Here is a 65,936-nt window from a genome sequence, read left to right on the forward strand (position 1 = left end):
CACCATCATCACTATCTCCATTCCCACCCCCACCATCATCACTATCTCCATCCCTACCCCCACAATCATCCCTATCTCCGTCCCTACCCCCACCATCATCCCTATCTCCATCCCTACCCCCACCATCATCTTTATCTCCATCCCCACCCCCACCATCATCACTATCTCCATCCCTACCCCCACCATCATCCCTATCTCCATCCCTATCCCCACCATCATCCCTATCTCCATTCCTACCCCCACCATCATCCCTATCTCCATCCCTACCCACACCATCATCTTTATCTCCATCCCTACCCCCACCATCATCACTATCTCCATCCCTATCCCCACCATCATCCCTATCTCCATCCCTACCCCCACAATCATCCCTATCTCCGTCCCTACCCCCACCATCATCCCTATCTCCATCCCTACCCCCACCATCATCTTTATCTCCATCCCTACCCCCACCATCATCACTATCTCCATCCCTACCCACACCATCATCCCTATCTCCATCCCCACCCACACCATCATCCCTATCTCCATCCCCACCCCCACCATCATCACTATCTCCATCCCTACCCCCACCCTCATCACTATCTCCATCCCTACTCCCACCATCATCCCTATCTCCATCCCTATCCCCACCATCATCCCTACCCCCACCATGCCATGATCCCTATCTCCATCCCTACCCCCACCATCATTTCTATCTCCATCCCTACCCCCACCCTCATCACTATCTCCATCCCTACCCCCACCCTCATCACTATCTCCATCCCTACTCCCACCATCATCCCTATCTCCATCCCTATCCCCACCATCATCCCTACCCCCACCATGCCATGATCCCTATCTCCATCCCTACCCCCACCATCATCCCTATCTCCATCCCTACCCCCACCATTATCCCTATCTCCATCCCTACCTGCACCATCATCCCTATCTCCATCCCTACCCGCACCATCATTTACCATATTTATGGAGGGAGCTGAAACTGAGTTGCTAAGTGATTTAGAGAAGATCTGTAAAGAAGAGTATAGCAAAATCAGAGGTGTAGCGTGGGTTGTCAGCACCCGGGGCAAGGCCAGTAATTTGCGCCCCCTAACCCGCGGGATTTTAGCACTCGAGTCTCTTCCACTAGATTAGTTAAAGAAACCCTTACCCCCTAAGCACATGTAGGCCTCATGCACACTGGACGTTTTTACAGCTGCTGTTAGCAGCGTCAGACGTTTTTTTTTGCAGCTGCAGAACGCCCATCCATGTTATTCTATGGCCTCATGCACACATAGAGCTTTTAGGAGCTCCAAGTGGCATAGGCGTTTTACAGCTCCAAAAAAAACCCAGGAACTGTGGGTTCAGGAGCTCCAGCGTCAAGCTGCAAAAAACGTCTGACGCTGCTAAAGGCTCCATAAGGCTCCATAACGTTGCTTAACGTGCGTTAAGCAACGTTATACGTTTTTTTTCTTCCATTCAAAATCAATGGTTCCCTATGGGAGCCTATTGATTTGAATGGAAGTCACACCGCAGGTTGGATCGGGGTGATCCGACTTGCGGTGCGACCTGCACTGTGAGAATCTTGAGGGGGAACTCCACGCCAAAATGGGGAAAAAAACGGCGTGGGGTTCCCCCCCAGGTTCCAAACCAGGCCCTTTGGATCTGGTATGGAATTTGAGGGTAGCCCCGCGCCGAAAAAACGGCGTGGGGTCCCCCCCAAAATCCATACCAGACCCTTATCTGAGCATGCAGTCCGGCATGCCAGGAAAGGGGAGGGGACGAGCGAGCGGCCCCACCCCCCCTGGATCATACCAGGCCACACGCCCTCAACATGGGGGGGGTGTGGGTGCTTTGGGGCAGGGGGGGCTCTGCACCCCGCACCTCAAAGCACCTTGCCCCCATGTTGATGAGGACAAGGGCCTCATCCCCACAACCCTGGCCGGTGGTTGTGGGGGTCTGCGGGCAGGGGGCTCATCGGAATCTGGAAGCCCCCTTTAACAAGGGGGCCCCCGATCCCGGACCCCCTCCCTATGTGAATGGGTATGGGGTACACTGTACCCCTACTCATTCACCCCATCAGAGGCGTAACTAGAACCTTCAGGGCCCCGATGCAAGAAACCATGAAGGGCCCCCCAGACCCCTGGCCAGGGCCCTTCCCTTCAAGCCCGGGGCTCTTCCCACTAATCCTGGGGCTCTTTACTCTCGTTGCATGGCATTTTATTACGGTCCCGCAGCAGGATCTTTTCACAAGTTCTGCAGTGGGCCCCCTTCCTGCAATCTTGGGGCCTCCCCACAGTGGTGCAATGCCAGGGCCCAGTCGCAAGTGTGACCTTTGAGATCCTGGAAGTTTACCCACTGGTTTGCTCCTGGGCCCCCTGGAGCATGGGGCCCAGTAGCAATTGCAACCCCTGCAACCCCTGTAGTTACGCCCCTGCACCCCATAAAATGCAGTGTATGGAAATAACGACAGGAGACGTTTTGGAAAATTTATTAAAAATCTTCATCCGGCCCTTGTCCTCTCCGGGGGTCTTCTCCTCTCCGAGGGTCTTCTGCTCTTTTGCTGTCCGCCCTTCTTGTCTTCTCCTCTCCGGGGGTCTTCTGCTGTCTTCTCCTCTCCGGGGGTCTTCTGCTGTCCGCCCTTCTGCTGTCCAATCTTCTTGTCTTCTCCTCTCCGGTCTTCTGCTCTTTTGCTGTCGGCTGTCGGCTGTCCTTCTTCCTCCGGTCCTCCTCCTCCGACGTCTTCAGCGATTATGCCGGCCTCTGGTCTCTGCAGCTTATTATATAGCCATTAGGGGCGTGGTCGCCAGATGACGTCATTGGGAGACCACGCCCCCTTGTGTCACAGATGACGTCATCTGTGACACAAGGGGGCGTGGTCTCCCGATGACGTCATCTGGCGACCACGCCCCTAATGGCTATATAATAAGCTGCAGAGACCAGAGGCCGGCATAATCGCTGAAGACGTCGGAGGAGGAGGACCGGAGGAAGAAGGACAGCCGACAGCCGACAGCAAAAGAGCAGAAGACCGGAGAGGAGAAGACAAGAAGATTGGACAGCAGAAGGGCGGACAGCAGAAGACCCCCGGAGAGGAGAAGACAGCAGAAGACCCCCGGAGAGGAGAAGACAAGAAGGGCGGACAGCAAAAGAGCAGAAGACCCTCGGAGAGGAGAAGACCCCCGGAGAGGACAAGGGCCGGATGAAGATTTTTAATAAATTTTCCAAAACGTCTCCTGTCGTTATTTCCATACACTGCATTTTATGGGGTGCAGGGGCGTAACTACAGGGGTTGCAGGGGTTGCAATTGCTACTGGGCCCCATGCTCCAGGGGGCCCAGGAGCAAACCAGTGGGTAAACTTCCAGGATCTCAAAGGTCACACTTGCGACTGGGCCCTGGCATTGCACCACTGTGGGGAGGCCCCAAGATTGCAGGAAGGGGGCCCACTGCAGAACTTGTGAAAAGATCCTGCTGCGGGACCGTAATAAAATGCCATGCAACGAGAGTAAAGAGCCCCAGGATTAGTGGGAAGAGCCCCGGGCTTGAAGGGAAGGGCCCTGGCCAGGGGTCTGGGGGGCCCTTCATGGTTTCTTGCATCGGGGCCCTGAAGGTTCTAGTTACGCCTCTGATGGGGTGAATGAGTAGGGGTACAGTGTACCCCATACCCATTCACATAGGGAGGGGGTCCGGGATCGGGGGCCCCCTTGTTAAAGGGGGCTTCCAGATTCCGATGAGCCCCCTGCCCGCAGACCCCCACAACCACCGGCCAGGGTTGTGGGGATGAGGCCCTTGTCCTCATCAACATGGGGGCAAGGTGCTTTGAGGTGCGGGGTGCAGAGCCCCCCCTGCCCCAAAGCACCCACACCCCCCCCATGTTGAGGGCGTGTGGCCTGGTATGATCCAGGGGGGGTGGGGCCGCTCGCTCGTCCCCTCCCCTTTCCTGGCATGCCGGACTGCATGCTCGGATAAGGGTCTGGTATGGATTTTGGGGGGGACCCCCACGCCGTTTTTTTCCCCATTTTGGCGGGGAGTTCCCCCTCAAGATTCTCACAGTGCAGGTCGCACCGCAAGTCGGATCACCCTGATCCGACCTGCGGTGTGACTTCCATTCAAATCAATAGGCTCCCATAGGGAACCATTGATTTTGAATGGAGGCAGAAAAAAACGCTGCTAACAGCTACTGTGGCCAAACGTGCAATAACGCTAGTAGAAAAAGCTACTGAAAGCACGTTTTTACAGCTGCTGTTTCCCGGCGTTATGTAAACAGCTTTGGTGCACGTTTTTATGACGCCCTGTGTGCATGGAGCCGTATTGTTTGTTATGAAAATACTGATGTAATTAAAGTAAAGTTTATTTTACAAGTTTATTTTCAAACACTTTATTGAGTGCGAACATGCCCCCCTTCAATGCAGAGAGACCAGCATGCCCCCTTTCAATGCAAAGAGACCAGTGTGCCCCCTTCAATGCAGAGTGATCAGCGTGCCCCCTTCAATGCAGAGAGACCAGCGTGCCTTCATTCAATGCAGAGAGACCAGCGTGCCTCCATTCAATGCAGAGAGACCAGCATGCCCCCCTTCAATGCAGAGAGACTAGCGTGCCCCCTTTCAATGCACAGGGACCAGCGTGCCCCCTTTCAATGGAGAGAGACCAGCGTGCCCCCTTTCAATGCAGAGAGACCAGCGTGCCCCCTTTCAATGCAGAGAGACCAGCGTGCCCCCTTTCAATGCAGAGAGACCAGCGTGCCCCCTTTCAAAGCAGAATGACCAGCATGCCCCCTTTTAATGCAGAATGACCAGCTTGCCCCTTTCAATGCAGAATGACCAGCGTGCCCCCTTTCAATGCAGAATGACCAGCATGCCCCCTTCAATGCAGATAGACCAGCGTGCCCCCTTTCAATGCAGAGAGACCAGCGTGCCCCCTTCAATGCAGAGAGACCAGCATGCCCCCTTTCAATGCAGAATGACCAGCGTGCCCCCTTCAATGCAGAATGTCCAGCGTGCCCCCTTTCAATGCAGAATGACCAGCGTGCTCCCTTTCAATGCAGAGAGACCAGCGTGCCCCCTTTCAATGCAGAGAGACCAGCGTGCCCCCTTTCAATGCAGAGAGACCAGCGTGCCCCCTTTCAATGCAGAGAGACCAGCGTGCCCCACTTCAATGCAGAGAGATCATCGTGCCTCCTTTCAATGCAGAGTGACTAGCTTGCCCCCTTCAATGCAGAGAGACTTACCCACAGCGGCAGCTTCTCCTCAGTTCCCCGCGTCTCCGAGTCCTCCCACCTCCTTCTCGGCCAATGGCATGCATTCGCCTTTCGGCCAATCAGGAAGCGGGTCTCTGACCCGCTTCCTGATTGGCCAGGAGGAGGATCCGTGTGACAATAGCGAATTTTCATTCGCTTTTTTCACATAATGGGTGGCCTCGAGGCGCATGCTCTGCGCCCCGGGTCCACCCTTTTCTGAAGCCTATTAGAGCCTCTGGCTCTAATCAGGTGATTAAAAAAAGAAAAACCCCATTGAACTCCATGCGTCCGGTGCCCCGCATGTAGATTAGGGGGCCGGGGGCATGGATGGGGGGGCAGCGCCCCTGCGCCCCCAACGCACAAGCCGCCACTTACCAATGGGCAGGTGAGACACAGTCTAGCCCCGCCCGACCCGCCATTTTCAGACATAGGGCAGCCGCGCTGGACATATCCCAGCCTAAAGATGGAGGCAGCCGCAGACAGTGTGTGAACTGTGTATGTCAGAGTCAGACAGAGTGACACTGCGGATGCGCCCCCCCCCCCAGATGTTGCGCCCGGTGCGGCCACCCCCCCCCTGCACCCCCCACGCTACGCCACTGCTGAGCAGTGTAGTGGAGGAGGAATGGGGTGTGGATGAGGATGGTGAGGAGGATGGGGATGGAGATGAGGCTGGTGAGGAGTGTAGTGGAGGAGGATGGGGGTGGAGAAGAGGATGGTGAGGAGTATAGTGGAGGAGGATGGGGGTGGAGATGAGGATGGTAAGGAGTGTAGTGGAGGAGGATGGTGAGGAGTGTAGTGGAGGAGGATGGGGGTGGAGATGAGGATGGTGAGGAGTGTAGTGGAGGAGGATAGGGGTGGAGATGAGGATGGGGGTGGAGATGAGGAGGATGGGGGTGGTGAGGAGGAAGGGGGTGGTGATGAGAATGGTGAGGAGTGTAGTGGAGGAGGATGGGGGTGGTGATGAGGATGGTGAGGAGTGTAGTGGAGGATGGTGTTGGAGATGAGGATGCTGAGAAGTGTAGTTTAGGAGGATGGGGGTGGAGATGAGGATGGTGAGAAGGATGGGGGTGGAGATGAGGATGGTGAGGAGGATGGGGGTGGAGATGAGGATGCTGAGGAGTGTAGTGAATGAGGATGGGGGTGGTGATGAGGGTGGTGAGGATGATGGGGGTGGAGAAGAGGATGGTGAGGACGATGGGGTGGAGAAGAGGATGGTGAGGATGATGGGGGTGGAGATGAGGATGCTGAGGAGTGTAGTGAAGGAGGATGGGGGTGGTGATGAGGGTGGTGAGGATGATGGGGGTGGAGATGAGGATGCTGAGGAGTATAGTGAAGGAGGATGGGGGTGGAGATGAGGATGCTGAGGAGTGTAGTGAAGGAGGATGGGGGTGGAGATGAGGATGCTGAGGAGTGTAGTGAAGGAGGATGGGGGTGGTGATGAGGGTGGTGAGGTGTGTAGTGAAGGAGGATGGGGGTGGAGATGAGGATGCTGAGGAGTATAGTGAAGGAGGATGGGGGTGGTGATGGGGGTGGTGAGGATGATGAGGGTGGAGATGAGGATGCTGAGGAGTGTAGTGGAGGAGGATGGGGATGGTGATGAGGATGGTGAGGATGATGGGGGTGGAGATGAGGATGGTGAGGAGTGTAGTCGGTGGTGTCTGGTATGAGGCTCCCCCCCTCCATACATGGAATGCGATGTGATCGGGGCGGGTCCCGGTCTCGGGATATAAATCGGGGGATCGGATCAGATCTCCTCCAGCCTCCGGACTCCTCTCCGATCTTTTCTCCGCTCCGACCGCCCGATCTCCTCCAGCAGCCATGGACGCCATAAAGAAGAAGATGCAAATGCTGAAGTTGGACAAAGAAAATGCGATCGACCGAGCCGAGCAAGCCGAGTCCGAGAAGAAGCAGGCGGAGGATCGCTGCAAGCAGGTACTACTACTCCCAATATACTACTACCCCCAATATTATACTACTACCCCCACTATTATACTACTAATACCCCCAGTATACTACTACCCCCACTATACTACTACTACCCCCAATATACTACTACTACCCCCAATATACTACTACTACCCCCAATATACTACTACCCCCACTATTATACTACTACTACCCCTAATATTATACTACTACCCCCAATATTATACTACTACCCTAATATACTACTACCCCCATCCCATCACTACTTCCCCCCCAACATATTACTACTCCTTTCCAATCACTACTACCCCCATCAGATTTCCCATTCAACCTAGTATCTATATCTATACTATCCCCATTATAGCACTACTACCAGCAAAATACAACAACCCCCACCAGATCTCTACAGCTTCTTTTTATACTACAATCCCCATCATGCTTCCACTACCCTACATACCATTGCTTCTCCCCCACCTAATTGCTATCCCCCCCCCCCCCAGTGATACTACCACTGCCTTCATCGTCCTACAAATGCCCCCACTACCCCAACATACTACTACCCTCATCATACCACCAGTACTATTTCACAATCCCACTGTCCCCACAATTCTGTGAGCCTCATCATACTACTACTCCACCATACTACCAGTACTACCCCCCATCCTATCACTACTACTCCAACATACTACCAGTACTACCCCCATCCTATCACTACTACTCCAAAATACTACCAGTACTACCCCCATCCTATCACTACTACTCCAACATACTACCAGTACTACCCCCATCCTATCACTACTGCTCTACCATACTACCAGTACTACCCCCCATCCTATCACTACTACTCCAAAATACTACCAGTACTACCCCCATCCTATCACTACTACCCCACCATACTACCAGTACTACCCCCACCCTATCACTACTACTCCACCATACTGCCAGTACTACCCCCATCCTATCACTACTACCCCACCATACTACCAGTACTACCCCCATCCTATCACTACTACTCCACCATACTGCCAGTACTACCCCCATCCTATCACTACTACTCCAACATACTACCAGTACTACCCCCATCCTATCACTACTGCTCTACCATACTACCAGTACTACCCCCCATCCTATCACTACTACTCCAAAATACTACCAGTACTACCCCCATCCTATCACTACTACCCCACCATACTACCAGTACTACCCCCACCCTATCACTACTACTCCACCATACTGCCAGTACTACCCCCATCCTATCACTACTACCCCACCATACTACCAGTACTACCCCCATCCTATCACTACTACTCCACCATACTGCCAGTACTACCCCCATCCTATCACTACTACTCCACCATACTACCAGTACTACCCCCATCCTATCACTACTACTCCACCATACTACCAGTACTACCCCCATCCTATCACTACTACCCCACCATACTACCAGTACTACCCCCATCCTATCACTACTACTCCACCATACTACCAGTACTACCCCCACCCTATCACTACTACTCCACCATACTACCAGTACTACCCCCATCCTATCACTACTACTCCACCATACTATCTGTACTACACACCTCATAGTTTAATTTTCCTCATTCTACAATCATTATAATACCACTACTACCCCATCATACCATAACAATTACTCCCATTATTCTGCCATCCTCCTCATACTACTACAGACCCATCATTCTACCACTGCTGCCTGTACTCTATCTAATGCATTACCCCTGTTGTCCCTCATCATCTCATTGTACTACTTCTCCCTTCTGGATCCTGGAAAGGGATACCATTGATCCTTACAAAGGCCCCGGGATGCAATGGACCACTCAGGGGTCCCACTGTGGATGTAACTGGGGAGCCCCAACACATGGAGCTTACAATTTACTGAAACTTTTAAGGTCGATTGAACTCTGAGGAGCAACGTTCTGCTGAAGGATCTTACCACATGGTGACTAATTGGAGCCATTAATGGATTTTACTGGAGAGATTGTTGGGTTTCCAGTTTAGTGAGATCATTGCAATTCTAGGAGGCTTGCAATCCATCAATCTGAGTGATCAGAGGAGCTTACAATCTACTGATCTGAGTGATCGGAGGAGCTTTCAATCTACTGATCTGAGTGATCAGAGGAGCTTACAATCTACTGATCTGAGTGATAGGAGGAGCTTTCAATCTACTGATCTGAGTGATCAGAGGAGCTTACAATCTACTGATCTGAGTGATCAGAGGAGCTTACAATCTACTGATCTGAGTGATCAGAGGAGCTTACAATCTACTGATCTGAGTGATCAGAGGAGCTTACAATCTACTGATCTGAGTGATCAGAGGAGCTTACAATCTACTGATCTGAGTGATCACAGGAGCTTACAATCTACTGATCTAAGTGATCACAGGAGCTTACAATCTACTGATCTGTGTCTGGGAGATTGAGGTCCACGCATTGGATTTGCCAGCAGAAGATAGGATGTCAAATTGGGGTTTCTGTTGAGGATTGGCCTGCAAAATAGGGTCCTTCAGATAATTGGTCAGAAGATTGGGGTAGACCTTGAGGATTGGCTGGCAGATTGAGGTCTTCTCAGAAGATCGGCACAGGATTGGTTAGCACAATAGGGGTCTCCACTGAAGACTGTAAAGAGATTGGGAATCCCACACAGGATTAGTTAGCACATTGAGAGTCTCCACCAAGAATTCGTCAGTTGATTAGGGTCCACATGGAGGGTTGGTTAGGAGATTGGGATCTCCACCGAGGATTGGCCAGGAGACTGGAGATCCCACACAAGATGAGCACATTAGGGGTCTATAGATCAAGGTCCACACAGAGGGTTGATCAGGAGATCAGGGTCCACACAAAGGGATGGTCAAGAGATCTGGGTCAATGTGGAGGGTTGGTTAGGAGATTGGGGTCCCCAGAAAGGGTTGGTCAAGAGATCTGGGTCAATGCAGAGGGTTGGTTAGGAGATTGGGGTCCCCAGAAAGGGTTGGTCAAGAGATCCGGGTCAATGTAGAGGGTTGGCCAGAAGATCAAGGTCCACACAGGGCTGGTCAGGAGATGGCAGTCCACACAGAGGATTGGTCAGGAGATTGAGGTCCACACACAGGGAAGGGTTGGCCAGGAGTTAGGGGTCCACAGAAAGGATTAGTCAAGAGATGGGGGTCCACAAAGGGGGTTGATCAGGAGAACGGGGTCCACACAAAGGGTTTATCAGGAGATCAGGGTCCACAGAAATGGTTGGTCAGAAGATCAGGATCCACACAAAAGGTTAAAATCTACAGATCTCAGGGATCACAGGAGCTTACAATCTACTGATCTGTGTCTGGGAGATTGAGGTCCACGCATTGGATTGGCCAGCAGAAGATAGGTTGGCAAATTGGGGAGAATGGGGTCCACACAGAGGGTTGGTCAGGAAATTTTGGTCAACAGAAAGGGTTGGTCAGGAGATCAGGGTCCACACAGAGAGTGGACCAGGAGATCAGGGTTCACAGGTCAGGACATTGGGGTCTACACAGAGGGATGGTCAGGAGATCGGGATCAAAACAGAGGGATGGCCAATAGTTTGGGGTCCACAGAAAGGGTTGGTCAGGAGATTGGGGTCCACACAAAGGGAAAGTCAGGCAATCAGGGTTCACACAGAGGGATGGTCAGGAGATTGGGGTTCACACAGATTGTTGGTCAGGCGATTGGGGTCTCCATATAGAGTGTAGTATGACACCAAATTTATGTTTTTGGATGGAAAAGTCAGGCATGGGGACATGAATAGTTGAGGGGGAAGGAGAAGAAGGGGTTAATGTCAGACACAACAAGCTGATAGATACAATGTAACAATGAAGTCACAATGTATTTTGTATACAATCTCTGCGCCTTCCTGTCAAATGATCCCCTAGTTAACCCAGCAAGCCCTGACTAAGCTGGAAACCCCTAACAATGATCCCCTATTGGGTCCTCTGTGGTCGGTTAACTTTCCTATTGGAAGAGTTTTTTTTTTCTGTTCAACAAATGCAAAAAAATAGGTGTTGATCCTGCCAGGAATGGGGGCTTCCCTGCACACATTTCTGGGGTTATCTCAGGAGACCACTTAGTCCTTCCGGTTCTCCTCCTATGGATTACAAGTCAATTAATGCCTCTTCTTTGGAGATGAAGACAGGGGGATGGACTGAGTGGTTTAGCAAAAGAAATCTGGGCAGGGCTGACATCACCCCAAAATCAACAGGGTGGCTCTCAGGTGTATGTTGGGTGAGTCTTGGATGAATGTTGGGTGAGTCTTAGGTGAATGTTGGGTTAATGTTGGGTTAATGTTGGGTGAATGTTGGGTTAATGTTGGGTGAATGTTGGGTGAGTCTCGGGTGAATGTTGGGTGAGTTTTGGGTGAATGTTGGGTTAATGTTGGGTGAGTCTCGGGTGAATGTTGGGTTAATGTTGGGCAAGTCTCGGGTGAATGTTGGGTTAATGCTGGGTAAGTCTTGGGTGAATGTTGGGTTAATCTCGGGTGAATGTTGGTTTAATGTTGGGTAAGTCTTGGGTGAATGTTGGGTGAGTCTCGCATGAATGTTGGGTGAATGTTGGGTTAGTCTCGGGGTTAAATTTGGGTGAGTGTCGGATGAATTTTGGGTTAATGTTGGGTGAGTCTCGGGTGAATGTTGGGTGAGTCTCGGGTGAATGTTGGGTGAGTCTCTGGTGAATGTTGGGTGAGTCTCAGGCGAATGTTGAGTGAAAATGTTGATAAATTTTTCCCTGAAGTGAACGAGGATCGTCACTTATAAATGATAATTCCGAGTGAAATGGAAAGCACTGATATGACAAAGAGTTTATTGGCCCTCGGAATGGGAGAGATCTCAATGTGTAGAATGGCTCCCCCTGCTGTCATCTGGCAGAGCAGTAATCTCTGGATTACATGTAGTATAATATTCTCTGGACGTTACAAGATCATCATAATCACTAAATGGTCCAGTGACTGCAGCAATATATGACACCATCAGCCAAACACTGAGATTCACCACAGGAATATATGACACCGACCAATCACTCAGGTCCACCACATCAGTATATGAGACCATCTGCCAATCACGCAGCTCTACCACATCAATGTACAGTATGAGACCACCGTCCAATCACTCAGCTCCACCATATCGATGGATGAGACCACCAGCCAATCACTCAGCTCCACCACATCAGTATATGAGACCACTGGCCAATCACACAGTTCCACCATATCAATGTATGAGACCACCGGCCAATCACACAGCTCCGCCATATCAATGTGTGAAACCACCGGCCAATCACCACATCAGTACACATCAGACCACATCAGAGACCACATCCACATCAGTACCACATCAATGTATGAGACCACCTTCCAATCACTCAGCTCCATCACATAAATATATAAGACCACTGGCCAATCACTCAGCTTCACCATATCCTTTTTTGAGACTGGCCAATCACACAGCTCCACCATATCAATGTATGAGACCACTGTGACAGGAGTCACTTTGGGCATGGAGGTTGTGGACCCCAAATTCCTTTAATGAGGTTGGGAGGCACCATGCCCAGCCTTGTGTGGCTTTCTTATGTTTAAGTCACTCTGCATCTTTTATGGATGCAGGGTGACCGGGAGAGTGGTGTACACTGAGAATATGGTTTGGACTACATCAAATGGGACAGTAATATGCATTACCAGTATCTCTCAGGAAATATGGAGATCTATCTTATTCCTATACACTGTAAGGCACAGGAAGTGCAACTCCTAATTTGGGCGTCCAGGAACTATGAGAGACACCATGTCTGCTAATCAATGTGTATTAGCTGCAGAGAGAGGGGGGATTGTTTCCAGCAGGCCCTCCTAAAGAATGTCTACTGATTAACTAAGTGCTTTTGTCTAAAATAGGACAGTATGTTAATTGGGTCTGAGACTATTGATAAGTATGTTAATGAGCTCACCTGGCTGTCTACTAAGGGGTGTAATTACACAGTTATTATTCATGTGGTATTCTCAAAGTGTATGTAAATGCTGTGTTTTTTTCAATAAAAGGGGAAGAAGAGAATTATTCTCACATGACCTCAATACAGAGCCTTGTCTCGTACTTGGGGGGGGGGGGGATTATTTATATGGGCTTCATGTATGGCAGATTGGAGTGGTCGATAGCTGTCCTGGTGTTTGGGAGCGGATTATCCAAGACGACTGTAACCCCTTTCGTACTTTGGGGTGTCGTTACAATTGGTGGCAAGCTGCGGGATGACTTCCACAGCCCAGAAGGACAGCTACAAGAGGACACAAGCCATGGAAGCGGAATTCGAAAGGAGGTTGCGAAAGATACCAGTAGATCGCAGGGAACCAGGGTCAGAGCAGGTCCTACTACGTTTGGGTAATTCAATTCGCTGGGAACTCTGGAAAGAAGCGCTTGCCCGTGAGCAGCGACACCAGGGAAAAATACTCCCCTCCTACCAGGAAAGGTACTGGTCACAGTACGAAGTGCGAACTGCGTTTTTGGGGACACAATCACATGAGGAATGGAAAGCCGAGTTAAGCAGGCTGGTCCAGGTGGAGATACGGTTGGATGAGGACTACAGAGCACTCCATTGGTATATAACCCAAGTGTACCCATGGAAAGCGGACAACAGCCCAACAGAAGGCTTTGGCTACAAAGGCCTGGGGCTGTTATTAGAGAGGCTGTCCAAGGACCCTGACTTGGGAGCGATTCGGAGTGGCGTTTGGAGGAAATTGCGGATTATAGAGAAGAGATGATGGATGTCATGGATATAGACTGGGCACTGGAAGATTTGGAGTTTCTAGCCAATCAAGAATGGGAGCTGGAGATCGCCTACAGACGGCTGCTTGACTCTGTTCAACGCCAGGGCTGGGCTCCCCTTGCCTGGGAAAATCCAGAAGTACCAGCTGACAGTCTGGAAATCCTGGCTGAAGATTCGACAAGGTGGCACAGTAATAGTGTGCTTTGCTCACCTTCAACCCCAGCATTAAATACAGAGGTTTTATGGCAGATGCAGCAAGTGTTGACTCACCTGGATGAACCTGCTTCTGCACAGGATGAGATTGGATGGAGGAATGCGTCTGTCCAGCAGCAGGATAAAGGTATGGGAGAAGAGGAAGCCATCTTCATTCCCCAACCATGGATTATAAATTTAATGGACTTTCCATCGGAGGATGATTTGGATTATAAATCACTTACAAAAGTGTGGGCACTGGGCCTAAGTGCCACCAGTCCATGTCCTGGACTTTCAGCAATTCCAGAGACTGGAGATTTATTAGACTTTTCTGCTGAGGAGGAACCTCCCAGTGAGCCTACAGCAGATGAGCAGCCATCCCGGCATAGCGCTGCTGTCCTCTGGAGGCAACAATTGGTGACCCAGGAAGGTGTGTGCCAGGCCACTGGCATTGCAGTTTACTTGCCAGCAGAACCACTGGCATCAGGGCCTTATGTCACTGAGCTCTGTCCAACACCAAGAGCAGCATCTGTGGAGTTACAAGAAACTTCTACAGCAGAAGCGCTGACAACTGGACAGAGGGTCCAAGACCTCTGCTCTACACCTGTGGTAGTTCTGGAGGCCCAGGGTGAAAAGGTGGCGGTCCCTTCCCAGCAGCAGAGTGTGTCCCAGAATGATGACACCAACCCAGCAGAAGGGCTGGCAACAGAGCAGAGTGCTGCTGGCCTCTGCCCTCAACTTACAAAGGATGGATTTCCTGAGAAGGTGGATGAGACTACAATCCCCACCTGTATACCCCAGGGATGCTGGGCAGTCGGCCCAGATCCCCAACAGCATGAAGAAGTGAGCCCCACCACCCTGTCCTCTCTCCAGCAGCTGAAAGGAATCCTGGGAGAAGGGCCAGTTCATGCTTCTTCCCCACAGAGGGGATGTTCTACAAGAGAGGCAGAGGTTGGCTGGGTGAGTGACGTTCTGTCCCGGACAATTTGTTTGGGGTACTTTGTGGGTGCAGACATTGGAGGACTGGAAATACGGACTAACTTCGAAGTAAACCCGTTTGGGGTCCCCTTTTGTGTTAGTCTCCTGCCAAAAGGGGAGTATTGTGACAGGAGTCACTTTGGGCATGGGGGTTGTGGACCCCAAATTCCTTTAAAGAGGTTGGGAGGCACCATGTCCAGCCTTGTGTGACTTTCTTATGTTTAAGTCACCCTGCATCTTTTATGGATGCAGGGTGACTGGGAGGGTGGTGTACACTGAGAATATGGTTTGGACTAAATCAAATGGGACAGTAATATGCATTACCAGTATCTCTAAGGAAATATGGAAATCTATCTTATTCCTATACACTGTAAGGCACAGGAAGTGCAACTCCTAATTTGGGCGTCCAGGAACTATGAGAGACACCATGTCTGCTAATCAATGTATATTAGCTGCAGAGAGAGGGGTGGATTGTTTCCAGCAGCCCCTCCTAAAGAATGTCTACTGATTAACTAAGTGCTTTTGTCTAAAATAGGACAGTATGTTCATTGGGTCTGAGACTATTGATAAGTATGTTAATGAGCTCACCTGACTGTCTACTAAGGGATGTAATTACACAGTCATTGTTCATGTGGTATTCTCAAAGTGTATATAAATGCTGTGTTTCTTTCAATAGAGGAGTAGAAGAGAGTTATTCTCACTTGACCTCAATACGGAGCCTTGTCTCGTACTTGGGGGGGGGGGGGATTATTTGTATGGGCTTCATGTATGGCGGTTTGGAGTGGTCGATAGTTGTCCTGGTGTTCGGGAGCGGATTATCCTAGACGACTGTAACCCCTTTCATACTTTGGGGTGTCGTTACAACCACCACGTCAGTATATGAGACCACCGGCCAATCACTGAGATCCCCCACATCAATGTGGACCAATTGATCAATGAGACCACATCAGTACACATCAGACCACATCAGAGACCACATCCACATCAGTAACACATCAATGTACAGTATGAGACCACCGTCCAATCACTCAGCTCCACCACATAAGTATATGAGACCACTGGCCAATCACTCAGCTCCACCATATCAATGTATGAGACCACCATATCAATGGATGAGACCACCGGCCAATCACTCAGCTCCACCACATCAGTATATGAGACCACTGGCCAATCATACAGTTCCACCATATCAATGTATGAGACCACCGGCCAATCACACAGCTCCGCCACATCAATGTATGAAACCACCGGCCAATCACCACATCAGTACACATCACACCACATCAGAGACCACATCCACATTTGTACCACATCAATGTATGAGACCACCTTCCAATCACTCAGCTCCACCACATAAATATATGAGACCACTGGCCAATCACTCAGCTTCACCATATCATTTTTTGAGACTGGCCAATCACACAGCTCCACCATATCAATGTATGAGACCACCGGTAAATCGCTCGGCTCTGTCATATCAATGTATGGGACCACCAGCCAATCACTCCACCACCTCAATATAGGACACCACCATCCAGTCACCCAGTTCCACTTCATCAATGTACAGTATGAGACCACTGGCCAATCACTTAGCTCCACTATATCAATGTATGAGTCCACCGTTCAATCACTTAGCTCCACCACACCAATATATAAGACCACCGTCCAATCATTTAGCTCCACCACATCAATGTGTGAGACCACTGACCAATCACCCAGCTCCACCACATCAATGTACAGTATTAGACCATCGTCCAATCATGCAGCTCCGCCATATCAATGTATGAGACCACTGACCAATCACCCAGCACCACCACATCAATGTACAGTATGAGACCACCGTTCAATCACACAGCTCCGCCATATCAATGTATGAGACCACTGACCAATCACCCAGCACCACCACATCAATGTACAGTATGAGACCACCGTTCAATCACACAGCTCCGCCATATCAATGTATGAGACCACTGGCCAATCGCTTGGCTCTGCCATATCAATGTATGAGACCACCAGCCAATCACTCAGCTCCACCATCTTAATGTATATGAACACTGGCCAATCACACCGTTCCACCACATCAATGTATAATACAAGGTATGTCCCCTCACCTATAATACAATGTATGGGTCCCCTCACCTATAATACAATGTATGGATCTCCTCACCTATAATACAATGTATGGGTCTCCTCATCTATAATACAATGTATGGGTCTCCTCATCTATAATACAATGTATGGGTCCCCTCACCTATAATACAATGTATGGATCTCCTCACCTATAATACAATGTATGGGTCTCCTCACCTATAATACAATGTATGGGTCTCCTCATCTATAATACAATGTATGGGTCTCCTCATCTATAATACAATGTATGGGTCTCCTCACCTATAATACAATGTATGGATCTCCTCACCTATAATACAATGTATGGGTCTCCTCACCTATAATACAATGTATGGGTCTCCTCACCTATAATACAATGTATGTGTCTCCACAGCTAGAAGAAGAGGTGATGGAGATGCAGAAGAAGCTGAAGGGCACAGAGGACGAGGTGGAGAAATATTCAGAGTCTGTGAAGGATGCTCAGGAGAGGCTGGAGCTGGCGGAGAAGAAAGCTGGAGATGTAAGTACATGTTCTTATAGAATTGATCCCCCATTTTCATCATCACCCTCTGCCTCCTCCCGATCTGAATATCCTGCAAAACCTTACTGAAAGTTCCACCAGTCCATCCAATCCTCAAATCTCATTGTCAAACTTTAAGTCCACCCACCGTATGCCAATAATTACCCTCCCCCTTTCCTTCTTCAATCTCTTCATCTTTATTTCCTTCTTCCTCCTTCCCAAACATTCCCTTCCTTTCCTTCATTCTTCTCTTAACATTTCCTTCCTCGTCATTTCCTTCATCTTCCTTCCCAAACATTCCCTTCTTCATCCTTCCCTTCATACTCATTCCCAAACATTCCAATCTTCATCCTTTCCTTCATCCTTCTTACCAAACATTCCCTTCTTCTTCCTTTCTTTTACCCTCCTTCCCAAATATTGCCTTCTTCATCCTTTCTTTCACACTCCTTCCCAAACATTCCCTTCTTCATCCTTTCGATTACCCGTCCTCCCAAACATTCCCCTCTTCATCCTTCCCAAACATTCCCTCCTTCATCCTTTCGATCACTCTTCTTCCCAAGCATTCCAATCTTCATGCTTTCCATCACCCTCCTTCCCAAACATTCCCTCCTTCATCCTTTCAAGCTCCCGTCTTCCCAAACATTCCCTCCTTCATCCTTTCGAGCTCCCGTCTTTCCCAAACATTCCCTTCTTCATCCTTTCGAGCTCCCGTCTTCCCAAACATTCCCTTTTTCATCCTTTCGATCACTCTTCTTCCCAAACATTCCCTTCTTCATCCTTTCCTTCTCCCTTCTTCCCAAACATTCCCTTCTTCATTATTCCTTTCACCCTCCCCAAACATTCCCATCTTCATCCTTTCCTTCTCCCTTCTTCCCAAACATTCCCTTCTTCATCCTTCCCAAACATTCCCTTCTTTATCCTTTCGATCACTCTTCTTCCCAAATATTCCCTTCTTCACCCTTTTGATCACTCTCCTTCCCAAACATTATCTTCTTCATCCTTTCCTTCATCCTCCTTCCCCAGCATTCCCTTCTTCATCCTTTCCTTCATCCTCCTTCCCAAACATTATCTTCTTCATCCTTTCCTTCATCCTCCTTCCCCAGCATTCCCTTCTTCATCCTTTCCTTCATCCTCCTTCCCAAACATTATCTTCTTCATCCTTTCCTTCATCCTCCTTCCCCGGCATTCCCTTCGTCATCATTTCCTTCATCCTCCTTCCCAAACATTATCTTCTTCATCCTTTCCTTCATCCTCCTTCCCCAGCATTCCCTTCTTCATCCTTTCCTTCATCCTCCTTCCCAAATATTCCCTTCTTCTTTCTTTCTTTCACCCTCCTTCCCAAATATTCCCTTCTTCGTCCTTTTTTTTCACCCTCCTTCCCAAATATTCCCTTCTTCATCCTTTCTTTCACCCTCCTTCCCAAATATTCCCTTCTTCATCCTTTCAATTACCCGTCTTCCCAAACATTCCCTCCTTCATCCTTTCAAGCTCCTGTCTTTCCCAAACATTCCCTTTTTCATCCTTTCAAGCTCCCGTCTTCCCAAACATTCCCTTCTTCATCCTTTCCTTCATCCTCCTTCCCAAACATTCCCTTCTTCATATTTTCCTTCATCCTCCTTCCCCAGCATTCCCTTCTTCATCCTTTCCTTCAGCCTCCTTCCCAAACATTATCTTCTTCATCCTTTCCTTCATCCTCCTTCCCCAGCATTCCCTTCTTCATCCTTTCCTTCATCCTCCTTCCCATATATTCCCTTCTTCTTCCTTTCTTTCACCCTCCTTCCCAAATATTCCCTTCTTCATCCTTTTTTTCACCCTCCTTCCCAAACATTCCCTTCTTCATATTTTCCTTCATCCTCCTTCCCCAGCATTCCCTTCTTCATCCTTTCCTTCAGCCTCCTTCCCAAACATTATCTTCTTCATCCTTTCCTTCATCCTCCTTCCCCAGCATTCCCTTCTTCATCCTTTCCTTCATCCTCCTTCCCAAATATTCCCTTCTTCTTCCTTTCTTTCACCCTCCTTCCCAAACATTCCCTTCTTCATCCTTTCGAGCTCCCGTCTTCCCAAACATTCCCTCCTTCATCCTTTCGAGCTCCCGTCTTCACAAACATTCCCTTCTTCATCCTATCGATCACTCTTCTTCCCAAACATTCCCTTCTTCATCCTTTCCTTCTCCCTTCTTCCCAAACATTCCCTTCTTCATTATTCCTTTCACCCTCCCCAAACATTCCCTTCTTCATCCTTTCGAGCACCCGTCTTCCCAAACATTCCCTTCTTCGTCCTTCCCAAACTTTCCCTTCTTCATCCTTTCGATCACTCTTCTTCCCAAACGTTCCAATCTCCATGCTTTCCATCACACTCCTTCCCAAACATTCCCTCCTTCATCCTTTCGAGCTCTCGTCTTCCCAAACATTCCCTTCTTCATCCTTTCGATCACTCTTATTCCCAAACACTCCCTTCTTCATCCTTTCCTTCTCCCTTCTTCCCAAACATTCCCTTCTTCATTATTCCTTTCATCCTCCCCAAAAATTTCCTTCTTCATCCTTTTGAGCAACCGTCTTCCCAAACATTCCCTTCTTCATCCTTTCCAAACATTCCCTTCTTCATCCTTTTGCTCACTCTCCTTCCCAAACATTCCCTTCTTCATCTTTTCCTTAATCCTCCTTCCCCAGCATTCCCTTCTTCATCCTTTCCTTCATCCTCCTTCCCAAACATTCCCTTCTTTGTTCTTTCCTTCATCCTCCTTCCCAAACATTCACTTCTTCATCCTTCCCTTCATCCTTCTTCCCAAAGATTCCCTTCTTCATCCTTTTAACCACCCTCCTTCCCAAACATTTCCTTCTTCATCATTCCTTCATCCTCCTTCCCAAACATTCCCTTCTTCATCTTTTCCTTCATCCTCCTTCCCAAACATTTCCTTCTTCATCCTTTTGATCACTCTTCTTCCCAAACATTCCCTTCTTTGTTCTTTCCTTCATCCTCCTTCCCAAACATTCCTTTCTTCATCATTTCCTTCATCCTCCTTCCTAAACAGAAGTAGAACTCTTTATTGAACAGTCACACAGTTTATATACAGCATGGACCTCCCCCTCCTGATCAGATTACCACACACAGGTCAGGGGTTGCCTGATTACATTATCATTTGCAGATTAAATTCTATACAGAAATAGAATTAACCTGAACTAATTATCTAGCCATCTGGACAGAACAATGTGAGGTCATTAACATTTAACAATGGGACAGGCAGACTTAACACAATCCACACCCCAGCTCAATAGATAGACAATAGGACAAGACAATGACAATGACAGTCTGTCCGTCTAATACATTGAAACACATGGAATACACATCTAGGTCTCACAGACTCCATGGCAACAGGCAACAGGTCTCACAGTGCAAAGTGGGATCAAATCTTCACGTTTCTTGAGAGCCACCATTGACAAATATCACTCTCCCATCTGAAGCCATCCAAACCATTCTCTCAGCGTCCCCCAAGTATCTGTCCCTCACTCCCAGTGACGGTGAACACTGTCACAGTGACCCTGATCAGGTGATGGGTGTGTATGTGATGGGTGTATGAATGAAACGATCCGCCAGTGACTCTTCATGTTCTGCGTTCAGGATCTTGTATTTCCGCCATCTTGGATGCAGCCAGTAAACAATGCGATCAATGAATAACAAAGAGCGTTCGTTTCTATGGCTGGAAACTATTAGAAATGTTTCCTATAACAACACCAGTACCCCTGTAGCAGAGAGGTTGGAGTATGGGTGTTTGAGAAGAGTCAACAGATGAGAGTCACAGGGACTTTACATGAAGATTATGGGGTCTGGGGGGGGGGGGGGGGGTGCTGTATGGTTGGGAAAGCTCATTTGATGGGAATAGGACATTACATGGAGAGGACGGGGTGTTCAGGGGGATGAGTGGTTTGGAAGGGTTTATAGATGGGAGAAGGACATAACATGAAAGGCTGGAGTGTTGAAGGGATAGGTGATTGGGAAGGGTGATTAGATGGGAGGAGGACAATACATGGAGGGGGTGGGGTGTTCTAGGGAAGGGATCCTCAAACTGCGGCCCTCCAGCTGTTGTGGAACTACACATCCCATGAAGCATTGTAAAACTCTGACATTCACAGACATGACTAAGCTTGATGGGAATTGTAGTTCCTGAACATCTGGAGGGCCGTAGTTTGAAGACCCCTGTTCTTGGGGATGGATGGTTGGGAAGGGTCAATGGATGTGAAGAGGACATTACATGGCGAGGACGGGGTGTTGGGGGGATGGATGGTTGGGAAAGCTCATTTGATGGGAGGAGGACATTACATGGAGAGGACGGGGTGTTCAGGGGGATGAGTGGTTTGGAAGGGTTTATAGATGGGAGAAGGACATAACATGAAAGGCTGGAGTGTTGGAGGGATAGGTGATTGGGAAGGGTGATTAGATGGGAGGAGGACAATACATGGAGGGGATTGGGTGTTCTAGGGGATGGATGGTTGGGAAGGGTCAATGGATGTGAAGAGGACATTACATGGAGAGTATGGGGTGTTGGGGGGGATGGATGGTTGGGAAAGCTCATTGGATGGGAGGACATTACATGGAGAGGACAGGGTGTTTGAGCAGATGAGTGGTTGGGAAGGGTTAATAGATGGGGAAATTATATAACATGGATAGGCTGGAGGGTTGGGGAGAGTTAATAGATGGGAGGAGGACAATGCAAGGAGGGGATACGGTGTTCTAGGGGATGGATAGTTTGGAAGAGTCAATGGATGCGAAGAGGACATTACATGGAGAGTATGGGGTGTTGAGGGGATGAATGGTTGGGAAGGGTCAAGGGATAGGAGGAGCGCATTTCATGGAGAGGACGAGGTATTGGGGTGGTTAATAGATGGGAGGAGGACATTACATGGAGATGACAGGGTGTTAGGGGATGGGTGTTTTGGAAGGGTTAATGGAAGGGGGACATTATATAGAGAGGCTGGGGTGTTAGAGGGATGGGTGGCTGGGAAAAGTTAATAGATGGGAAGGGGGCATTGCACAGAAAGGACAGTGTGTCAGGGGTATGGATAGTTGGAAAAGGTGAATGGATGGGAGGAGGACATTACATGAAGAGAACGGGGTGTTAGAGCGATGATTGGTTGGGAAAGGTCAATGGATAGGAAGACATTGCGTGGAGAGGATGGGGTGTTGGATGGTCGGGGAAGGTCAATGGATGGGAGGAGTACATTACATAGAGAGGATGGGGGGGGGGGACCGGGGGACGGGTGGTTGGTAAGGGTTATTGGATGGGAGGGTGACATTACATGGAGGGGACAGGGTGTTGGGGGATGGGTGGTTGGTAAGAGGTAATAGATGGGAGGAGGGCAATACACTGAGGGGATGGGGTGTTCTAGGTGATGGAAGGTTAGGAAGGATAGATGCGAAGAGGATGTTACATAGAGAGGGTGGGGTGTTGGGGGGATGGATGATTGGGAAGGGTTAATAAATGTAAGGGGGAAATTACACAAAGAGGACAGTGTTTCGGGGGTGTGGATAGTTGGAAAAGGTAAATGGATGGGAGGAGGACATTACATGGAGTAGATGGGGTGTTGTGAGTTTGGATGGTTGGGCAATGTCAATGGATGGGTCGAGGACATTTCATGGAGAGGCTAGGGTGTTAAGAGGGCAGATCATGGAAAAGGGTTAATAGATAGGAGGAGGATATTAAAAGGGGAGAATGGGGTGTTTGGGCATACATAGTTGGGAGGACTAAATGGATGGGAGGGGGACATTACATGGAGAGGACAGTGTGACAGAGGTATAGATTATTGGGGAAGGGTCAATGGATAAGAGGACATTACATGGAGAGGACGGGGTTTTGGGGGGGATGAATTGTTTGGAATGGTAAAGGAATGGGTGGAGGACATTACATGATGAGGATTGGGTGTTGGGGGGGATGAAAGTTTGAGGAAGGTTAATGGATGGGAGGAGGACATCACATGGAGAGCACATTGTGTTGGAAGAATGGATTGTTGGGAAGGGTAAAGAGATGGGTGGATGACATTATAGGGAGAGGACAGGGTGTTGGGAGTAAAGATGGTTGGGAAGGGTCAATGGATGGGAAGAGGACATTTCATGGAGAGGATGGGGTGTTGGGGGGATGGGTGGTTGAGCAAGGGTTAATAGATAGGAAGAGGACATTACATGGAGAGGATGGGGTGTTGAGGGTTTGGGGGGGGGGGGTTGAGTGGTTGGGAAGGGATGATAGATAGAAGGAGGACATTACATGGAGAGGATTGGGTATTGGGGGCATGTATGGTTGAGGAAGGCTAATGGATGGGAGGGGGGCATTACATGGAGGGGATGGGGTGTGGGGGGGGGGTAATTAGTGATTGGGAGGAGGACATTATATGGAGAAGATGGGGTGTAGGGGAGATGGGTGGTTGAGAAGGGTTTATAAATGGGACAGGGATATTTCATGGAAAGTATAGGGTGTTTTGGGGATAGATGGTTGGGAAGGGTTAATAGATAGTTGGAAAGGTAAATGGATGGGGGGAGGACATTACATGGAGTAGATGGGGTGTTGTGAGTTTGGATGGTTGGGCAATGTCAATGGATGGGTCGAGAACATTACATGGAGAGGCTAGGGTGTTAAGAGGACAGATCATGGAAAAGGGTTAATCGATAGGAGGAGGACTTTAAAAGGGGAGAATGGGGTGTTGGGGGATAAATAGTTGGGAAGGCTCAATGGATGGGAGGGGGACATTACACAAAGAGGACAGTGTGACAGAGGTATAGATTATTGGGAAGGGTCAATGGATAGGAGGACATTACATGGAGGGGATGGGGTGTTGGGGGAATGTAAGCTTGAGGAAGGTTAATGGTTCAGAGGAGGACATCACATGGAGGGCACAGGGTGTTGGAGGGATGGATTGTTGGGAAGGGGAAAGGGATGGGTGGGTGACATTATAGGGAGAGGACAGGGTGGTGGGAGTAAAGATGGTTGGGAAGGGTCAATGGATGGGAAGAGGACATTTCCTTGAGAGGATGGGGGTGTTGGGGGGATAGGTGGTTGAGAAGGGTTAATAGATAGAAGGAGGACATTACATGGAGAGGATTGGGTATTGGGGGGGGGGGGGTGTATGGTTGAGGAAGGCTAATGGATGGGAGGGGGGCATTACATGGAGGGGATGGGGTGTTGGGAGGGAGGAGGCTGATGAGTGATTGGGAAGGGTTGATAGATGGGAGGAGGACATTACATGGAGAGGATGGGGTGTTGTGGAGGGGGGGGGGGCATGAGTGATTAGGAAGGGTTTATATATGGGAGGAGGACATTATATGGAGAAGATTGGGTGTTGAGGGGGATGAGTGATTTGGGAAGGGTTGATAGATGGGAGGAGGACATTACATAGAGAGAATGGGGTGTTGGGGAGATGGGTGGTTGAGAAGGGTTTTCTAAATGGGACAGGGAAATTTCATGGAGAGGATGGGTTGTTTTGGGGATAGGTGGTTGGGAAGGGTTATTAGAGGAGAGGGGGAAATGACATGGAGAGGATGGGGTGTTGGGGGGATGAGTGGTTGGGAAGGGTTATTAGAGGAGAGGGGGAAATGACATGGAGAGGATGGGGTGTTGGGGGGATGTGTGGTTGGGAAGGGTTATTAGAGGAGAGGGGGAAATGACATGGAGAGGATGGGGTGTTGGGGGGATGAGTGGTTGGGAAGGGTTATTAGAGGAGAGGGGGGAATTACATGGAGAGGATGGGGTGTTGGGGGGATGAGTGGTTGGGAAGGGTTATTAGAGGAGAGGGGAAAATTACATGGAGAGGATGGGGTGTTGGGGGGATGAGTGGTTGGGAAGGGTTATTAGAGGAGAGGGGGAAATTATATGGAGAGGATGGGGTGTTGGGGGGGATGAGTGGTTGGGAAGGGTTATTAGAGGAGAGGGGGAAATTATATGGAGAGGATGGGGTGTTGGGGGGATGAGTGGTTGGGAAGGGTTATTAGAGGAGAGGGGGACATTACATGGAGAGGATGGGGTGTTGGGGGGGATGAGTGGTTGGGAAGGGCAATAGATGGGAGGAGGACAATACAAGGAGAGAACGGGATGTTGAGGGGTGGATGGTTGGTAGGGATGATCGAACTTTTCAAAAGTTCGGTTCGGCCAGAACATCCGAACTACCCGAAAGTTCGGCCCGGATTTCAGAACCCCATTGAAATCAATGGGACCCGAACTTCGGTAATCAAAAAACACCATTTTGAAGCCCTAAAACCCAATAAATGCCCCTAAAAAGTGCCTAGGGTTCTAGGTCATGCCCCAGAGACTATGAATCACACAAAAAAAAGTTCTTAAAAATTGTCATTTTTGATAGAGAGACAATTATTGAAAAAAAAAAAAAAAAAACTTTAGATTTAGTATCTGGGGGGGGGGGGGGGTCTAAAAAGTGTACCTGTGAAGTTTCAGCTCTGTAGCATGTCCAGAACCAGAAAAAAAAGATTGTTTGTATTTTGTCACTTATAGAACAGGTTAGTGGCTTCTCTCTTTTCACACCTTGCCGGTTTAGTAGCAAGGGTTTTTTTGGGCATTTTTTGGGGTCTTTTCAGGCAGGCAAAACATCTGAACTTGTGTATAGTTGTATTAGAGCTGCACAATTAATCGTTAAAAAATGGCGATCTCCATTCACCCCCCTGACGATCTGCATGTCCTCGATTCTTACTGAGCCGTTTTCTGCTCACTCACCGCTGTAAAAAAAAAAAAAAAAAAAAAGTCCTTGGCAAATGTTTATAAACATTGTTAAAGCTGCGAGATAAGTATAAACAAAATGCTTTACAATGTATCTTTTCCTTCTTTACATCAAAGGAATGAACTTCCTGCTGGAAGGGAGAGCAGTTTAACCTCTTAAAGTATTTTTTGCTAGAAAATTACTTAGAACCCCCAAACATTATATATATATTTTTTTAGCAGAGACTCTAGAGAATAAAATGGCGATCATTGCAATCTTTTATGTCACACGGTATTTGTGCAGAAGTCTTTCAAACGCAGTTTTTTGGGAAAAAAATACAAGTTAGCCCAATTGTTTTTTTATATAATGTAAAAGATGATGTTGCGCCGAGAATCGTGAGAGAATCGTGATCTTTATTCTAAGCAAAAAAATTGTGATTCTCATTTTAGCCAGAATCGTGCAGCTCTAACTGGTATATATACCACTATACACAAGTTCAGATGTTATGCCTGCCTCCAAAGAACCCAAAAAAATGCCCAAAAAAACGCTTGCTACTAAACCGGCAAGGTGTGAAAAGCAAGAAGCCACTAACCTGTTCTATAAGTGACAAAATACAAACAATCTTTTTTTTTCTGGTTCTGGACATGCTACAGAGCTGAAACTTCACAGGTACACTTTTTAGACCCCCCAGACACAAAATCACACAAAAAAAGTTCTTAAAAATTGTCATTTTTGATAGAGAGCCAATTATTGAAAAAATGAAAAAAAAAAAAAAAGTAAAAAAAAAAAAATTCTTTGGATTTAGTATCTGGGGGGTATAAAAAGTGTACCTGTGAAGTTTCAGCTCTGTAGCATGTCCAGAACCAGAAAAAAAAAGATTGTTTGTATTTTGTCACTTATAGAACAGGTTAGTGGCTTCTGGCTTTTCACACCTTGCCGGTTTAGTAGCAAGCGTTTTTTTGGGCATTTTTTGGGTTCTTTGGAGGCAGGAAAAATATCGGAACTTGTGTATAGTGGTATATATACCACTATACACAAGTTCAGATGTTTTGCCTGCCTCCAAAGAACCCCAAAAAATGCCGGAAAAAACGCTAGCCTCAAAAAAAAAAAAAAACGCCCAGGTGTGTTGTTGCAGGCATTTTTTGGGGGTTTTTGGAGGCAGGCAAAACATCTGAACTTGTGTATAGTGGTATATATACACACATACTTATATGTATTTCACACTTAGACATATATAGGTGTGATAGCAGCGTAACTATATTGGTGTTAATTATTTCATTAGCGCAAGTAATTTTTTTCTGCTCCTTTCACACCTATATATGTGCAGGTGTATATATACATACATGGGTGTGTATATATACCCCCTATACACATTTTCAGATGTCATGCCTGACTCCAAACATGTGCTCAAAAGATCCCTATGGACGCTGCAGGCAAAAAGAATGCTGACGGGGCGAAGCCATATTACTGCAGAGAAAGTGACGAAAGAGAAACAATCTTTTCTCTATAGCGGTCACCCTGATATGGAAGGGTTTTGTCACCCTGCCATAGCAGTCACTGTCAGTTAACCCTACACTACACTACAGTCCCCTTACACTTAACACTTTCCCTACAGAAACTGAATAAATTAAAGCTAACTAAAGTGGAAAATAGCACCCTAACTACACTAGATATCCCTTTCCTCACACTAAAAATTGCTAAATGACATTTTGTAACACTTTGTAACAGAAGTAACAGAACAGCATTCCACTCTCTTCCATGTCCCGTATAAGAATGCTAGGAATTTGGCGGGGGCTATCTTATATACTGGGGGGCGAATTCACTAATGATTGGTCTATGGACCCCCTAGTCACTCCAATCACATTCCTAGCATTCTCCTGCCCCCTCAATTGGCTTTTACTAATGGTTCTGGTCCAATCATGGGCTTTTAAAGCCCATTTCCTGTTCCATTGCATTTTGGTCGGTTCTGGTTGCCGAATTCCGAACTTTTTGGGCAAAAAGTTATAAATTCTGCCGAACCTCGAACAGCCAATGTTCCGAACCCGAACCGTTCGATCATCCCTAGTGGTTGGGAAGGGTTAATGGATGAGGGGAAATACAAAGAGAGGACAGTATGGTTGGGAAGGGTTAACACATAGGCGGGCAGTGGGTGGAGAGAGTGGAGTGGGCGGGGTTGGGACTCTTTTGGGTGGATGCAGTGATGTTGGTGGGTCAGTCTCTCAGGAGGACAGGCAGGGAGGAGGGAGTGCTGGTCCAGGATGAGGTATGACAGTGCTGGTCCAGGATGAGGTATGACAGTGCTGGTCCAGGATGAGGGATGACAGGTATCAGGTAGAAGAGGAATCACGTCCTCTGTCATTTCTTGTCACATTCCCCGCTGGCTCTCTCCTGTCTCAGCTCTCTCTCTCTGCTGTCTCCCTCCTCACGCTGCACCCATAGTATCCGTCTACCTGTCCTTGCTTACCCTGTGATCAGCTTTCCTCTTCCTATTGGTTGGGTTTAGTTGCAGATAGAGCAATGCTGTGTTCCTGGAATGTGAGGTTTGATGTCAGAAGAGCTGACAATCTTTTGATAAGATGAGATTTAGAAGAGGCTTATCTGTAGGTCGGCTCTGCCCGGTGCCCAGTCCATACAGGCCGTCAGGAAGAAGATCCAAAACCTTCAGAAGTTGGTGGACGATGCCGAGGATCGAGGTGATGCGAAGCAGAGGGAGCTGAATATAGAGAGAGAAAATCGGGAGAGGGTAAGACAGGGACCAATGAACCTCTGTCCCTTTGATGGACTGTGCTGCCATGCTGAATGTAGGATGGACTGTGCGGGGGTCCTCAACCACTATTTTTGGGATGAACTGGTCTGAGGTGTTTAACCTCTGTCCCTGGGATGGACCGTGCTGTGTTCCTCAACCCCTTATCTGGAATGGACCGTGCTGGGGTCCTCAACCTTTGTCCCTGGGGTGGACCGTGCTGGGGTCCTCAACATTTGTCCCTGGGATGGACCGTGCTGGGGTCCTCAACCTTTGTCCTTGGGATGGACCGTGCTGAGGTCCTCAACCTCTGTCCCTGGGATGGATCATACTTGGGCGTTCAGCCTCTGTTCCTGGAATGGACCGTGCTGGGGTCCTCAACCTCTGTCCCTGGGATGGACCGTGCTGAGGTCCTCAACCTCTGTCCCTGGGATGGATTGTACTTGGGTGTTCAGCCTCTGTCCCTGGGATGGATCGTGCTGGGGTCCTCAACCTCTGTCCCTGGGATGGACCGTGCTGAGGTCCTCAGCCTCTGTCCCTGGGATGGATCGTACTTGGGTGTTCAGCCTCTGTCCCTGGGATGAACCGTATTTGGGTGTTCAGCCTCTGTCCCTGGGATGGACCGTATTTGGGTGTTCAGCCTCTGTCCCTGGGATGGACCTTTTTTTGGTGTTCAGCCTCTGTACCTGGGATGGACCGTGCTGGGGTCCTCAACCTCTGTCCACAGGACAGGCTGTGCTGGATCAGTATATAGGATGTGTGTATATAGGATGTATATAGGATGTGTGTGTGTATATAGGATGTATATATATATATATATATATATATATAGGATGTATATATGATGTGTGTATATAGGATGTATATAGGATGTGTGTATGTAGGATGTGTGTATAGGATGTATATAGGATGTGTGTATATAGGATGTATATAGGATGTGTGTGTGTGTATAGGATGTGTATATATAGGATGTGTATATATATATATATATATATATATATATATATATATAGGATGTATATATGATGTGTGTATATAGGGTGTATATATGATGTGTGTATATAGGATGTATATAGGATGTATATCGGATGTGTGTATATAGGATGTATATAGGATGTGTGTATATAGGATGTATATATGATGTGTGTATATAGGATGAATATCGGATGTGTGTATATAGGATGTATATAGGATGTGTGTGTATATAGGATGTATATAGGATGTATATCAGATGTGTGTATATAGGTTGTGTATATATAGGATGTATATAGGATGTGTGTATATAGGATGTGTGTATATAGGATGTATATAGGATGTGTGTATATAGGATGTATATAGGATGTGTGTATATAGGATGTATATAGGATGTGTGTGTGTATATAGGATGTGTGTATATAGGAAGTATATAGGATGTGTGTGTATATAGGATGTGTGCATATAGGATGTGTGTATATAGGAAGTATGTAGGATGTGTGTGTATATAGGATGTGTGTATATTGGATGTATATAGGATGTGTGTATATAGGATGTGTGTATATAGGATGTATATAGGATGTGTGTATATAGGATGTGTGTGTGTGTGTGTGTATAGGATGTGTGTATATAGGTTGTGTATATATAGGATGTATATAGGATGTGTGTATATAGGATGTATATAGGATGTGTGTGTGTGTGTGTATATAGGATGTATGTATATACTGTATATAGGGTGTGTGTGTATATAGGATGTATATAGGATGTAGGTCTAAAGCATGTGTGTGTATATAGGATGTGTGTATTGTAAGGGAAACCGCGACCCACAACGTATTTACTTCCGTCAGTATACGGCTTCCTGCAGTCTTGAACATAGATTTCAGATTTTCCAGCTGCCCCCATACAAAGCTAGCCGACAACTTAGCTTGTATGTGTCTGAAAATCATCAACTCCTGTATTAAAAAAGAAACAGACTTTTATACACTTGAGAAGTATGTCAGTCACTACATCAAGAATGACCCGAATATTTGCCCAAAACATCACACAATGGTTAGATAATGAGGTACAGCTGACTCATGGCTAATCCCATCTAGACAAGGTTATCATTCACATGCTAATTAACTCAGCGCACATAAACCAGCCTGGAGGACCAAACTGCCAGCAACAAGGCTAAAACAAAATACAATCCACATTATTATAAGTGTAAACACAAAGTAAATCAGCATAATTACGAGGTGTGGAAGACAGGTGACTGAGCTGATGATATTCGCATCTGCTAGGAGTCTGACTGTGTGAATCCTTATTGGCAATAGGCAGCTAGGTCAAGAGTCCCATATATTCTTTGAGATATATTGTTGACAAATATTACTGTCCCATTTGAGTAATCCAAACCATATTCTGTGTCCATTAAGTCCATCATTTTCTTGGTCACCCTGTGCCAATAATAGACACAGGGTGACTTACACATAAGAAGGGCCTAGGGAGCTTAAACAGGGATTTCCCAACCTCTCTAAGGTACGCTGGGTTCCACAGGCCCCCCAACCAAAGTGACTCCCGTCACATGTTTATACGATGTATGTATATAGGATCAACAACTAACACTTACAAGTCAGCAGTAGCAGCCTCCATATTACCTCAGTAAGGGTTGTCATAATAACCCGTTCCGTCATATAAATGTCATAGAAAGATGGTCAGATGACCCGTCCCGTCATATTCATGTCATAGGAAGATGGTCAGATTACCCGTCTTATCATATTCATGTCCTAGGAAGACGGTTAGATGACCCGTCCCGTCATATCCATGTCATAGGAAGACGGTCAGATGACCCGTCTTATCATATTCATGTCATAGGAAGACGGTCAGATGACCCGTCTCATCATATTCATGTCATAGGAAGACAGTTAGATGACCCATCCCGTCATATTCATGTCATAGGAAGACGGTTAGATGACCCGTCCCGTCATATTCATGTCATAGGAAGACGGTCAGATGACCCGTCCCATCATATTCATGTCATAGGAAGACGGCCAGATGACCCGTCCCGTCATATTCATGTCGTAGGAAGACGGTAGATGACCCATCTCATCATATTCATGTCATAGAAAGACGGTCAGATGACCCGTCCTATCATATCCATGTCGTGGGAAGACGGTCAGATGACCTGTCCCATCATAACTATGTCATAGGAAGACGGTCAGATCACCCATCCCGTCATATTCATGTCATAGGAAGACGGTCAGATGACCCATCTCGTCATATTCATGTCATAGGAAGATGGTCAGATGACCCATCCCGTCATATTCATGTCATAGGAAGACGGTCAGATGACCCATCCCGTCATATTCATGAACCTTCCTCTTTTCTTCTCCATCTTGTAGGCTGAATCTGATGTGGCCTCTCTGAACAGACGTATCCAGCTGGTAGAGGAAGAGTTAGATCGCGCCCAGGAACGATTGGCAACAGCTCTGCAGAAACTGGAGGAGACTGAGAAGGCTGTGGATGAGAGCGAAAGGTATGTCTGGTGCCCATTCACTAAATACACGCAACCCTGTGGTCATTACAGACATGGGATCCAGTATCTACTCAGAACATTACATCTGGTGCCCAGTCAAGACATGGGATCATACTTACCATGAGCACAGGATCTTCTCCCCTAGGAGATGGGACTTTGTGCCCACCTGAGATATAGGATCTAGTACAACACGCAGCACATAGACAAACAATCACATGGGATTGTAAGAATATTTAATAATAATATCTCGCGCTCGTACTTCCATTATGTGAGAATATTTATACTGCTCTGAATATAACAGTGTCTATTTATGTCAATAAGCAAAGATCTATGAGGAAGGAGAGAAGGAGAATCTTCACCTATTTCCACAAATCAATATGTAGTGAATTCTTTTTAATTGATTTGTTTCTTTTTAAAAGCCTATACCAATCTCAGTGAGTACAGTCTACAGTAAGGAATATATATAAAATATTTATTCACAAGACATGTAATCACAATATATGATCAAACTAAAAATGACACAAAAAGATAACTCTTACATAAAATACTAACTTCAAACAATCAATGCAATGTGATGTTTAGCTCAATAATGAAAGTGAAACTGAAACAAAGTGAAAGTGAAACAAAAGCAAGATTACCATTTCTCCAGGTATAGCATAAACCATAGGTAAGTGTTCTATATAAACACACCACAATTGTCTGGGAATTGCATTGCCGAAAGTCGTTCCACTGCAGATGAGTGAGAATAAGCCATGCAAAGCGGAAGACTTAACATTGCAAATAATGCACTAAATCTGATATTAATAAAAATGTATAAAAACAAAAATCAGCTTTTTAGAGAAAAATCTACCATGGTTTATACGTCTGGGATTGTAATCTTATTACCCTTAAATATGCAATATAAAACATATAAGGAAGGAAATAAACAATATTGAATAAACTCAAATAAACAGCAAAGTTATATTTACCACACTTAAGATGGCAGCTAGCTTCAAATGGTCGTTACCAGAGTTCTAAGATGGGTGCCTTTCTTAAGATGGTGGATAGTGAGGGAGGAGTTTCGTTTGGTGTCCCTCAAAGTTTCAGATGAATGATGGCGCAAGATGGAGTATGTCTGGATGAGTTTATAGATGGATGTAGTAGTGTGTGTGATGTATGTGTATTGTATGATGGGCAGTGTAATGTGTGTGTCCTATCTCATATCTGGGTTGTTCTTTTATATGGTATGAACAAAGGGCTATAAAAATTACCATAAGTTAAACCCAGAGGGATGAAACATTATCCCCATTGGTTGGGATATTCTATACCTTAACTGGTGAGGTCATAGACACACCTCTCCTGATAATTCAATTCTTTGTATAATAAAGTTAAAGGGTGATTTTTCTATGTACAAGATTAACTATAAAAGCACAACATAAAACTTTGTCCATACTCTCAGTACATACATAAATGTCTATCTATTCTCCATCATTCTCTGGCAATTATTGGATCTGGTAAACCATTTCAATAATAATTATTTTTAATACAATATAATATTTCTATATGGGAAATATCTAAAATACCCCAAGACTGCATTTGGTATTTCGTCTAAAGAGGGCAGTATCGTACTTTTCATTAGATTTTGTATGTAACAATAATTAGAAACAATTACCACTATTCTTATCTGATGAACTCTTTGACCTCTGGCTAGTAAAAGTCCATTACTTATTTGAATATGCCATAGGCTGTCGGACATTTAGTCTGGATTGGAAGATCTATTCCTTAGTCCATTCTAAAGCAACGCTTATATAAACACTCCTACCACATGCCTTAAAATGAAGTAATTAGTATTCACTCTTAAGTCTAAGTAAAATTTGTTATTTAACAAGAATATAAACCCAAAATATGGTAGACAAACAATTTCTAAATATATATGTATATGCCTTACATAATATAATGACATAATTATGGCTAACATCTTCTCACACATAAAAATGTATCTTTAACATTTATATTTCAAATGAACTTAATGAATACACTATTGTTAAATACAGACAGACTAACGTCTGGCTAAAATCAGTGACTGGTATGGTGTCTCGCTAATTGTCCCTTATCTGATGAGATGTCAATGTATTACCTTATTTATGATAAAAGGAATACAAAGACCTCTGTTGAAATTCTACTCTCTCTTGTAAGCTTGTAAGAGACATTTTGCAAATTAACATATATGAACTTTCTTTCACCTTAAAACAAGATGGACACCATACTGTTCAGAATCTTATATGCATAATATGGAATATGCATGGCTTTTTAAATCCATTTTTTTGTTCTATTATTATTTTAATCACCCCAATAATCCCGACAGGATGTAGAATATCCGTGTGTTGGGTGGTTTGTTCTTTTACATGTGATTGCCAGCTTCTTATTGGTGTGGTGAAGCATGTACAGTCCAATGATGATATGATAACGAATGGCCGCCATTGGTATGAAATGTCTCTTGGCACATGGAAAGCGGATGCTGAGGATAGTCCCAATGTTTCCACAATCCGGTCAGTTCTAGTTTGGTTCCTTCGGATCTCATATATTAAAATGTATCTTTTTCAGAGGAATGAAGGTCATTGAGAACAGAGCCACCAAAGATGAAGAGAAGATGCATGACCAGGACCTGCAGCTGAAAGAGGCCAAGCATGTAGCTGAGGACTCTGACAGGAAGTATGAAGAGGTAAGTTCTCCATCAATGGAGTTCACTAGTTCACAATGGGTGCCCTTTATCTTCATCTTAGAGCTTAGCTGTGTACCATAGATGCCTTGTATATCCAATCAGTGGAGCTCACCTGCCCATCATGGTTCCCTTGTATCTCCAATCAATGGAGCCCACCTGTCCCTCAAGGATGCCTTGAATCTCCAGTACTGGAAGATTACCTGTCCATCATAGGTGCCTTGTATCTCCAGTACTGGAACTCACTTGTCCATTATGGGTGCCTTGTACATCCAGTACTGGAACCCAACTGTCCATCATGGGCGCCTTGTATCTCCAATCACTGGAGCCCACCTATCCACTATGTGTGCCTTGAATCTCAAATCTCTGGAGCTCACTTGTCCACGTGTGCCTTGTATCTCAAATCGCTGAAGCTCACCTTTCCATCATGGGTGCCTTGTACTGTATTCCCAGTAGTGGAAACCACCTGTCTATCATGGGTGCCTTGTATCTCCAGTACTGGAGCTCACCTACCCATCATAGGTGCCTTGTATCTCCACCACTGGAGCCCACCTGTCCATTATGGGTGCCTTGTATCTCCAATTATTGGAGCTCAGCTGTCCACCATGGGTGCCTTGTATGCCCATAATTGGAGCATTGTTTGGATGCAGCCCCTCATCCTCCATATAGGTTGGTTATTTCCACAATTCCACCCCATCTTCACAAAGACCATAAATCGACCAACTAATGTTTTTTATAGACATTTCTCACATATTGGATTTTTATGTTCACAGGTTGCCAAAAAATTAGTGCATATTGAGGGGGAGTTGGAACGATCTGAGGAAAGAGCTGAAGTTGCTGAGAGGTGAGCCACTTTCTGTGAATGAATGTCGTAATACTGGTAGGGGTGTTAGTACTGCAACAGGGGTATCATGGGACTAGAGTCTTGAAATCTCAGTCCTGGAGTCTTGATGTTTTTGACCCAGTCTTGAAGGTCAGGTCTCAGTTTTGGAGTCTTAAAGCCTCTGATCTGGAGTATTAAAGTCTTTGATCCAAAGTATTTAAATCTCTGACCCAGAATCTTGAAGTCTCAGTACAGGAGTCCTAAAGTCTCTGATATGGATTAATAAAGTCTTTGACCCGTAGTACTGAAGTTTTTGACTGAGAGCATTGAAGTCTCTGACCTAGAATCTTAAAGTCTCTGACCCGGAGTCTTGAAGTCTGACCCGGAGGATATGGCTGGTTGGGTCAGGTTGGGTCAGGTTGGGTCAGGTTGGGTCAATAACAAGGCTATCTGGAAAGTTCTCTCTAATGACGATTGTTAGGATAGATTCTCCCTGCCAGGCTATCCCTCTCCTCCTAATATTCTTCCATTTCTCCTTTCCAAGTCGCTACCGAGAGTTAGAGACAGAACTGCGGACAATGGACCAAGCCTTGAAATCTCTGATAGCAGCAGAGGAAGAGGTACCGGAGAGGAGACTCTTTCTTCTGTCTCTTCCCCTGTCTCTCTATTTATCTATATTCTAAGATATCTCTCCTCTGATAACACATATTTCCTGCTGCATCCACACAGTGGCGCTATCTGAAGCCCTCCAATAGCACAGACAGGACAAACCCCCAAGATGGAGGTCCAATTTGGGGGAATGGCAATACTATGACTGTGTTCCTCATATGGCACCAGTACAGAACAATGATAAATGAATGTTATCCTATCTATACAGTGCTAACCCCCCTACCACCCATGAACCCGCCCCCCCTCTGTACACTGCTCATCCCCCACCACCCATGAACCCGCCCCCCCCCTGTACACTGCTCATACACCCCTCTACCACCCACATCCCCCCTCCCTACACTGCTCATATACCCCTCTACAGCAAATGACCCACCCACATTCCTCCCTCCGTAGACTGCTCATACACCCCTCTACCACCCCTCTACCACCCATGACCCTCCCAACTCCATACACTGCTCATACACCCCTCTACCACCCATGACCCCCCCCCCTCCAAACACTGCCCATACACCCCTCTACCACCCACATCCCCCCTCCATACACTGCCCATACACCCCTCTACCATCCACACCCCCCCTCCATACACTGCTCATACACCCCTCTACCACCCATGATCCCCCCTCCGTACACTGCCCATACACCCCTCTACCACCCACATCCCCCCCCTCCGTACACTGCTCATACACCCCTCTACCACCCACATTCCCCCTCTCCATACACTGCTCATACATCCCTCCATCACCTATAACCCCCCCTCCTTACACTGCTCAAACAGCCCTCTTCCACCCATGACCCCCCCCTCCATACACTGCCCATACACCCCTCTACCACCCACATCCCCCCTCCTCCATACACTGCTCCTACACCCCTCTACCACCCACATTCCTCCCTCCGTAGACTGCTCATACACCCCTCTACCACCCCTCTACCACCCATGACCCTCCCGACTCCATACACTGCTCATACACCCCTCTACCACCCATGACCCCCCCCCTCCATACACTGCTCATACACCCCTCTACCACCCATGACCCCCCCTCCATACACTACTCATACACCCCTCTACCACCCATGACCCCTCCTCCATACACTGCTCATGCACCCCTCTACCGCCTATAACCCCCTTCATACACTGCTCATACACCCTGTAACGCCCCCCTAAAGTATGAAAGGGGTTGCAGTCATCTAGGATAATCCGCTCCCGAACACCAGGACAGCTATCGACCACTCCAATCCGCCATATATGAAGCCCATACAAATAATCCCCCCCCCCCCAAGTATGAGACAAGGCTCTGTATTGAGGTAAAGTAAGAATAACTGTCTTCTTCTCGTATATTGAAAGAAATATAGCATTTATATACACTTTGAGAATACCACATGAACAATGACTGTGTAATTACATCCCTTAGTAGACAGCCAGGTGAGCTAATTAACATATTATCAATAGTCTCAGACCCAATTAACATACTGTCCTATTTTAGACAAAAGCTCTCATCAGTAGACATTCTTTAGGGGGGCTGCTGGAAACAATCCCCCCTCTCTCTGCAGCTAATACACATTGATTAGCAGACATGGCGTCTCTCATAGTTCCTGGACGCCCAAATTAGGAGTTGCACTTCCTGTGCCTTACAGTGTATAGGAATAAGATAGATCTCCATATTTTCTGAGAGATACTGGTAATGCATATTACTGTCCCATTTGAAGTAGTCCAAAGCATATTCTCAGTTTACACCACCCTCCCGGTCATCCTGCATCCATAAAAGTTGCAGGGTGACTTAAAAATAAGAAAGCCACACAAGGCTGGACATGGTGCCTCCCAACCTCTGTAAAGGAATTTGGGGTCCACAACCCCCATGCCCAAAGTGACTCCTGTCACACACCCCTCTACCACCCATGACCCCCCCTCCATACACTACTCATACACCCCTCTATCACCTATAACCCCCTTCATACACTGCTCATACACCCCTCTACCATAAATGACCCCCATCCTCCATACACTACTCATACACCCCTCTACCACAAATGATCCCCATCCTCCATACACTACTCATACACCCCTCTACCACAAATGATCCTCATCCTCCATACACTGCTCATACACCTCTCTACCACCCATTATCCCCCTCCATACACTACTCATACACCCCTCTACCACAAATGATCCCCATCCTCCATACACTACTCATACACCCCTCTACCGCCCATCACCCCTCCCCTACCCTCCATACACTGCTCATACACCCCTCTACCACAAATGACCCCCCTTCCATACACTGCTCATACACCCCTCTACCACCCATCACCTCTCTACCACCCATCACCCCTCCCCCACCCTCCATAAAATGTCCACAACGCTAATCTCTTTTTCTTTTTTGCTCCACTTTTTCCTCTCCTGTAATTGTCAACCTCGTTTTTTTCTGTCTCTGAACTCCTCCCCCTCCTCCTACCCTCCCCTCCCCCCATCCTTGTGTCACTACCTGGGAACAGTAAATGTGCCGACCTGGAAGAGGAGCTGAAGAACGTCACCAATAATCTTAAGTCCCTGGAGGCACAAGCAGATAAGGTATTGGGTGTTCCCTACTAGGTCTAGTCATGTCTAACATGGAAGGAACCCCCGAAATTCTCTTCTAATGGGCTGAGACCCCCAGAATGTGGAATCCCTCATCTATATTATACGTTGTAATAGCATGCTGGTCCTCAGTATTCTTGAAGCTTGTGTCTGCTGTAACATTGGATTGCCCCAACTAATAAACCTCCACAAGTCCTCCTAACGCTATCCCAGCATCCCTTGTGGGACTAGATGGCCTCCATTCCCTGATTTTCAGTAGCTGTCCTCTTTTTCTGGTGTCTCCTTCCAATTCCTCTGATTTTCTATTGTGCTCTTCTGTAGTATTCATCCAAGGAAGACCATTATGAAGATGAGATCAGACACCTGACTGAGCGGCTAAAGGAGGTGGGTGTTGGGCACCAAGAGGACGTAGAGGGGGGTCTGTCATGGTTGACTGTTCATTGTCTGATTGTCTTTCCTCTTGTTGTAGACTGACTCTCGAGTTGAGTTTGCAGAAAAGTCCGTAGCCAAGCTGGAGAAGACCATCGATGACCTTGAAGGTACAATACAAATGTTAATTTTACTAAGGAAGCTTTTACTTGGCTTCCTCCAGATCTTTCCACAATTACCCCTCTCTGATGAGATTTTCATTGGCTTTCCCCCGATCTTCCCACCCATAGTCCTCTCTGATGAGATTTTCATTGGCTTCCCCCAGATCTTCCCACCCATAGTCCTCTCTGATGAGATTTTCATTGGCTTTTCCCCGATCTTCCCACCCATAGTCCTCTCTGATAAGATTTTCATTGGCTTCCCCCAGATCTTCCCACCCATAGTCCTCTCTGATGAGATTTCCATTGGCTTTCCCCGATCTTCCCACCCATAGTCCTCTCTGATGAGATTTTCATTGGCTTCCCCCAGATCTTCCCACCCATAGTCCTCTCTGATGAGATTTTCATTGGCTTCCCCCAGATCTTCCCACCCATAGTGCTCTCTGATGAGGTTTTCATTGGCTTCTCCCATATTTCCCACCCATAGTCCTCTCTGATGAGCTTTTCCCTATCACCAGCCAACCAATCTAGACTTTGTGGAAGGGGCAGAGACACAAACTATTACAGGAAATCCTACCATTGTGGGAGGGGCAGACACAAACTATTGCAGGAAATCTCATCATTGTGGAAGGGGCAGAGACACAAACTACTGCAGGAAATCCCATCATTGTGGGAGGGGCAGAGACAAAAACTAATGCAGGAAATCTCATCATTGTGGGAGGGGCAGAGACACAAACTACTGCAGGAAATTCCATCATTGTGGGAGGGGCAGAGACACAAACTACTGCAGGAAATCTCATCATTGTGGGAGGGGCAGAGACAAAAACTACTGCAGGAAATCTCATCATTGTGGGAGGGTCAGAGACACAAACTACTGCAGGAAATGCCATCATTGTGGGAGGGGCAGAGACACAAACTACTGCAGGAAATCTCATCATTGTGGGAGGGGCAGAGACACAAACTACTGCAATGAAATCTCATCATTGTGGGAGGGGCAGAGACACAGACTACTGCAGGAAATTCCATCATTGTGGGAGGGGCAGAGACACAAACTACTGCAGGAAATCCCATCATTGTGGGAGGGGCAGAGACACAAACTACTGCAGGAAATCTCCCCATTGTGGGAGGGGCAAAGACACAAACTAATGCAGGAAGTCTCATCGTTGTGGGAGGGGCAGAGACAAACAACTGCAGAAAATCTCCCCATTGTGGGAGGGGCAGAGACAAACTACTGCAGGAAATCTCACCATTGTGGGAGGGACAGAGACACAAAATACTGCAGGAAATCTCCTCATTGTGGGAGGGGCAGAGACACAAACTACTGCAGGTAATCTCATCATTGTGGGAGGGGCAGAGACACAAACTATTGCAGGAAATGTCATCATTGTGGGAGGGGCAGAGACACAAACTACTGGGGGGAAATTCCATCACTGTGGTGTCAGAGATATAAGGTACTGCTATTTGACCCCTCATTGGTGCTCCCCCCTACTCAACATTTGGTAGGCGTCGCCCCCCCCACCAGTGGTTTTGGTCAGTTGATTCATCCTTCATTTTATGAGTTGTATGACTTTTCCTTTATTTCAGTTGGTCTTTTTTTCCATCCTCACTTATCTGCATGCTTTTTTTTTCTGCCCTTGTCCCCTCATTGTCTTGGCTTGCTCCCTCTGTGTCCCCCTTTGTACCATCTAACACACGTTTTATTATTGGCTCCCCCTCCCCCATGTGGTTTGTCCTTTGGCGTTGTGCCCCACAGATGAGGTCTATGCCCAGAAGATGAAGTACAAGGCCATCAGTGAGGAGTTGGACAATGCCCTTAATGACATCACCTCCCTTTAAGCCCTAATTCCTTCCGTCACCCTCCTGCCATCACATCCTCGTACCAAGCCATTGCACCACCATCCTTTCCTGTGGCCTCCTCTGCTGTCCACCATGGCACCTCTGTCCTTTTCACGCATTTCTCCGGAGGCCTCCATCTTTACCGAGAATCTCTCCTGCCTCCTTCTTTCTCAGTGACTTCTCCCTCTTTATTTCTCTTAATGTTGTATCTTTTATTTCTTGCTTGTCTGAGTCTCTTCCCTGCCATGGAACGTTCCTCCTCCAGGCAGAAGTCTGTATAATGTGTATAGACCATGGCTGAGGCTCCTTCTCAGCGGTTCTTCGTGTGTTGTACATAGCCCTGAGCCCATCTCGATGTGTGTGGTGTATATTATGAACAATCTTCCGATGTGTGATGTGCATGGAGTATGCTGGATCTACATGGAGTGTGGTGGCCCGACCTCTGACCACTTTACTCCCAACCCACATACATCTCTGCTGATCAATAAACCATTTCTTTGCTCTTCTTCTGCTTCCTGTTTTCTTTCTCTGTTTCTCTGTCTTCTTCTGTTCACGTAGCAGTCCTGATGACAATATGAAGGGGTTCATTCTGGTGGGGAGAGGGGTCCTGGGGAAGAGGTGATATTGTTTTACAATGGCTTCTCATATGGATTACATGTTGGGGAACAAATTCATAAAGGATTGAGTCACATGTTCTTCTGAACATAGAGCCAGCTGGACGTACACGTGAGATGTTGAGCAGGCTGTAGTGGGATCGGTAGATATATTATGGGGGGGGGGGGTGGGGGTGGGGTCGTGCTCTCCAGACAGAACTTGCACCTCCTCATTAGGGATGATCGAACGGTTCGGGTCGACCATCGGTTCGACCCGAACATTGGCTGTTCGAGGTTCGGCCGAATTCCGAACTTTTTGCTGAAAAAGTTCGGAATTCGGCGACCAGAACCGACCAAAATGCAATGGGACAGGAACTGGGCTTTAAAAGCCCATGATTGGACCAGAACCATTAGTAAAAGCCAATTGAGGGGGCAGGAGAATGCTAGGAATGTGATTGGAGTGACTAGGGAGTCCATAGGCCAATAATTAGTGAATATGCCCCCCCAGTATATAAGATAGCCCCCGCCAAATTCCTAGCATTGTAATACAGGGACATGGAAGAGAATGAAAGCAGTTCTGTTACTTCTGCTTCAAAAGTGTCATTTAGCAATTATTAGTGTGAGGAAAGGGATATCTAGTGTAGTTAGGGTGCTTTTTTCCACTTTAGTTAGATGCAAAAATTTAGTTTCTGTAGGGGAAGTGTTAAGTGCCAGGGTGACCGTAATGTAGTGTAGGGTGAACTGACTCTGACTGCTATTGCAGGGTGACCAAACCCTTCCATATCAGGGTGACCGTAATGTAGTGTAGGGTGAACTGACAGTGACTGCTATTGCAGGGTGACCAAACCCTTCCATGTCAGGGTGACCGCAATAGAAACAAGTTTGTTTCTATTAGGTCACTTACAGAACAGCGATATGGCTTCTCGCCTGTCAGCCTGCTTTTTGCTGCAGGCGTTTGTAGGGCTTTTTTGAGGACAAGTTTGGAGTCAGGCATGACATCTGAACTTGTGTATAGGGGTATATATACACACATACTTATATGTATATATACACCTAGACATATATAGGTGTGATAGTAGCAGAAATCTATGCTTGCGCTAATTAAATAATTAACACCAATATGGCTCCGCTCCTATCACACCTATATATGTGTAAGTGTAAAAATACATATAAGTATGTGTGTATATATACCCCTATACACAAGTTCAGATGTTTTGCCTGCCTCCAAAGACCCCAAAAAAATGGCCATAAAAACGCCTGCGCCAAAAAAAAAACGTCCAGGTGTGTTATTGCAGGCTTTTTTTTTTGGGCATTTTTTTGGGGTCTTTGGAGGCAGGCATGACATCTGAACTTGTGTATAGGGGTATATGTACACACCTACACATATATAGGTGTGAAAGTAGCAGAACACTATGCTTGCGCTAATTAAATAATTAACACCAATATGGCTCCGCTCCTATCACACCTATATATGTGTAAGTGTATAAAAACATATAAGTATGTGTGTATATATATACCCCTATACACAAGTTCAGATGTTTTGCCTGCCTCCAAAGACCCCAAAAAAATGGCCAAAAAAACGCCTGCGCCAAAAAAAAACGCCCAGGTGTGTTATTGCAGGCTTTTTTTTTTGGGCATTTTTTTGGGGTCTTTGGAGGCAGGCATGACATCTGAACTTGTGTATAGGGGTATATATACACACATACTTATATGTATTTTTACACTTACACATATATAGGTGTGTTAGGAGCGGAGCCATATTGGTGTTAATTATTTCATTAGCGCAAGCATAGATTTCTGCTACTATCACACCTATATATGTCCAGGTGTATATATACATATAAGTATGTGTGTATATATACCCCTATACACAAGTTCAGATGTTTTGCCTGCCTCAAAAGACCCCAAAAAATGCCCAAAAAAACCCTTGCTACTAAACCGGCAAGGTGTGAAAATAGCGGAGCCATATCCCTGTTCTATATTAATTTTAATACAAACAACCTTTTTTTTCTGGTTCTGGACATGCTACAAACCCTAACTTCACAGGAACACTTTTAGACCCCCCCAGACACTAAATCCAAAGTCAAAATCAAAAAATCTCATTTTTTTAAAAATGTTTTCAATAATTGGCTCTCTATCAAAAATGACAATTTTTAAGAACTTTTTTTGTGTGATTAATAGTCCCTGGGGCATGACCCAGAACCCTAGGCACTTTTTAGGGGCATTTATTGGGTTTTAGGGCTTCAAAATTGTTTTTTTTTTATTACCGAAGTTCGGGTCCCATTGATTTCAATGGGGTTCTGAAATCCGGGCCGAACTTTCGGGAAGTTCGGGTGTTATGGTCGAACCGAACTTTTCAAAAGTTCGATCATCCCTATGCTGTAGAACCAGAGTAACGAGGATCTTGAGCCCCTCTAGATCGGAGTTAGTACTACTTTCCTTAAACCTTTTCTTCTATTACCTAAAGGGACCTTGAGATTACAAGTAGGATCCCCCTTAGACATCCCTCGCCCCCGGGTGTATCACTTGTCAATGAATGTGCGTCTGCTCCTGAACGAAGTTCTGAACTATTTATTACACATTGGTAGGAATGTAGGACAAGAGGTGAAGGAACAGACAGACGTCTACAGCTGCTCAGCTAGCAGTCACTGAATGGGTGTGCTGGGACTCTGCACATCATCCATCAATCAGGAGGTTGGAGGGTTACTTTGCTCCAGCTCTCTGACCCTGGACTTTTCATGCCCACAGCCTTCACAAGGGGTCATGAGGGGAACCTCCCCTTAGGTGAGTTCAATGAGAGATGGGCCCTTCTATAAAAGTGCCCCCCCCCCTTTTCCAAAAACCTTAATAAATGACAAGCTCCCCATTGGGTTGGCCAGCAGATAAGACAGTCAGAACTCTTTGTACCGACCCTGACACCGAACTCTGAAGCCTTCTCTACAGGTTCTGGTAGATGATGCAGAACAGATTGTCCATGGACACCGTGCTCTGCAAGAGGCCTTACAAAAGCTTAAACTCTCAGTATGGCTATTAGGGAACTCATCTCAACAAACAGACAGATAGAAAGATAATGAGGAATTTGATGGGGGTGATATGGGTCGATGTAAAGAATAAAATATATAATACTAATATAAAAAGTAAAAAATACAAATTGCACAGCCAGGATTGAAAGTTTAAATCCACCCAAAAGTGATGTGTTGGTTAGGGCTGCAATCTGGTTGGCTACTGGCTTGTATATCTTGGGAAATGCAGTGGAAGGTCACGTTACCAAAGTTCCTGGCCCTGTTCCACACACCTTGGAGTTTTGGGGGACCATGGTAGGTCTGCAGACCCTGGAACTCAGAACATCACCACCAGAGTCCCTGAGACATAAGATATATCTTTTGGACATCATCCTTCAGTGAGGGTCTCCTTATTGTCTGCAGTTGGTAACATTTTTCCCTCTCCTTGGGTACATTTTAAGTCAGTGAAGGAAAAAGGCTCCAGTGGTGAGTTAGAGGTGGTGTTCAGATATATACATAGAAGATGGGGGAAAGTCCCAAGGTGAAGGCCATGAGCTGGAGGAGACTACCATGTGTGTCCCTGGTTCTTACTACTATTGCTGGAGAACATACGGAAGAATTTGTGGACACCAATAAATATATAGATAAATTATGTTTTCATCAGTAATTAACTTCTTGGGGGTGTCCATTTCTTGGCCACATTTATCCTTCATTGAGGTGAGTCCCTCTTTCTGGCTATAGCTCCATCATATTCTGGCTGCCTGTTTAGTCCTCCCCTGTGTTCTCCCATCCAATGACCATCATCAGCACAGACCAATGCTGGTACTCCCACTGTGAGAAGGAATCTCTCTCTTTGTGGTATTCCGAGCCATGGAGGGAGGAATGGGACAAATACATATTCAGAAGGTAACTGAAGATTGGAATATTGCAATAATGCAAAAGACGCTGCAGTATCTGAACATGACTGGGGTTTGACCTTTATAACATAGAATGATACCAACAGAAAGTTGATATATAGACAATCCATGTAATAGGTGCCCTACAAATAGAGTAATAATATAGCCCGATCCTATGGAAGGCTTCAGTTGGATCTTCAGGGGAGGATAATCAAACAGAATAAAGAGGGAACCCCATAGAAGAAATCTGTAAGAGGAATCCCTATAGATGGAATCACAATGAAGGAACCCCTATATGGGAAACCACAGTGAAAGAAGCCTATAGGAGAAAACTCAGGCAGGAATCCCTAGAGATGAAATCACAGTGAAGGAACCCCATAGGGGAAATCGCAAACAGGATCCATACATTGAAAATCTCATGGAGGAAACCCCATAGGGAAAATTACAAAGAGGGAATCGCATAGTGGAAGTCACAAAAAGGGTATCCCATTGTGGAAAATTGCACAGAGGAAACCCTATAAAAACCCATGGAGGGAATCACAGAGAGGGAACCACATGGGGGATGCTGAAGAGATGGAAACCCATTGCGGAAGTCGTTAAAGGGGAAACCCTATAAGGGGAACCATGGTGAGCAACCCGGTAGGGGAAACAACAGAGAAGGAAGCCCCCCAGAGTCAATCGCAGATAAGAAATCACTTAGAGGAAATCACAAATAGGGATCCCAAGAGGAGAAACCACAGAGAGGTAACCAGAAAAAAATCAAAGAGAGGGAACCCATTAGAGGATATTGCAGGGGAGGGGACTCCATAGGGGAAATCATGGAGAGAGGGGTCCTCATAGAGGAAACCATAGTGGGAAACACCATAGGGGAAATCACAAATAGGGAGCCCCAGAGGGGAAATCACAATAAGTGAACCCCATAGTGGAATTTACAAAGAGAGAACCACATAGGGAAAATGACAGAGAGGGTACAGCACACGAGAAATTACAGGAAAAAAAGAAATCGCAGAGAGGGAACCCCATGGAGAAGATAACAGAGAACACCATAGTATAAAATGCAAAGAGAGCACCCCATTGAGAACTCCTAAGGAACCCCATAGAGGATATTACAAAGAGAGAACCAAATAGGTTAAATCGCAGAGAGTAACAGGCAGCAAGAGAGTCGCTGGTTCGAATCCCAACGACACTACCTGCCTGGAGTTTGCATGTTCTCCCTGTGCCTGCGTGGGTTTCCTCTGGGTACTCCGGTTTCCTCCCACACTCCAAAGACATGCTGGTAGGTTAATTGGATCCTGTATAAAAAAAAAAAACATTGGCCCTACTGTGTATGTATGTGAGTTAGGGACCTTAGATTGTAAGCTCCTTGAGGGCATGTACAATGTAAATGTACAATGTATATGTAAAGCGCTGCATAAATTGGCAGCGCTATATAAGTACCTGAAATAAATAATAACAGAGAATGAACCTTACGGTCAGAGAGGTAACCCCAATAAGGGAAGTCACAGAGAAAGAACCATATGCGAGAAAGACAGAGAGGGATCCCCATCAGGAAAAACCACACAGGTAAATCACATAAATTCAGAGTGAAGGAACCTCACAGGAGAAAGGCAGAGAAGGAACCCTATAGGGAAAATCACAGATAGTCACAGAGAAGGAACCCTACAAGATAAAGGCAGAGGGGGAACCCCATGTGGAAAATCAGAGAGAAGAAACCCCATGAAAGAAAAGCAGAGAGGGAACCCCATCTGGGAAATGACAGTGAAAGAACACCACAGGAGAAAGGCAGAGAGAGAACCCCAACGGGAAAATCAGAGAAGGAACACCACAAAAGAAAAGCAGAGAGGGAACCCAATCGGGGAAATCACAGTGAAAAAGCCCCACAGGAAAACAGCAGAGAGGGAACCCCATAGGGAAATTGCACAGAAGGAAACCCACAGGAGAAAGGCAGAGAGGGAACCCCATTGGCGAAATCATTGAGAAGGAACCCCACAGGGAAAAGGCAGGGAGGGGAACCCCATCTGGGAAATCACAGAAAGTCCAGAGAGTCACAGAGAAGGAACTCCATGAGAGAAAGTCACAGATGGAACCCCATGGGGAACATCACAGAGAAGGAACCTCATAGGCAAAAGGCAGAGAGGGAACCCCATTGGGGAAATCACAGGGAAGGAACCCCATGAGAGAAAGGCAGAGAGGGAACCCCATTTTGAAAATACAGAGAAGGCACCCCGCAGGAGAAAGGCAGAGAGGGAATACCATCTGGGAAATCAGAGTAGGAACCCCATTGGGGAAATCACAGATAGGGAACCCAAGAGGAGAAACCACAGAGAGATAACTTCATAGAAAAAAATCAAAAAGAGGGAACCCATTGGAGAATATTGCAGAGAGGGGACTCCATAGGGAAAATCATGGAGAAAGGAAACCTCATAGAGGAAACTATAGTGGGAAATCCCTAAGAGAGAACCACATATGGAAAATTACAAGTGGTACAGCATAGGGGAAATCACAGAAAAGGGGTCTATAAAAGAAATCTTCCCCAGGGAACCCCATGCAGAAATTCGCTGAGAAAAACACCATAGTAAAAAAAGCTAAAATAGAACCCTATAGGGAAATTATAAGGAACCCCATAGAGGATATTACAGAGAGTGAACAACATAGGTGTAATGGCAGAGAGTCACAGAGAAGGAACCCCACAGGAGAAAGGCAAGAGGGAACCCCATCAGGAAAATCACAGAGAGGGAACGCTAAAGGAGAATAGCAGAGAGGGAACCCCATCTGGGAAATCACAGTGAAGGAACCCCACAGGAGAAAGGCAGACAGGGCACCCCATAGAAGAATTCAAAGTGAAAGAACCCCACAGGGGAAAGGCAGAGAGGGTACCCCATCAGGGAAATCAAAGAGATGGAACCCCACAGGACAAAGGCAGAGGGGTGACCCTGAAGCAGAGAAGTAGTTTAATCTACAGGGTCTCCGCTGATAGACAGGAAAACAGGTAATAATCCAAATAGGCAGGTACAGCATGCAACAATCCAGGTAGCGTTATACCATCCTTCCCTCCCAAGAACTAGATGACACATAGGCTGGGAGTCAAAACTAGAATGCCTTGTTTATTGAAAACACAAGAGATCTACACAAACACACATCCCATAATAAGCTTACAAGGCAGACAGGAACAATAGGACAATGGAATGCAGGTATTCACAATAAAAAACCCCACCCCACTGGCATGGGTCTATGAAACATTTCTACCATTTTCTAGCCATCTGCAATACATCCCCACACATCTCCTGAGGGACACTGCTCAGACATATGATAGTCCCAAGTGAAAGAGTTCTCACTCTCTCAACACAAACCACACTACAAACCCTTGGTTCTTAAAGGTATACACATGCAATAAACATAATGCATACACGAAGGACAATATACAGTGACTGTGTTTGCCACAGACCCCATCTGGGAAATCAAAGAGAAGGAACCCCACAGGAGAACGGCAGAGAGGGAACCCTATAGAGGAAATCACAGAGGGGAGAGGGGGAAACCCCTTAAGGAACCCCCAAAGGGAAAGAGCCCCTTAATGGAAATTGCAGAAAGAGAACCTCATAGGTGAAATGATAGAGAGAGCCAATAAAGGAAACTGCAGCGAGGGAACCCCATAGTGAAAAAATCGCAGAGAGGGAATACTATAGGAAAAAAATCATAGTGAAACCCCTAAGGGACATTGTAGAAAGGCGAACTCCATACTGGAAACCACAATGAGGGGAAGATATTAGGACACCTGATCACATGACTCATGATGTAAGGATGCACCTGATTACATGACACTGAAGTTGATGACCGTGTTTCTGATGTGGTAATGTGTAGACGTAAGTGGAGTCCTCTCTCATCTGATCTTGCCATTTTGTGTCTGCAGAGACCCTTGCAGCAGCTAAAGAGGAACAGATTACTATTCAGCAGACACTGGACCAGACCTTGGTGGAGTTGAACAACATGTAATGGTGGAGCCTTGGCACAGATCCTTCGTGTTTTGGAGCTCACTTAGTATCCACTGCTGCTTTGCCCCATCTCGACTCACGCCATCACCCCGCTCTGCTTTATTTACCCCAAGAATAAACTAAAAGACCAGAAGAAGATCTGATGACTGTCCACCATGGCGTCCTCTTCCATGTGTACACTTGTGGATGTTCACAATTACTAATCTTTCCATTGCCTTTCATTCCTCCCGGTATCCCAAGGTGAGGAATGTTCTTGTGAAGAGATTCGATGTTACTTGGAAGTTGGATTGGGGAAGAAGATAAGTCATTGTAGTTCGAATCTTAGTAAATGACTTCTTCCGTGTGAAAAGAGTTGATTTCATGAGAACAGAGCAATCATCCGAGGTTCCATCACATTGGTGGTGCGTTTCAGGTGCAAAAAAACCTGTCCTGCTTGCAGCATCTTTGATGTGTTTTAATTAGAATCCGGGTTACATTTGAAATGTGTATAAAAACCCGTCTAATAAACGCAGCTTGCCTAAACTGCCAAAGTGTGACCTGGCCCAATCTTATCTAGATAAGAGCTCTCCAGTCTACACCCAATCACGTAACCAGATATTCTAGAATTAGTCTCTTATTTCTTCCTGTCCAGAACATCCCACCCCAATCTTTCCCTTGTGTTCATGATGTCGGAGTTCTTCTATATCACATTGACATTCCCAGCATTCAATAATGTGCCAGCTACTTCCCGAGGGTAAGCCTCATTACCAATGCACCGGTACCTCCAGGCCTCTCCGTTCAGCCTCCTGCCATTGCAGCAGAGGTGGCTCAACACTGATATGGCCAAAGCACTGACCCGGGACACTGAACTGATATCTATGGTGTGCTGAATGTACCTCCCATAGAGTCTCACTATTAAACTTCTACATTCAAAACCATCATGTGGTGTCAGTGAACAGTACTAGGTATCTACCCCATGGTTGTTGTCTCACCAAGGAATGTATTGTAATATGGATGATGTGCAATAAAAATCCAAATCTGACTCCTCTTTTGGTCATTGGTGTCCTCAGTCTGGGGTGAATGTGATAAAGACCTTATGATACAAACTAGACTAAATGTGTGACATTTGTAAGAATTTTCAGTAGATCATTTATACAGATAGGAGAAATGTGGAGGACCAACTGTCAGAGCAGATAGCAGGACCACGCATCTTATTATTGAGAAAAAGAATTAACAGCCACAAAATAAGGCAGCCAGGGGTCACCTCTATGGAAAAGTATGGCAGCCAGGGGCCACCTCAATGGACAAGTATGGCACCAAGGGGCCACCTCTATGAACAAGTATGGCAGCCAGGGGTTACCTCTATGGACAGGTATAGCAGCCAGGGGTCACCTCTAGAGTCAAGTATGGCAGCCAGGGGTCAGTTCTAGGGACAAGTATGGCAGCCAGGGGTTACCTCTATGGACAGGTATAGCAGTCAGGGCCACCTCTATGGACAAGTATGGCAGCCAGAGGTCAGTTCTAGGGACAAGTATGGCAGCCAGGGGTCACCACTGTAGTCAACAATGGTAGCCAGGGGCCACCTCTATGGATAAGTATGGCTGCTGGAGGCACCTCTATGGACAAGTATGGCTGCCGGGGGCAACCTCTAGGGACAATTATGGCTGCCAGGGGTTACCTCTATTGACAAGTATGGTAGCCAAGGGGTTACCTCTGTGGAGAAGTATGGCAGCCAGGGGTCAGTCAGTTCTAGGGACAAGTAAGGCAACAAGGCGCCACCTCTATGCACAAGTAAAAAACTTATTAGGGAAAAAAATGGCCTTCAAGAAATATAAATCAGAGGGCACAGTATCGGCTTTCGAGCAATACAAGGAGGCAAATAAGAAAAGTAAATACAAAATCAAAATGGATAAAATCAACTTTGAGAGACAAATAGCGGAGGATAGTAAAAAGAACCCTAAGAAATTCTTTAAATATATCAACAGCAAAAAAACTAGGGCAGAGCATATTGCACACATAATTAACGATGATGGGAGGATGGTTACAGAGGACACTGAAAAGGCAACCGGGCTTAATGCTTTTTTCTCCTCAGTCTTTACACAAGAAAAGGAGGGGTACACTGACCATGACTGTATGGGGTACACTGACCATGACTGTATGGGGTACACTGACCATGACTGTATGGTTAGTAGTAATACACAGGACTTGCCACTATGGCTAACAGAGGGTGAAATCAGGGAAAGGCTGGATAAACTTAACACAAATAAATCACCAGGCCCAGATGGCGTACATCCGAGAGTACTCAAGGAACTCAGTAAGGTTATATCTAGACCACTGTTCCTGATCTTTGCTGACAGTATTAGGACAGGAGATGTACCAGGGGGTTGTAGGAAAGCTAACGTGATACCGATATTCAAAAAAGGGCCAGAGGCATATCCCGGGAAATTATAGTCTTGTCAGTCTGACATCGATTGTATGTAAACTTCTGGAGGGGATGATAAGGGACTATATCGTAGAGTTTTCTAAAGACAACAACATCATCAGCAGTAATTAGCACGGGTTTACAAATGGGCGTTCTTGTCAAACCAATCTCTTAACATTCTACGAGGAGGTGAGCTAGATAGGGGGAGACCAATGGATGTGGTGTACCTGGATTTTGCTAAGGCGTTTGATACAGTTCCCCACAAGTGCTTAATTTATAAAATAAGGTCTGCAGGCATCGACAGCAGGGTTTGCTCTTGGATAGAAAACTGGCTAAAAGGTCGTGTCCAAAGGGCGGTAATAAATCGCGCATACTCAGACTGGTCTGAGGTGGTAAGCGGAGTGCCCCAGGGCTCAGTCCTGGGACCAACCTTGTTCAATTTATTCATAAACAACATTGAGGACGGGATCAGTAGTTCGATATCAGTTTTTGCAGATGACACAACATTGGCCAGGGCAATAACTGCACAGCATGAAGCAGATATCCTACAGAATTACCTGGACAAAATAACAGAGTGGGCAACGACATGGCAAATGAGGTTTAATGTGGAGAAGTGTAAGGTTTTGCACTTGGGGACTAAAAACATAAAAGCACAATACACGTTAGGAGGGGAACCCTTGGGGGAATCAAAAATGGAGAAAGATCTGGGAGTCTTGGTTGATGATAGATTAGGCAATAGCATGCAATGTCAAGCGGCAGCTGCCAAAGCCAGCAGAATATTAGCATGCATAAAGAAAGGGATGTATTCCAGAGATAAGACTATAATCCTTCCACTTTATAAAACTCTGTTCCAACCCCATCTGGAGTATTCTGTCCAGTTCTGGTCGCCGGTCCTCAGGAGGGATGTGTTGGAGCTGGAGAGAGTCCAGAGAAGGGCAACTAAACTAATTAGGGGATTGGAGGACCTTAATTATGAAGAGCGTCTGCAATCGCTTGATTTTTTCTCCCTGGAGAAGAGACGCCTGAGAGGGGACATGATAGCGATTTATAAATATCTCAATGGGGATCTCAGCTTAGAAAAAAGGCTATTCAGTCGCAAGGATTGCATCAGGACTCGGGGCATACAATGCGATTAGAGGAGAAGCGTTTTGACCTCAGGCAACGCAGGGGGTTCATTACTGTTAGGGCTACAAGATTGTGGAATTCTCTACCACAAGAGGTGGTTACTGCGGGAAGTATGGTGGCTTTCAAAAGACTCTTAGACTTACATCTCAAGGATCAGAACATTCAGGGGTATGAGAGATGATTACAGCCACACACACCTACACAGGGGGAACTGGATGGGCTATTGTCTTTATTCAACCACACCTACTATGTAACTATGTAACTATGTAAGTATGGCAGTCAGGGGCCACCTCTAAGGACAAGTATGGCAGCCAAGGGGTTACCTCTATGGACAAATATGGCAGCCAGGAGTGATCTCTATGGACAAGTATGGCAGCCAGTGGTCACCTCTAGGGACAAGTATGGCAGCCAGGGGTCACCTCTAGGGACAAATATGGCAGCCAGGGGCCATCTCTATTGTCACTTCTATAGACAAGTATGGCTCCTGGGGGTCACCTCTAGGGGGAAGTATGTCCATACATGTATGGCAGCCAGGGGCCACCTCTAGGGACAAGTATGGCAGCCAGGGGTCACTTCTATGGACAAGTACGTGGCTGCCGGGGGCCACCTCTGTGGACAAATATGGCACCCAAGGGGTTACTTCTATGGACAAGTATTGCTGCCAGGGGTCACCTCTATGGACAAGTATGGCTGCTGGGGGCCACCTCTATGGACAAGTATGGCTGCTGGGGGCCACCTCTATGGACAAATATGGCAGCCAAGGGGTTACCTCTATGGACAAGTATGGCAGCCAGGGGTCACCTCTTTGAAAAAGTATGGCAGCCAGGGGCCACCTCTAGGGTCAAGTATGGCAGCCAGGGGTCAGTTCTTTGGACAAGTATTGCTGCCAGAGGTCACCTCTAGGGACAAGTATGAAAGCAAGGGGTCACCTCTAGGGATAAGTATGGCATCTAGGGGTCACCTTTAGTGAGTGTCAAGTATGGCAGCCAGGGGTCAACTTTATGGACAAGTATGGCAGTCAAGGGTCAACTCTAGGGACAAGTATGGCAGCCAAGGGCCATCTCTATGGACAAGTATTGCAGCCAGGGGTCACCTTTAGGGAGAGGTGTAGCAGCCAGGGGTCACCTGTATGGACAACTATGGCAGTCAGGGGCCACCTCTAGGGACAAGTATGGAAGCCAGTGGCCACCCCTAAGGACTAGTATTGCAGCCAGGGGCCACCCCTAAGGACTAGTATTGCAGCCAGGGGCCACCCCTAAGGACTAGTATTGCAGCCAGGGGCCACCTCTAGGGACAAGTATGGCAGCCAGGGGTCACCTCTATGGATAAGTTTGGCAGCCTAGGGTCACCTCTAGGGACAAGTATGTCAGCATGGGGTCACCTCTAGGGACAAGAATGACAGCCAGGGGTCACCTCTATGCACATGTATGGCTGCCAGGGGGTCACCTCTAGGGAAAAGTTTGGCAGCCAGGAGCTACCTCTATGGACAAGTATGGCAGTCGGGGATCACCTCTAGGGACAAGTATAGCAGCAAGGGGTCACTTCTAGAATTAGGTATGGCAGCCAGGGGCCACCTCTATTGTCACTTCTATAGACAAGTATGGCTCCTGGGGGTCACCTCTAGGGGGAAGTATTGCAGCCAAAGGATTACCTATATGGACATGTATGGCAGCCAGGAGCCACCTCTATGGACAAGTATGTGGCTGCTGGGGGCCACCTCTGTGGACAAATATGGCACCCAAGGGGTTACCTCTATGGACAAGTATTGCAGCCAGGGGCCACCTCTATGGACAAGCATGGCTGCCAGGGGCCACCTCTATGGAAAATGAAGGCAGCCAGGGGTCACCTCTATGGACAATTAAGACAGCCAAGGGTCACTTTTAGGGACAAGTATGGCTGCCAGGGGTCACCTCTATGGACAAGTATTGCTGCCAGGGGTCACCTCTATGGACAAGTATGGCAGCCAGCGGTCACCTCTATGGACAGCTATGGCAGCCAGGGGTCACCTCTATGGACAAGTATGGCAGCCAGGGGCCACCTCTATGGAGAATGAAGGCAGCCAGGGGTCACCTCTATGGACAAGTATGGCAGCCAGGGGCCACCTCTATGGAGAATGAAGGCAGCCAGGGGTCACCTCTATGGACAACTATGGCAGCCAGGGGTCACCTCTATGGACAACTATGGCAGCCAGGGGCCACCTCTATGGACAATGAAGGAAGCCAGGGGTCACCTCTATGGACAAGTTTCGCTGCCAGGGGTCACCTCTATGGACAAGTATGGCAGCCAAGGGCCACCTCTATGGACAATTAAGACAGCCAAGAGTCACTTTTAGGGACAAGTATGGCTGCCAGGGGTCACCTCTATGGACAAGTATGGCAGCCAGCGGTCACCTCTATGGACAACTATGGCAGCCAGGGGTCACCTCTATGGACAAGTATGGCAGCCAGGAGCCACCTCTATGGACAAGTATGGCAGCCAGGGGCCACCTCTATGGACAATGAAGGAAGCCAGGGGTCACCTCTATGGAAAAGTATGGCAGACAGGGGTCACCTCTATGGACAAATATGGCAGCCAGGGGTCACCTTTAGGGAGAAGTGTAGCAGCCAGGGGTCACCTGTATGGACAACTATGGCAGTCAGGGGCCACCTCTAGGGACAAGTATGGCAGCCAGTGGCCACCCCTAAGGACTAGTATTGCAGCCAGGGGCCACCCCTAAGGACTAGTATTGCAGCCAGGGGCCACCTCTAGGGACAAGTATGGCAGCCAGGGGTCACCTCTAGGGATAAGTTTGGCAGCCTAGGGTCACCTCTAGGGACAAGTATGTCAGCATGGGGTCTCCTCTAGGGAAAAATGTGGCAGCCAGGGACCACCTCTGTTGTCACATCTATGGACAAGTATGGCTCCTGGGAGTCATCTCTATGGAAAAGTATTGCAGCCAGGGGTCACCTCTAGGGAGAAGTATGGCAGCCAGGGGTCACCTCTATGGACATGGATTTGAGCCTGTTGTCACCTCTATGGAAAATGAAGACAGCCAAAGGTCACCTTTAGGGACAAGTAAGGAGATGAGGATGGTGAGGATGGTGAGGAGGATGGGGGTGGAGATGAGCATGGTGAGGAGGATGGGGGTGGAGATGAGGATGGTGAGTGTAGTGGAGGAGGATGGGGTGGAGATGAGGATGATGAGGAGTGTAGTGGAGGGGGATGGGGGTGGAGATGAGGATGGTGAGGAGGATGGGGATGGAGATGAGGATGCTGAGGAGTGTAGTGGAGGAGGATGCGGGTGGAGATGAGGATGATGAGGAGTTTAGTGGAGGAGGATGGGGGTGGAGATGAGGATGGTGAGAAGTGTAGTTGAGGAGGATGGGGGTGGTGAGGAGGATGGTGAAGAGGATGGGGGTGGAGATGAGGATGGTGAGGAGTGTAGTGGATGAGGATAGGGGTGGAGATGAGGATGGTGAGGAGGATGGGGGTGGAGATGAGGATGGTGAGCAGTGTAGTTGAGGAGGATGGGGGTGGAGATGAGGTTGGTGAGGAGTGTAGTGGAGGAGGATGGGGGTGGAAATGAGGACGGTGAGGAGGAACGGGGTGGAGATGAGGATGGTGAGGAGTGTAGTGGAGGAGGATGGGGGTGGAGATGAGGATGGTGAGGAGTATAGTGGAGGAGGATGGGGCTGGAGATGAGGATGGTGAGGAGTGTAGTGGAGGAGGATGGGGGTGGAGATGAGGATGGTGAGGAGGATGGGGGTGGAGATGAGGGTGGTGAGGAGGATGGGGCTGGTGAGGAGTGTAGTGGAGGATGGGGGTAGAGATGAGGATGGTGAAGAGTGTAGTGGAGGAGGATGGGGGTGGAGATGAGGATGGTGAGAAGTGTAGTGGAGGAGGATGGGGGTGGAGATGAGGATGGTGAAGAGTGTAGTGGTGGAGGATCAGGGTGGAGATGAGGATGGTGAGAAGTGTAGTGGAGGAGGATGTGGGTGGAGATGAGGATGGTGAGGAGGATGGGGTGGAGATGAGGATGGTGAGGAGTGTAGTGGAGGATGGGGGTGGAGATGAGGATGGTGAAGAGTGGAAGAGTGTAGTGGAGGAGGATGGGGTGGACATGAGGATGGTGAGGAGTGTAGTGGAGGAGGATGGGGTGGAAATGAGGATGATGAGGAGTGTAGTGGAGGAGGATGGGGGGTGGAGATGAGGATAGTGAGGAGTGTAGAGGAAGAGGATGGGGGTGGAGATGAGGATGGTGAGGAGTATAGTGGAGGAGGATGGGGGGTGGAGATGAGAATGGTGAGTAGTGTAGTGGAGGAGGATGGGGTGGAGATGAGGATGATGAGGAGTGTAGTTGAGGAGGATGGGGGTGGAGATGAGGATGGGGAAAAGTGTAGTGGAGGAGCATGAGGGGTGGAGAGGAGGACAGGGTGGAGTATAGTGGAGGAGGATGGAAATGAGGATGATGAGGAGTGTAGGGGAGGAGGATGGGGGTGGAGATGAGGATGGTGAGGAGTGTAGTGGAGGAGGATGGGGGTGGAGATGAGGATGGTGAGGAGTGTAGTGGTGGAGGATTGGGGTGGAGATGAGGATGGTGAGTATAGTGGAGGAGGATGGGGGTGGAGATGAGGATGGTGAGGTATATAGTGGAGGAGGATGGGGGTGGAGATGAGGATTGTGAGAAGTGTAGTGGAGGAGGATGGGGGTGGAGATGAGGATGGTGAGGAGTATAGTGGAGGAGGATGGGGGTGGAGATGAGGATGGTGAGAAGTGTAGTGGAGGAGGATGGGGGTGGAGATGAGGATGGTGGGGAGTGTAGTGGAGGAGGATGGGGGTGGAGATGAGGATGGTGAGGAGGATGGTGAGGAGTGTAGTGGAGGAGGATGGGGTGGAGATGAGGATGGTGAGGAGGATGGGGATGGGGATGGAGATGAGGATGGTGAGGAGTGTAGTGGAGGAGGATGGGGATGGAGATGAGGGTGGTGAGGTGTGTAGTGGAGGAGGATGGGGGTGGTGAGGATGATGGGGGTTGAGATGAGGATGGTGAGGAGTGTAGTGGAGGAGGATGGGGTGGAGATGAGGATGGTGAGGAGGATGGGGATGGAGATGAGGATGGTGAGGAGTGTAGTGGAGGAGGATGGGGTTGGAGCTGAAGATGGTGAGGAGGATGGGGATGGAGATGAGGCTGGTGAGAAGTGTAGTGGAGGAGGATGAGGGGTGGAGATGAGGATGGTGAGGAGTGTAGTGGAGGAGGATGGGGGTGGAGATGAGCATGGTGAGGAGGATGGGGATGGAGATGAGCATGGTGAGGAGTATAGTGGAGGAGGATGAGGGGTGGAGATGAAGATGGTGAGGAGTGTAGTGAAGGAGGATGGGGGTGGAGATGAGGATGGTGAGGAGTGTAGTGGTGGAGGATGGGGGTGGAGATGAGGATGGTGAGGAGTATAGTGGAGGAGGATGGGGGTGGAGATGAGGATGGTGAGACGTGTAGTGGAGGAGGATGGGGGTGTAGAGGAGGATGGTGAGGTGTGTAGTGGAGGAGGATGGGGTGGAGATGAGGATGGTGGGGAGTGTAGTGGAGGAGGATGGGGGTGGTGAGGATGGTGGGGGTTGAGATGAGGATGGTGAGGGGTGGAGATGAGGATGGTGAGGAGGATGGGGATGGAGATGAGGATGGTGAGGAGTGTAGTGGAGGAGGAGGGGGTTGGAGATGAGGATGGTGAGGAGGATGGGGATGGAGATGAGGCTAGTGAGGAGTGTAGTGGAGGAGGATGGAGTGGAGATGAGGATGATGGGGAGTGTAGTGGAGGAGGATGGGGGTGGTGAGGATGGTGGGGGTTGAGATGAGGATGGTGAGGAGTGTAGTGGAGGAGGATGGGGGTGGAGATGAGGATGGTAAGGAGGATGGGGATGGAGATGAGGATGGTGAGGAGTGTAGTGGAGGAGGATGGGGTTGGAGATGAGGATGGCGAGGAGGATGGGGATGGAGATGAGGCTAGTGAGGAGTGTAGTGGAGGAGGATGAGGGGTGGAGATGAGGATGGTGAGGAGTGTAGTGGAGGAGGATGGGGGTGGAGATGAGGATGGTGAGGAGTGTAGTGAAGGAGAATGGGGGTGGAGATGAGGATGGGGAAAAGTGTAGTGGAGGAGCATGAGGGGTGGAGAGGAGGACAGGGTGGAGTATAGTGGAGGAGGATGGAAATGAGGATGATGAGGAGTGTAGGGGAGGAGGATGGGGGTGGAGATGAGGATGGTGAGGAGGATGGGGGTGGAGATGAGGATGGTGAGGAGTGTAGTGGAGGAGGATGGGGGTGGAGATGAGGATGGTGAGGAGTGTAGTGGTGGAGGATTGGGGTGGAGATGAGGATGGTGAGTATAGTGGAGGAGGATGGGGGTGGAGATGAGGATGGTGAGGTATATAGTGGAGGAGGATGGGGGTGGAGATGAGGATTGTGAGAAGTGTAGTGGAGGAGGATGGGGGTGGAGATGAGGATGGTGAGGAGTGTAGTGAAGGAGGATGGGGGTGGAGATGAGGATGGTGAGGAGCAGTGGCGGCCAGTGTACAGAGGGTGCAGGGGCGTCGCACCCCCATCCATGCATCCGGCCCCCTAATCTGTATGCAGGGGCGCCGGACGCATGGAGTTCAATGGGGATTTTTTTTTTGGCATCACCTGATTATAGCCAGAGGCTCTAATTGGGCGATGCAACGGGTGGACTCGGGGTGCAGAGCAGTGCGTCCCGAGCCCACCCATTGTGTGACAATAGCGAATGAAAATTTGCTATTGTCACACCGATCCTCCTCCAGGCCAATCAGGAAGTGCATCCGATTCACGCTTCCTGATTGGCCACAAGGCAAACCCCATGCCATTGGCCAAGGAGGAGGCAGGAGTGGAAGGACTGGAGAAGACGCGCCGTCATTCACCGGGACTGAGGAGAAGCCGTTCGCCGCCCCTGTTGCTCCAGGTAAGTGCTGGTCACTGCATTGGGGACATGTATGCTGGTCACTGCATTGGGGACATGTATACTGGTCACTGCATTGAAGGGGGGCACGCATGCTGATCTCTGCATTTGGGGCATGTATGCTGGTCACTGCATTGGGGGCAATGGTATGCTGGTCTCTGCATTGGGGGCATGTATACTGGTCACTGCATTGGGGGCATGTATGCTGGTCACTGCATTGGGGGCATGTATACTGGTCACTGCATTGAAGGGGGGCACGCATGCTGATCTCTGCATTGGGGGCATGTATGCTGGTCACTGCATTGGGGGCAATGGTATGCTGGTCACTACATTGGGGGCATGTATGCTGGTCACTACATTGGGGGCACGCACGCTGATCTCTGCATTGGGGGCATGTATGCTGGTCACTGCATTGGGGGCATGTATGCTAGTCACTGCATTGGGGGCATGTATGCTGGTCACTGCATTGAAGGGGGCATGTATGCTGGTCACTGCATTGGGAGCACGTATGCTGGTCACTGCATTGTGGGCATGTATGCTAGTCACTGCATTGGGGGCATGTATGCTGGTCACTACATTGGGGGCATGTATGCTGGTCACTGCATTGGGGGCATGTACGCTGGTCACTGCATTGGGGGCATGTATGCTGGTCACTGCATTGGGGGCATGTACGCTGGTCACTGCATTGGGGGCATGTATGCTGGTCACTGCATTGGGGGCAGGCACGCTGGTCACTGCATTGGGGGCATGTATGCTGGTCACTGCATTGGGGGCATGTACGCTGGTCACTGCATTGAAGGGGGCATGTATGCTGGTCACTGCATGGGGGGCATGTATGCTGGTCACTGCATTGGGGGCGTGTATGCTGGTCACTGCATTGGGGACATGTAAGCTAGTCACTGCATTGGGGGCATGTATGCCGGTCACTGCATTGGGGGCATGTATGCCGGTCACTGCATTGGGGGCATGTATGCTGGTCACTGCATTGGGGGCATGTACGCTGGTCACTGCATTGAAGGGGGCACGCACGCTGATCTCTGCATTGGGGGCATGTATGCTGGTCACTGCATTGGGGTAATGGTATGCTGGTCACTGCATTGGGGGCATGTATGCTGGTCACTGCATTGGGGGCATGTACGCTGGTCACTGCATTTGGGGCATGGTATGCTGGTCACTGCATTGGGGTAATGTATGCTGGTCACTACTTTGGGGGCACGCACGCTGATCTCTGCATTGCGGGCATGTATGCTGGTCACTACATTGGGGGCACGCATGCTGATCTCTGCATTGGGGGCATGTATGCTGGTCACTACATTGGGGGCATGTATGCTGGTCACTACATTGGGGGCACGCACGCTGATCTCTGCATTGGGGGCATGTATGCTGGTCACTACATTGGGGGCACGCATGCTGATCTCTGCATTGGGGGCATGTATGCTGGTCACTGCATTGGGGGCATGTATGCTGGTCACTGCATTGGGGGCATGTACACTGGTCACTGCATTGGGGGCACGCACGCTGATCTTTGCATTGGGGGCACGCACGCTGATCTCTGCATTGGGGGCATGTATGCTGGTCACTACATTGGGGGCACGCACGCTGATCTCTGCATTGCGGGCATGTATGCTGGTCACTACATTGGGGGCACGCACGCTGATCTCTGCATTGGGGCATGTATGCTGGTCACTACATTGGGGGCATGTATGCTGGTCACTGCATTGGGGGCATGTACGCTGGTCACTGCATTGGGGGCAGGCACGCTGGTCACTGCATTGGGGGCATGTATGCTGGTCACTGCATTGGGGGCGTGTACGCTGGTCACTGCATTGGGGGCATGTATGCTGGTCACTACATTGGGGGCACGTACGCTGATCTCTGCATTGGGGGCATGTATGCCGGTCACTACATTGGGGGCACGCATGCTGATCTCTGCATTGGGGGCATGTATGCTGGTCACTACATTGGGGGCATGTATGCTGGTCACTGCATTGGGGACATGTAAGCTGGTCACTGCATTGGGGGCATGTATGCCGGTCACTGCATTGGGGGCATGGTATGCTGGTCACTGCATTGAAGGGGGCATGTACGCTGATCTCTGCATTGAAGGGGGCATGTACGCTGATCTCTGCATTGAAGGGGGCATGTACGCTGATCTCTGCATTGAAGGGGGCATGCTGGTCTCTCTGCATTGAAAGGGGGGCACGCTGGTCTCTCTGCATTGAAAGGGGGCATGCTGGTCTCTCTGCATTGAAAGGGGGGGCACGCTGGTCTCTCTGCATTGAAAGGGGGGACGCTGGTCTCTCTGCATTGATGGGGGCATGCGGGTCTCTCTGCATTGAAAGGGGGCACGCTGGTCTCTCTGCATTGAAAGGGGGCATGCTGGTCTCTCTACATTGAAAGGGGGCACGCTGGTAACTGTGCATTGAAAGGGGGCACGCTGGTCTCTCTGCATTGAAAGGGGGCACGCTGGTCTCTCTGCATTGAAAGGGGGCATGCTGGTCTCTCTGCATTGAAACGGGGCACGCTGGTCTCTCTGCATTGAAAGGGGGCACGCTGGTCTCTCTGCATTGAAAGGGGGCATGCTGGTCTCTCTGCATTGAAAGGGGGCACACTGGTCACTTTGCACTGAAAGGGGGCACGCTGGTCTCTCTGCATTGAAAGGGGGCACGCTGGTCAATCCGCATTGAAAGGGGGCACACTGGTCAATCTGCATTGAAAGGGGGCACGCTGGTCTCTCTGCATTGAAAGGGGGCACGCTGGTCTCTCTGCATTGAAAGGGGGCACGCTGGTCACTCTGCATTGAAAGGGGGCACGCTGGTCACTCTGCATTGATGGGGGCATGCTGGTCTCTCTGCATTGAAAGGGGGCATGCTGGTCTCTCTGCATTGATGGGGGCATGCTGGTCTCTCTGCGTTGAAAGGGGGCACACTGGTCTCTCTGCATTGAAAGGGGGCACGCTGGTCACTGTGCATTGAAAGGGGGCACGCTGGTCTCTCTGCATTGAAAGGGGGCACGCTGGTCTCTCTGGATTGATGGGGGCATGCTGGTCTCTCTGCATTGAAAGGGGGCATGCTGGTCTCTCTGCATTGAAAGGGGGCACGCTGGTCTCTCTGCATTGAAAGGGGGCACGCTGGTCTCTCTGCATTGAAAGGGGGCATGCTGGTCTCTCTGCATTGAAAGGGGGCACGCTGGTCTCTCTGCATTGAAAGGGGGCACGCTGGTCTCTCTGCATTGAAAGGGGGCATGCTGGTCTCTCTGCATTGAAAGGGGGCACACTGGTCACTTTGCACTGAAAGGGGGCACGCTGGTCTCTCTGCATTGAAAGGGGGCACGCTGGTCAATCCGCATTGAAAGGGGGCACGCTGGTCTCTCTGCATTGATGGGGGCATGCTGGTCTCTCTGCATTGAGAGGCGGCATGCTGGTCTCTCTGCATTGAAAGGGGGCACGCTGGTCTCTCTGCACTGAAAGGGAGCACACTGGTCTCTCTGCATTGAAAGGGGGCACGCTGGTCTCTCTGCATTGAAAGGGGGCACGCTGGTCTCTCTGCATTGAAAGGGGGCACGCTGGTCTCTCTGCATTGAAAGGGGGCACGCTGGTCACTCTGCATTGAAAGGGGGCACGCTGGTCACTCTGCATTGATGGGGGCATGCTGGTCTCTCTGCATTGAAAGGGGGCATGCTGGTCTCTCTGCATTGATGGGGGCATGCTGGTCTCTCTGCGTTGAAAGGGGGCACACTGGTCTCTCTGCATTGAAAGGGGGCACGCTGGTCACTGTGCATTGAAAGGGGGCACGCTGGTCTCTCTGCATTGAAAGGGGGCACGCTGGTCTCTCTGGATTGATGGGGGCATGCTGGTCTCTCTGCATTGAAAGGGGGCATGCTGGTCTCTCTGCATTGAAAGGGGGCACGCTGGTCTCTCTGCATTGAAAGGGGGCACGCTGGTCTCTCTGCATTGATGGGGGCACGCTAGTCTCTCTGCATTGAAAGGGGGCACGCTGGTCACTCTGCATTGAAAGGGGGCATGCTGGTCACTCTGCATTGATGGGGGCATGCTGGTCTCTCTGCATTGAAAGGGGGCACGCTGGTCTCTCTGCATTGATGGGGGCATGCTGGTCTCTCTGCATTGAAAGGGGGCACACTGGTCTCTCTGCATTGAAAGGGGGCACGCTGGTCACTGTGCATTGAAGGGGGCACGCTGGTCTCTCTGCATTGAAAGGGGGCACGCTGGTCTCTCTGCATAGAAGGGGGGCACGCTGGTCTCTCTGCATAGAAGGGGGCACGCTGGTCTCTCTGCATTGAAAGGGGGCACGCTGGTCTCTCTGCATAGAAGGGGGCACGCTGGTCTCTCTGCATTGAAGGGGGGCACGCTGGTCTCTCTGCATTGAAAGGGGGCACGCTGGTGTCTCTGCATTGAAAGGGGGCATGCTGGTCTCTCTGCATTGAAAGGGGGCACACTGGTCACTTTGCACTGAAAGGGGGCACGCTGGTCTCTCTGCATTGAAAGGGGGCACGCTGGTCAATCCGCATTGAAAGGGGGCACACTGGTCAATCTGCATTGAAAGGGGGCACGCTGGTCTCTCTGCATTGAAAGGGGGCACGCTGGTCTCTCTGCATTGAAAGGGGGCACGCTGGTCTCTCTGCATTGATGGGGGCATGCTGGTCTCTCTGCATTGAAAGGCAGCATGCTGGTCTCTCTGCATTGAAAGGGGGCACGCTGGTCTCTCTGCATTAAAAGGGGGCACGCTGGTCTCTCTGCATTGAAAGGGGGCACGCTGGTCTCTCTGCATTGAAAGGGGGCACGCTGGTCTCTCTGCATTGATGGGGGCATGCTGGTCTCTCTGCATTGAGAGGCGGCATGCTGGTCTCTCTGCATTGAAAGGGGGCACGCTGGTCTCTCTGCACTGAAAGGGAGCACACTGGTCTCTCTGCATTGAAAGGGGGCACGCTGGTCTCTCTGCATTGAAAGGGGGCACGCTGGTCTCTCTGCATTGAAAGGGGGCACGCTGGTCTCTCTGCATTGAAAGGGGGCACGCTGGTCACTCTGCATTGAAAGGGGGCACGCTGGTCACTCTGCATTGATGGGGGCATGCTGGTCTCTCTGCATTGAAAGGGGGCATGCTGGTCTCTCTGCATTGATGGGGGCATGCTGGTCTCTCTGCGTTGAAAGGGGGCACACTGGTCTCTCTGCATTGAAAGGGGGCACGCTGGTCACTGTGCATTGAAAGGGGGCACGCTGGTCTCTCTGCATTGA

The 65,936-nt window shown here is 48.3% G+C and overlaps 1 protein-coding gene across 4 annotated transcripts; it reads left to right on the forward strand.

Annotated features, from left to right (window-relative positions):
• The first annotated feature begins 6,975 nt into the window (after window positions 1-6,975).
• On the forward strand, window positions 6,976-50,368 carry LOC309554785 (uncharacterized protein). Of its 4 annotated transcripts, none has more exons than XM_082256486.1 (9): window positions 6,976-7,145; window positions 17,571-17,696; window positions 32,480-32,613; window positions 35,197-35,314; window positions 36,085-36,155; window positions 36,679-36,754; window positions 39,697-39,759; window positions 39,845-39,914; window positions 50,137-50,368. In XM_082256486.1, the coding sequence occupies exons 1-9, from the start codon at window positions 7,032-7,034 to the stop codon at window positions 50,217-50,219; spliced, it is 855 nt and encodes a 284-aa protein (XP_082112612.1). In that variant the 5' UTR covers window positions 6,976-7,031; the 3' UTR covers window positions 50,220-50,368. The 4 variants fall into 4 exon arrangements, with proteins under 4 accessions (XP_082112612.1, XP_082112611.1, XP_082112610.1 ...); XM_082256485.1 differs by lacking the exon at window positions 50,137-50,368 and adding an exon at window positions 41,656-42,243 and having other exon boundaries at window positions 6,981-7,145; XM_082256484.1 differs by lacking the exon at window positions 36,679-36,754 and adding an exon at window positions 39,294-39,369 and having other exon boundaries at window positions 6,982-7,145.
• Window positions 50,369-65,936: the final 15,568 nt, after the last annotated feature.

The sequence above is a fragment of the Pelophylax lessonae genome (genome assembly GCF_965119305.1).
Source record: "Pelophylax lessonae genome assembly, chromosome: 1".
Classification (NCBI taxonomy): Eukaryota; Metazoa; Chordata; class Amphibia; order Anura; family Ranidae; genus Pelophylax; species Pelophylax lessonae.

Coding starts and splice junctions, on each gene's coding strand:
- LOC309554785 (XM_082256486.1), top strand. CDS start 7,032: ATGGACGCCATAAAGAAGAAGATGCAAATGCTGAAGTTGGACAAAGAA. Junction 32,614..35,196: donor GCTGTGGATGAGAGCGAAAG/GTATGTCTGGTG, acceptor TATCTTTTTCAG/AGGAATGAAGGTCATTGAGA. Junction 39,915..50,136: donor GACCATCGATGACCTTGAAG/GTACAATACAAA, acceptor TTGTGTCTGCAG/AGACCCTTGCAGCAGCTAAA.